A 72,089-nucleotide genomic window follows, 5' to 3' on the forward strand; every position below is an offset into this window, starting at 1 on the left:
ATACTAACACCCACTCATATATTGTCATCAATTCCGAGTTGGCACCTGATGGTGGACGATCTGGTTGCTCTTAACTGGATGGCAGTTCAAACGTCAGTCCACTTAGTTAGCCGGTCGAAGTGAAAAAAAGTGAACTTAGAGGACTCGAAGTGGCTTACCCGATGTAGGTGCTCCGATGCTTAAGTTAGTAATTGTATGCGAGATGAATTCTTGTAAGTAAGAAGGCTAGTGAGAAAATAATCGCGCATACCTTATAATGTTGGGATTGGTGCCCTTATATAGGCAAACTATCGTAGGTCTTACGAAAGACCTCTGAAATTCTCGGCCCGCTCTACTAGGAATCTGTTCCGCATTCGGACGTAGACTTCATGTGAATTGATAAGGCTTATCAAGTCCATTCGATTTGAGCGGGATAAGGATAAGGCTTGCGGACATGCGATGTTATCCTAGAGAGGTCGAAGATAGCTGGCTAGCTTCTAGAAGTTGGCTACATGTCACCTCAGCAAGTCGGGCCATCATGAGCTACTCAGACCTCAGTCTTGGCCGAGGTGCCGAGGTACTCAAGTTGACCTGGCTCAATCCACATGTTCGAATGTTGACAGGTCAGGCCAAATTACCCCTCATCAATTGCCCCCACTCTCATACCAGAGGTGGTTAACTCAGTGTGGGAGTCCATGACGAGTCTGGGTGAATTTTGCTCGGCCTCTAATTTGGCTGAGGTCCAGTCTATGGGTCAAACCAGACTGACCCAAATGGCTCAACCTTTAGGTTAGATCATGTCTCGGGAACGTACAAATGTCACGCGAACATAAAATTCCGTGGCATTCAAACGTGTGCTCAACCAAATTCAACCTCGAAGGTCTTGCAACCACCCCTCTTGGGAGCCATCAGATCTGATCGGTTTGAACCGTTCGTCATCAGCTACACTGGCTATAAATAGGGGCCTTGGGGTCCCATTTCCTTTGTCTTTTTTTGAGCTCTCGCATTCTGGAGGTCGCACGCTAACTTCGGTGTCTCCAGGTTGGTCATCCTTTCTTGAGGTCGGTCATCTTCCTTTTAGGTAAGTCGTCTTCCCTTTCTTTAGTTTTTTCCTTTGTCTTTGTTCCCGTCATGCCTAGTAGTAGTATCTTGTTTGGTGAAGAGAGTGCGGGGTTTGATCGGGCCTAGGAGGGCACCTCGGCTCAAGATCTAGAGTTTGGTCCGGCCGAGGTGGGTACCTTGGTTCAGGACCAAAGAGCCTCTCATAAGAAGGCTTCGTCTTCAAGCCGTGTACATCATCCTTGAGAACTAGACAACTTCCGTCCTTCCACGATGTTCATCGACAAAATTCGTGCTCCAGTTGCTCGGTACAAATTCCCTGACCATTATGGTTACTACTTTCCCTTGGAGGGTTTCCCTAGGAACACGAGCACAAGGAGATAATCATCTTCACGGAGCACCTTCAAGCCGTGTACGTCATCCTTGAGAACCAGATAGCTACGGTCCTTCCACGATGTCCATCGAGCAAATTCGTGCTCTAGTTGCTTGGTACAAATTCCCTGACCATTATGGTTACTACTTTCCCTTGGAGGGTTTTCCCTAGGAACACGAGCACGAGGAGATAATCGTCTTCGCGGAGCACCTGATTGCCGGGCTTCGCTTTCCACTTCACTCCTTTATTATTAAAGTTTTAAAATTTTTTGATGTCACCATCGATCAGCTCAACTTGAACTCAGTTCGCACCTTAGTCGGTACTATCTCTCTCTTTCATGACTTCGACCTTCCCTTAGACTTAGATACCTTCAGCTGGGTGTGTTCCATAAAGAAGAATCACGCTGGTCCAAAGGCTGAGAATAAATTTAGTTATTACATATCTTATCGGCCTGGATATAAACTCCTTCATGAGTATTCCTTGAAGGTCCCGGCCTAGAAGAGGAGATACTTCACTCTTGTTGTTGATGGGTGGTGGCCTTTCCCAACACACTGGAGGAAAGGCATCAAGGACCTCGGGGACCGGATGGATAGGAAGATGAAAAAAAGGATGTGCGAACTAGCAAGGTTCGGCCTAAGATTAGAGGACTATTTGGCTGAGGAGAAGCTTGTTAAGGCCGGGCTGAGTCCCTTGGGTAGGTTGTCACTTCGGGCGCGGGTACTTCGTCTTTTCATGATACTTTCTTTTATATTGCTTTGACTGACTTTCGCTCGTCTTTTGTAGGTATTACGGCTGGTCTTTCAATGACTCAACTCTTCTTTGGCATGAAGAAGAGAAAGACGAAGACATCCCGAGGTGATTCTTCCTAGGTACCGGAAATTGAGCCTGCTGCCCTTGCTAAGGCCGAGGAATTTTTGATTATCAACTTGGTCGAGGAGGACCAAGAGAGGAGGTGTCTGCCCCGTCAGATCGAGGTGACCTAGTCTTCAGAGCTTCAATCTAGTCATCCTGGGGCTGGCTCTTCAAGTGAGGGCCCCAAGGAGTACTGAAGTATCATGGACTTCTGGATCAGCCTAAAAAAGAGCACCAAGGTCATTTTCCCCGAGGAGATCTCCCGGCTTGCCGAACAGCGGGCTCCTGAAATGGGCGCAAAAACACTGTGTTATCTCATGGTGGTATGTCCCGATCTCATTATTATGTTTTCGCTTAGGTTGTTCTTCGATACTTAGTGAAATTTATTTCTTTCGTAGGCCAACTCCATGGTTCACACGCTCCTAAAGCAGTTAGAGCAGTAGGCTGCGAATGTGAAAGCTATTGAGGTAGTGGCTACGGAATACCAGGCCAGGGTGGAGAAGGCTGTCGAGGTCGTCAACAAGTTGGAGGCCGAGGTGGCAGCAAAAGATGAGTAGCTTCAGAGGGAGGTCGAGAGGTTGACGAAAGAAGCCGAGGAGCAGAAGGTCACTGCCGCTGAGCGCAAAGCTATTCTCACCAAGGAGATCGAAGACGAGATTCCGTACCATAGCCTTCGGTAGAATTTGACGAGATGATAGAGGACCTCGGTACCATAGTTTGTAAGGGCTTCAAGCTTTGCCGCTGGATGACAAGGCAAGTGTTCCCGGAGCTCGACCTCGGATCTATCACCACCATGGGTGTCACTACAAAGATGCTGGATAAGGCCGAAGAAGATCCAGACTCCGAGGAGGAGGGTGATTATGGAAATCCCATTGGATATGGACATCACTTCATGGCCACGAGAGGAGTCGCCACCCATCAACCACTTGAACAAGGATGGGCCTCCCTTTCTTTGAGAAAAAGGACTCCCAATCCCTATAACCAAGACTCTAGGCATCAAAGGGAAGGATAGGGAAGGTGTTAGGCACCCTTCTCCTTTTCTTACCTTGTGAATGCCAATCAAGATAAAATTAAAAAATAAAAATAAAATAAAACAAAATAAAATAAAATAAAATAAATCAAATCATTATTCATGAAAGCTAAATGGCATCCTCCTATTTGTTGAGGGTTTGTCATGATAAAATAAATCAAATCATTATTCATGAAAGCTAAATGGCTTCCTCCTATTTGTTGAGGGTTTGTCATAAAGAGGGTGCTATCTTACATTGCTCAATCTTCTCCTTCCCTCTTCCCGGGTGTGGGAAGCCCTTAAGGAGCAAAGGGGCGAATATCTACACATCCTACCCCCTTTTTATCCAAGGCCTCCCACACTTCTACTCGAAGGAGAGAGATGATGAAGCCATGAAGGATGCAACCCACCATGAGCTTCCCTCTAAGTCGAATTCATGAGCCTCTAATCTGAATAGGATGCATGCATTAATTTATACAAAAAGAGAAACATAAATGCCTTGCCAATAATAGGAAGATTGAATTCACACATAACATCTTCATTCATTTTCAAACAAAATTAACTAAAAAAGCAAGATGAAGGTAACAAAAGTCAAATAAAATAAATAAAAAAACATAGAAATTTTCAATGAGGAGAGTTCGAAAAAACTAGCCATATTCATTCATTTTCAAACAAACTAACCAACAAAATAAAATCATAGCAACCAACTTGAATATTTTTCTATTGGCCAAGAAAACAAAAGAAAGGCAAAATAAAATAAAAATAAATAAAAAGAAAAGAGAACAGAAGCTGTAGTCAAATTGTGTCCTTTTCCCAGCTAATTTCAATTATGTGACCCCTGAGGGTCTCTGTACAAATTATGTAGAAAACTAGGAAGTTTTCTAGGCTAAAGTGTAGTTTTTGGGAAGCTGGTGTGAAGACCAACTGAGAGAGGGGGTGTTTTTGTAAAGAACTAAGAATAGGAGGGCGCCTCTTATCTGCTAAACCCAGTTGGCGCCCATCCTATTGTATTGCCATGCTCCCCTCTCCTTAGCAAACCCTAGGGAGCCTTTTTAACCTAATGTTTTCACTCTTAGCAAACCCTAGCCGCCCCTAGGTGTTTAATCTTCACCCTCCACCTTTTTTATTCTCAATCACTCATTTTAGGGCTCTCCTTTATAACTTTTAAGCCTAAGGGCACCACCTATTCTTTTAATCTTAACCCTTCAACCCTAGATGTTCTAATCTACACCCTCCATTTCTGGGCGCCTAAATCTCAGCCCTACATAATATTGGGCGCCCTCTCCTTTAATTTTCAACCATAGGATCACCGCAAAACCATCCTAACCATCCAATAGAAACCCTAGGACGTCCCTAACTTTGCTAAATCCCAGCTGCTGCCCCCATCTTTCTCCCTATTCCCAGTTGTGTCCACCATTCTCTATAAAAAGGGTCTCAGGGGCCCTAGAAAAGGGGTTGTCAATTCACCCAGGTAAGAAGGAAAGCTGATATTGAGAAGTTCAAGGGTAGAGGAAGAGGAGGATGCCTAGGCAAGAGGAGGGGTTCCTACTTGCAGTTCGCCAACACCACTACCGCCACCTCTGGATTTGAATCCCAATCATTTTTTCTTCAGTTTTAGAATTATTTTCTGTTCTTTAATTTCCAGTTTATTTTTCCTTCCTGCAAATTTTATTTTTATTAGATTTAATTTGCACTTTATTTCTTTTCTGCAGATCTGAAATTTGGCCAGGTAAGACGGAAGGCCTAGCTTGAGAAGTTTGAGGGTCAAAGGAGAGATTCAGAGATTGCTACCACTTATCGGATTATAGATTCTTTATTTCGTTTATTTTTTCTATTTATTTCTGTATTTATTTATTTTTTTGCACTTTTAATTTTCAGCAAGGTTCGAATTCTATTTTATTCCAGTTTAATTAGTTAATTAATGTATTTTTGCAACTCCCAATTGTGTTTTCTTTCCCAGATCTAAGTAAATAACGATTTTTCCCTCGCTTCCCTGTGGATACAACCCATTCTTACCCATTTATTGTGTTAGTATTTGTTTGAGAGCCGGACAGGTTTATAAATGTTTAAACTGGTGTTCCGAAGTGTTTAACGACATGCTTCCGGACACACCAAGTTTTTGGCGCCATTGCCGGGGAGGCACGGAAGATCCGGATCTGTTTCATTATTTTTTCCGTTTCGTTTTATTACTTGATTCGTTATCTCATTTTAGTTCTTGTTTCTCTTTGATTTTGTAGGACGGAATAGCGAAAGGTGGGGTACTGGAGCGTTGTGGGACTGTGGGACGAAAGAGAAGAGAAGAGAAAGTGGATTGCGTTTCAAGTGTAGTCGTTCCATTTTATTTTTAATTTTCTTATTTTTATTTTCAAACTCTTTTTTTTTGATAGAATAGTTATTTTTGAATTTTTAATTAATTTTTTTCTAGATCCGATTTATTTATTTATTTTTAGTATTATTTTTTTTCGTTTTGTTTCTAGATCTATTTTTTTGTCTTTATTTTAATTTCTTGTTCGATTATTTTTGCTTTATTAGTTTTGTGTTTTTCTTTTATTTTAGATTAAGAAAAAACAAAAAAACAAAAAAAATGTTTATTTTATTTTATTTCTTGCAGCATAATTTTCTTTTGTTTCCTTTGTTTTATTTTATTTTCGGTTTAAATTTTAGATTCATTTTTTCTTTTATTTCAGATTAAAAACAATAAAAAAAAATAAAAAACAAAAAAAAGAAATAAAAAATTTTCGTTTATTTTTTTTATTTATTTTTGCAACGCATTTTTCTTTCGTCAATTTTATTTTCTTATTAATTTTAGATTTGTGTTTTTCTTGTATTAAAAAAAACGAAAAAATATAAATTTCAAAAAAAAAAAATTCAGCATAATTTTTTTCTTTTATTTTATCTATTTCTTGCATAATTTTCCTTTTGATCATTTTATTTTCAGTTTAATTTTTTGATTAGCAATTAGTTTGTTAGAATTTATTTTTGGTAGTTGTTAATTCTGTTTAGCACAATTAATTGTTGTTTTATTTTCTGTTTGCAATTATTATTTGTTGCTTTATTTAATTTCTTTTCTTTTAGTTGTTTAATTGAATAATTAATTGCTAAATAGGAAATTGTTGAACTTTTCGAATTTGAGTTTAAATTTCAAATCTGAATTTAAATTTAAATTTTAATTCGAATTTGATTTTCAAATTTCGAAATTTGAATTTTAAATTTTCGAATTTAAAAAAATAAAAAAAATAAAAAGTTAAACATTAGAAAAAAACCAAAAAAATATATAAAAAAATTTGAAAAAGAAATTGGTTAATGTTTTTCTTGCATTTTCATTCCAGTATTTAGGGTATGATATTCTAGAGCATGCATCATATAGGTTTATTTAATTGCTGAAATTATTATTGTTAGTTGTGAATATGTTAGGTGTTCTTTTTAGTCTTTTAATTGTTCCTTTTGCTTATTTTGCTTTATTCTTTTTTGTTTAATTGCTGAATTGCATCTTAGAAATAATTGTTCATGCATTGTAGTTAGTTGCATTTTGTTCTGTTTATTTTGTCTTTCCGTTAATTCATTTAAGGGCATCAAACTTAAATAAGATAAGGTGGGGATTTCATCACCCTTTCTTGGCCCAAAAATCACCACCATTCACGTGCGATTCACCCTAGCCCTAATTTAAAATTTGGATAGAAAGATCCATTAGGGAAGCCTCACATTTGGTTCAAAGGTGTGCTGAATTTTAGGGAAGCTTGAAATTACTTTCCATAACCGGCGGTTGGTGTCTAAGGAAAGAGGTTAAACGGCTACGCCTAAGCGGGTTTTGTGGTTATTTAATTAGGTACTTATGAGAGCAAGGGGAGCCTCCCACATCCCCTCCTCTTACTTGGCTAACCAAAGGAAGTGGTGTAATTCCAAGTGAACCTAAAAGGATTCACATTGGTTGAACCACTAGTTTAGGAAACCCTAGGTCAGTCCCTAGGTCGCATGGTTGATTTGTTTGCCTTAAAAAAATAATAAAGAAAATAAAATAAAAAAATTTTAAAAATTCAAATTTGAATTTAAACTTTAGGAATTTAAATTTCAAAATCTAAATTTGAATTTAAATTTCAAAAATTTAAATTTTGAATTAAAAAAATTTAAAAAATCAAAATTGAGTTTAAATTTCAGAATTTAAATTTCAAGATCTAAATTTGAAATTAAAATTCAAAATTTAAATTTCAAATTTCAAAAAAAAAAGAAGAAAAAGGGGGTTAAAATAAAATGAATTCAATGGCCAGAGTTTGTGGAATGAGAAATTACTTCCAACCTTGTCATCCTATCCATCATGTTCCATCTGTGTAAGCCTGACCCATCATGTCAGCCAGTACCTTGCGGTGGGCCCATGTTAACCAGTTCGTCCAAACTAAATACATGTGGCCAACAGATTTTTTCAACCCAAGGCTAACCCATTCTCTTGTCCATATAACCCTAGGTGGGAAAATCAGCCCAATTTCAATTATAGGGCCCAAGTCCAAGAAAACCCCCTGCTAGATATGCACTCTCAGTGGTCTGAAGCATAGACCCACTGGGAGTAAAATGATTACCATGGGACTCAACTGGCTCAACCATGTCAAACCTATACACAGTCCCAATACAACCTATCTAACTCCATGGCCCACCAATTTCAGAGGCCATAAATGCAAAGTCAATTCTAGCAGATGCATCCTAGGAACCAACTGGCCCAAGCTTATTAGGCTTACCCACAACCTCCTCAAGCACGTACAATAGATGACCAATTCATGCAGCTTTAGTAGTTGATCCTAAATCAGCAACAGTCTATTGATAGATTAGAGAGCCAAATAGGACAGCTAGCTGAAGCCAAGGCGAGGAGAGAAGTAGGGAAAATACCGAGTCAATCGGTTGCAGCTCTTAGAAATCAGCCACCGGGTTTTCCTCCACAACAAATTTAGCTACCTCCTAAGAACCCTCAGTGTGAAAATACCAAGGCCATTACAACCTTAAGGAGTGGGAGGATTTTAGAGGACCTGTGTGAGAAAAAGAGAGTTAATGAAAAGGAGCAGAAAGACCCTAAGTTGGGGGGAGAAGAAGAAGGAAACTTTAGAAGAAGAACCTATAGTAAACCAACCCGTAGTTCCCTTTCCAACTGCACTCATAGTCGGGCCAATGCTAAAGAACAAAGAAACTCACAACGAGGAGAGCCAGGAAGTCCATATTAACATCCCTCTCCTCAATGTGATCCAACATGTCCCGGCCTATGCCAAGTTCTTGAAAGAGCTGTGTACTCAAATGATGGAGTCACAATCGGCCCCACAAAAATTGATCCTCTCATACGTTGTGTCATCACTGGAATCACCTTTGATCGGGCTCTATTGGATCTTGGGGTTAGTATAAATATGATTTTGTTCATTCATGGCAGGTTCAGGATCGGTGAGTTAGAACCTACCCCAATAATTCTGCAACTCGCTGGTTGGTTAGTCAAGACTCCTCAAAGTGTTATTGAGGGCGTCATTGTTAGGGTAGAGGGTTGTCACTTCCCAGTGGATTTTATCATCCTAGATATGACCTTAATTGATGATCTGAACCACATCCCGATAATCTTAAGATGTTCGTTTCTAGCAACAGCCTATACAAACACTAACTGTAAATTGGGGGAAATGGACATTTCATTTAGGGAGCAGGAGGACCAGTTAAATGTTTTTAGTGCTTCCAAGTATCCAGACCTAGGGAGAGATGGATTCACGGTAGATATAGTGGATGACTTTTTAAATGACTTGTCTACCCCTTGGTTAGCCTAGTCTGAGCCCTGTTTGTATGAAGGTGAAAGTGAGTCAAAGAGTTTAGATGAATAAAGCACATGAATGTGTCTGGCTGAAGACGTTAAACTTAGCGCTGGTTGGGAGGCAACCCAACGTAATTTTTTTTTTCAGTTAATTTTAGAATTAGAGTTTGTTTTTCTTGATTCAAGACCAGGCGGCATACCTTGAACCCCTCAGGAAACCCTACTCGTTGTTCCCTTTGGCCCAAATATTCTTTGCATCATTCTAGTCATGCCATTAGGGATAATGGCATTTAAGTTGGGGAGGTGAGGAAAGAGAGAGAAAAAATTGAAAAATAAAATTGTGAAGCTAAGCCTTTAAAGATGGTGAATTAAAATTTCACTGAAATTTTTAAAATTTCCCATTAAAAGAGATTCCCAAACAGAAAAAAGTTTAGGAAATTGATAAAAGAATATTGAATTTTGTAGAAATTGGTAGCAAGTGATAGGAGTCAAAAATTGGTCTTGTTTGAATATTGTCGAAACCGTTTAGAAATTAGAAAATACTCCCAAGTTTGCCCCTATCAAGATAGGAAGAGAAAGATTGAGAAATTAGATAAAATTCTTCAAATTGTTAAGAGACAGACAATGGACTACCCTGAACAGTGTTGCAAAAAGAGAGAGAGAGAGAGAGAGAGAGAATAAAAGGTCAATGGGCACCCTAGACTTAGTAACTGGGTCTCTTCACCTAAGTCAAGTGTCGAGATTCGCGTCAAATGGAAAAGGGAATGCCAAAGACACTTACCTAACACTTAGTAACCGGGTCTCTTCACCTAAGTCAAGTGTCGAGATTCATGTAAAACGGTGAAAGGTAACAATAAAAATAAGTTTAGGGGTAGAAATCCACTGTCAGAAATAATAATAAGAATACCTGTTTGATTTTAAAATCAATCTCATCTTATCAAGACAGTTTGTAAATGGAAGGGTAAATAAGATTTTAAGCCATGTTTTGGTAATATTCAAAATAATATAGTTTTACCCCTAAAGCCCAATACCAATCTATACAAAGTTTGAGAATGTTGGAATCAGGATGCTTGATTAATTCTGTTAGGGATGACCTTGTAATGGGAAAAATCTATATACTCAGTGTAATTTTAAGGCTGCATTGCTAAGGGACTAGCAATGGTTAAGTTGGGGGTGTGATAACCCTGCATTTTGATGCCTTAAGGGCATCAATTCAGGGGTATTTTCAGCCTTAGATTAGTCAAATGTCCTTTTCCCAGTTAATTTCAATTATGTGACCTTTTGGGAAGTTGGTGTGAAGACCAGTTGAGAGAGGAGGTATTTTTGTAAAGAACTGAGAACAGGAGGGTGCCTCCTATTTGCTAAACCCAGTTGGCGTCCATCCTATTGTATTACCATGCTCCCCTCTCCTTAGCAAACCCTATGGAGCCTTTTTAACTTAATCTTTTTACTCTTACCAAACCCTAGCCGCCCCTAGGTGTTTAATCTTCACCCTCCACCTATTTTAATCTCAACCACTCATTTTAGGGCTCTCCTTTATAACATTTAAACCCTAGGGCACCACCTATTCTTTTAATCTTAACCATTCAACCCTAGATGTTATAATCTACACCCTCCATTTCTAGGTGCCCAAATCTCAACCCTACATAATATTGTGCGCCCTCTCCTTTTATTTTCAGCCATAGGATCACTTCAAAACCATCATAGCCATCCATTAGAAACCCTAAGGCCTTCCTAACTTTGCTAAATCCCAGCTGCCGCCCCCCATATTTCTCCCTATTCCCAGTTGTGTCCACCCTTCTCTATAAAAAGGGTCCAAGGGACCCTGGAGAAGGGGTTGGTCTGTTCACCCAAGTAAGAAGGAAGGTTGATCTTGAGAAGTTCTAGGGTAGAGGAAGAGGAGGACGCCCAAGCAAGAGGAGGGGTTCCTACTTGCAGTTCGCCAACACCACTACTGCCACCTCTGGATTTGAATCCCAACCATTTTTTCTTCAGTTTTGGAATTACTTTCAGTTCTTTAATTTCCAGTTTATTTTTCCTTCCTGCAAATTTTATTTTTATTAGATTTAATTTGTACTTTATTTCTTTTCTGCAAATCTGAAATTCGGCCAGGTAAGACAGAAGGCCTAGCTCAAGAAGTTTGAGGGTCAAAAGAGAGATCCAAAGACTGCTACCTTTGATCGGATTACAGATTCTATATTTCGTTTATTTCATTTATTTATTTCTGTATTTATTTATTTTTTTGCACTTTTAATTTTCAGCAATGTTCGAATTCTATTTTATTCTAGTTTAATTAATTAATTTTTGTATTTTTGCATCTCCCAATTGTGTTTTCTTTCCCAGATCTAAGTAAATAATGATTTTTCCCTCGCTTCCCTGTGGATACGACCTTTTCTCACCCATTTACTGTGTTAGTATTTGTTTAAGAGTCAGACAATTTTATAAATGTTTAAACTGGTGTTATGAAGTGTTTAACGACACGCTTCCGGACACACCATAATTTCTAAAAGTTACCTCACTTGTGGCTTTTCTCTAAGACTGTTGGGAATGTTATGTGAAGGTTTTAATGGGTAGACCAAAATAGGACTTCTCCTCTTCCTTCTTACCCGAATATAATGGACTGAGATAGGTTCACCTTAGAAGCATAGAGGAAGAAGATATTGAGAAAGATGAAGGTAGCTTGAGGGAGAGGTGTGGAGGAAGAAGAAGATTCAAATGAGGAGATGGGTGGAGAAGATGGCTCGATGGTGGGAAGAGTGAATGTAGAGAAGAGTCTTTGGTTGAGAATGGATGGTGTCTCAGGCTTAGAGAGGGAGAGAGAGAGAGTAAATGGAGTCAAGAAACCTTGGAATCTTGGGAGAGAGAGAGATTTGGAGAGGGACCATAGCCCCTTTATAATGAGGAAGACTTCTAATTTTGGTTAAGAAAAAGCTACTCGTTGGAAGCTAGCTATGGTGGATTCAAAGGAGGAGGAATGACACCTAGAGAACCTTTGGGTTATTTAGGAACCCCCCCATATTGATCTCATACGAATAGATCTTCCTTCTTTTCTTTTCTAAGAAATCTTTCTATTTCTTAATGAACAAGAAATATTCCTTCTTGGTACATGGCTTTACTTGGAAAACAAAGCTGCATGGCTTTTTTAGGAATGGAAAAGTGCTTTTCCAAAAATAGTAATGGCCCCTAGATCTTGCCAAAAAGCTAGCAAGCAATCTATGGTTGGGATTGCACAAGGTTGGAAACAAGGAGATCGAATGGTTGGGGTTTCAACACATGGCAAGGGCCTCCTTGCAAATACTTTGAAACAAAATTACAAGCAGGGACTAGGCTGTAGTTGTCAAAAACCATGGACGTCCTTGATTGAATTTGAGAGTTTTTAGAGATCCAATGGCTAGGTGGGTGACAAGTGTCAAGGGGGGGGGGTTCTTGTAAAAAGGAAAACAAAAGGGATTTAGTGGGGAAGGGCTAGAAAAGTAGTTTTGGAAACTTGAGAGGGGTGTAAATGAATGGACGTTTCAGATTTACCCGATAAATGAGATTGCGGAAACGTCCTCGATGGAAGGGTGAAACAATTATTTTATGGCCTATGTTTTTTAAACCGCCGATTAAAAGGATGACAATGGGTTTGATTGGGTTTAGTAGTGATGGTCAGTGGCATTTTTCTTAGATGGAGGGTAAAATCATCATTTTAAGGTCCAAAATTGGACGGATCGTCGATCAGGGGGTTGAAACAAGTATAGGTGAGGTTTGATGGTGGGGAATGGTGTTTCATAGTGTAAATCTTGATTTTGGCCTGTAGCGGGCAATGTGAGTGGTTCATTCGGAATCCTTTTTGGATGAAGGGTGAAGTTGTCATTTTGGGGTTCAAAATTGGATAGATCGTCGATCGGGGGGTTGATAAGCGTTTGGATGAGGTTTGGTGGTGGGGAATGGTGTTTCATAGTGTAAATCTTGATTTTGGCGGACATCGTGTGGTTAATTCAGAGTCTTTCTAGATGAAGGGTAGAATCATCATTTTAAGGTCCAAAATCGGATGGATCGTCAATCAAGAGGTTGGCAAAGGTTTAGATGAGGTTTGATGGTGGGGCATGGTGTTTCATAGTGTAGATCTTGGGTTTGGCAGATATCGGGCGATGTGAGTGGTTCAATCAGAATCTTTTTGAACGAAGGTAAAATTGTCATTTTGGGGTTCAAAATTGGATGGATTGTCGATCGGGGGGTTGTTAAGCGTTTGGGTGAGATTTGGTGGTGGGGAATGGTGTTTCATATTGTAAATCTTGATTTTAGCGGACATCGTGTGGTTGATTTGGAGTCTTTCTAGATGAAGGGTAAAATTATCATTTTAAGGTCCAAAATTGGACGAATCATTGATCAAGGGGTTGACGAAGGTTTAGATGAGGTTTGATGGTGGGGCATGGTATTTCATAGTGTAGATCTTGGGTTTGGTAGATATCGGGTGATATGAGTGGTTCAATTGCAATATTTTTGGATGAAGGGTAAATTTGTCATTTTGGGGTTCAAAATTGGACGGATCATCGATCGGGAGGTTGATAAAGGTTTGGATGAGGTTTGGTGGTGGGGAATGGTGTTTAATAGTCTAAATCTTGATTTCAGAGGATATCGTCTAATGTGTGGTTCATTCAGAACCTTTTTGGATGAAGGGTAAAATTGTCATTTTGAGGCCCAAAATAGGACGAATCATCAATCAGGGGGTTAATAAAGGTTTAGATGAGGTTTGATGGTGGGGAATGGTGTTTCATAGTGTAGATCTTGGATTTGGCAGATATTGAACGATGTGAGTGGTTTAATCGAAATATTTTTGGATGAAGGGTAAAATTGTCATTTTGGGGTTCAAAACTGGATGGATCATCGATCGGAGGGTTGATAAGGGTTTGGATGAGGTTTGGTGGTGGGGAATGATGTTTCATAGTGTAAATCTTGATTTCAAAGGATATCGTGTAATGTGAGTGCTTCATTCGGAATCTTTCTGGATGGACAACGAAATCAAAGAATTTAAGGCTGAAATTTGGCATGATTGGTTGTTTGAAGGTTTGGTTTCATGTGATGTGGTCTGATCAGGTATTTGGAGTGTGAAAAGTGGGTTAGAGAGGGGTTCAAGCAAAAATTTGGTGTTGACAGTGATGACGACCTCGACGAGGGAGCCATGGGCAAGGATGGCTAGGATGTTGCTGCCATGGAAGTCATGGACACCGACGAAGCCAAGGTGAATTCTGCTACCACTGAGGAGGATGGGGCGAGGAGCCTCGTGATGAATTATTACTCTTACCTCTTTTCTTGGACCCCTACTATATAAATATCTATCATCGAGCCTCCGAACTCGGCCTAGTAGACCATTTTTTTTATGTACAAATTAAGATTTTGAAGTAATGAAATACAGTTACACTTTTGACTACCTCGCATATAACAATTTTCAAAATATTCAACTCCATAAAAAATCTTCTTAAGTATAGGTTTTCCTAAGGTGCCTAACTTGTAGAATGGCTAGGCACAGTATGGGGTAACCCAGGGTAACTGTGAGCAAAGGCGAATAGGCACAATAAGGTATATAACCTTAACTGCCTATTTATCGATAAGAAAAAAAATAAGATGTACCCGAACTGCCCATATGCTTAAAAGCGATTGGGTCTTATTTCATCGTGGTGTCGAGGTCCTACCAGCTCGACACTAGGGCCCTTAGGCTTAGTATTACTCGTCGTCCACTCTTCAATATATCATTTAGCCGACGTACGACTTGACTAGGTCCCTGAAGCGAGTGCTCACTCATACTAAGAAAAATTTTGATGTAGCAAATGCTTGACTCGCGAGCTCATAGGTAATACTTTCTTAAGTTGTCAACATTCCAGGCACGAGGCACTTGCCTCCCTTCCAATGTCTCGAGCTCGTATATCCTTTCACTAAATACCCGTCGTACTTTGTAAGGACCCTCCCAATTCGGTCCAAGCTTTCTAACACCAGGCTTAGGTACCATAACTTTCTGAAGTACTAGGTCACTAACTCGGAAGTGATGTTCCTTGACTCGGACATTGTAGTACCGAGCTACTCATTGTTGGTAGGCTGTAGTCTGCATATAGATCAAGTCAAGGTTGGTCCGCAACTCGTCATCATTGGCCTCCTCGTCGTACACCTCTAACTACAGGGTCAATACTTCGATCTCAACTGGGATGACGGTCTCCGTACCATATGTCAAATTAAATGGGGTTTCTTTCGTTGCAGTCTTGATGGTAGTTTTGTAGGTCCATAGGACACTGGGAAGCTTGTCGACCCACAAACCCTTAGCTCAAGAAAGCCGAGCTTTGAGTCCATGGAGGATTGACTTGTTTCTCACCATGGCCTGACCGTTCGCTTGTGGATGCGCTACCGAAGTGAAGTTTTGCTGGATCTAGGCCTATAAATGGTATCTAGAAATTTGAATTCGAATTTGAAATTCGACTTAAATGAACCGAATTTGAATTATTCGAATTAAATAACTAGGTGAATTCGAATATGATTTTTGTACCGATTATTTAATCGGATCAAATTCGAATATATATCGATTCAATCCGATAAATATTCAAATTCGATAATATATTATAATGTATATATATATATATTATTTTAAAATTTTAGTTCGAGTTACACTCTTTTACACGATACTCAAAGTGTCCAAACTGTTCATTTATCTTTATTACAAAGGCAAATAAAAGTTATTTGACTGACGAATAAGACTAAATGATAGCAGTTACTTTTCAAATTTCAGCTTTTTGCAATTACTTTTTCAGATTTCAGCCTTTTAATTTACCGAGAGAGGCCTTTCTTCTACCCTGTTTCTCCTCCCTCCTCTTCTCTCCTCCTGTATTCTAAAGTTTCTAACCTTTGCAAGTGCAGCACTTCATTTTAGCGCTCAAGAGAATCAGTTGCTGCCTGCTATTGAAGACAACTTCTGTCGATGGTGTTTTGAAGCTTCAACTTCTGTCGATGGCGTTTTGAAGTTTAAGCTTCAACTTCTATGGATGGCATATTGAAGTTTAAGATTCAACTTCTGTCGATTGGGGCCATCTTCGAATATTTCTTGTTCTCCTTTGCTTCTCTCTCTCTCTCATTTCTTTGAAAGGATGAGCTTTTTTTCTTCCATTTTCTTTCTTGTTTTAGATTTTTTGGGGTTTTTTGTATTGTTAACAAGTGAGTTTGTATTTTCTGAGGCTTTTTGTTGTTCATTAGCGATAGTTGTCTCTATGTCTTTGTTTTGGATTTTAGATCGAATTAAATTGATTAAATCGAATATTCAAAATTTTAATCAAAATCGAATTCGGTTGAGACTTTTGCATATCCGACGGATCTTAAATCGAATTCGAATCACTTGTTTTATAATCAGAATCAAATTCGAATATGGCTTGATTCGATTCGAATTCTCTCCGTTTACAGGCCTAACTGGATCCCCATCTTGGCACACCAATTTTAGAACATAATTTCTTTGAACTACTTCTATTTGTCGGATAACAACACCTTTGGGAGTCCGAATCTACACACTATATTCTTCAAGAAAAAGTTCTATACATTTCAGGTCGTGATGATCACTGTTGTCCGATTTATGCATAGTAGATGAATTCTCCAAATAAACATATTTTAAATGCGAAGAAAGAGGTTTAAGTTCAAGAGTAGGAGGCTTCTCGATTGATGGCTTGGCTTTTGAAGAAGAGGAAGAAATATCCTAAGGCAAAAAATTTTCTCTTTTTGTCACGAATCCTCTTTGCTTTTCTCCCAAATAGCCTACGACCTCCTTATGCTTCTCATATAAAATTTGCATCAAAAGATTTAGCAATGCAATTTTCTATAGGATCATCTAACCTAAATGCATGAAATTTTCTTTCTGCCAAATCATCAATGCAATCTACCATTAAGACTTCTTTTTCATCATTGGAATGTTTCATAGCCTTAAACACATCAAAAATAACTTCATCATCATTAATTCTAAGGCTAAGTTTTCCTTGTTGGACATCAATTAAAGCACTTCCTGTGGCAAGAAAAGGTCTCCCTAAAATTAGGGGCATATCATAATCTTCTTCCATGTCCAAAACAATAGTCAAAAGGAAAAATAAATTTATCTACTTTTACCAAAACATCTTCCACTACTCCCCTTGGACATTTGATACTTTTGTCAGCCAATTATACAGAAACAGTGGTAGGTGTTGGCTCTCTGAATCCAAGCTTCCTGAAGACAGAAAACGGCATTAAATTAATGCTTGCACCAAGATCACATAAAGTCTTATCGAAATTAATTTCGCCAATGGTGCATGGAATAGAGAAGCTCCCTGGATCCTTGAGTTTTGAAGGTAATTTATTTTGTAGGATTGCTGAGCATTCCTCATTAAGTTTTACCATCTCATACTCCTTCAACTTTCTTTTGTTTGAAATTATTTCTTCAAGAATTTGGCATAACTTGGCATCTGAGAAATAGCATCAAGAAGAGGAATGTTAATATGCAACTTTTGAAACACCTCTAGAAATTTAACAAATTGCTTATCCAAGTTAGCCTTAAGAAATCTTTTAGAAAAAGGAAGAGGGAGTTTGTAGGATTTTAAATTAATAGTAGAAGAACTTCTCTTTTTCTCTATTGATGACTCGTAGTCTCCTTCTTTGGCTTTAAGGTTTCGGCTTTCTTTCTCTTTTACATGCTCATCATCTTTTTCTTCCAAATTTGGCGAAATTGCTTGAGCAAGTTGTCCAATTTGAGTTTCCAACCCTTAAATTCTTGCCTCCGTACTGTTGATATCTTCCAAATTTGGCTTATTCTCTTTGGATTTTGTTGTTGTTGTTGCTGAAAGCCGAGAGGTGCTCTTTGTTGGTTATTACTCCAAGAAAAATTTGGATGGCTTCTCCATCCTGGATTGTAAGTCTTAGAGTAGGGATTGAAATTGGACCTGTTGCCAATATAAGAAACAAAATTAATTTGTTCGTAAGAAGAAGAAAATGGATTTCCTACTTGACAGTCTACACTAGTGTGTCCCCCTTGCCCACAAAGCTCACAAGAAGGAAAGGGAACAGAAGAAACACTCATAGATGAAACCCCTAAATTTTCTAATTTCTTATTTAATGCAGCAAGTTGAGCCGATAAAGTAGTGATAGAATCAACATTATAAATTCCAACTCCCTTTTTATTTGCTCTCCCATTGCCCAATTGATAGCTATTGGCCGCCATCTCCTCCAAAAGTTCATATGCTTCTTTGGGAGTTTATGTCATAAGGGTAGCACCTGCAGCTGCATCTAACATTGAACGATTAGATTGATTAATGCCACTATAAAAAGTTTGCACTTGCATCCAAACAGGTAGACCATGGTGAGGACACTTCCTAAACAGTTCCTTAAATCTCTCATACGACTCATATAAGGTTTCATTATCAAATTAAGAAAAACTTGTTATGTCATTCCTTAATTTAACCGTTTTAGTAGGTGAAAAATACTTAGATAAAAACTTTTGTGCCAAGTCATCCCATGTAGTAATCAAACATGCAGGAAGAGAGTTAAGCCAATATTTTGCTTTATCCCTTAAGGAGAAAGGAAATAACCCAAGTCTAATGGTATCATCACTAACTTCATTATGCTTAAAAGTATCACATATTTCAAGAAAATTAGCAATATGAGAGTTAGGGTCATCATTGGGGCCAAAAAATTGCACAATCATCTGAATAATTGCATGCTTAATCTTGAAATTGTTTGCTTGCACATTCGGCCTCCTAATGCTTGATGTAGTACCATCCAGAGTAGGTATAATGTAGGATATCAATGTCCTTGGATTATTTTGGTCTTGAGCCATCTTGTTCTTTCTCTCCCTCGTTCGCTTTTTCAAAGTCCTTTCGATTTCTTGATCAAGGGGTATTAATTCTCCACCCCTAGTGCGTGTCATGCACTAGGAACCTTCAAAGAAAAGAAAAAAAAGGAAAAAATTAAAAATTTCCTAAAATATTTTATAAAGCCAAACCCAATAGAAATTAAAATGGAAAATTTTAAATCTGAAAATAAAAACAAATAGATGTTCAATCTAAGGTTAATTCAGGTAGTTTTGATATGCAATAAACTAGTCCCCGGCAATGGCGCCAAAAACTTGTTGTGTGATTTATGCACAGTTAATTCAGGCAAGTGTACCTTACTCAAATGCACGTATAATGATGAGAAAAGTGTCGATCCCACAGAGACTAGATCACATTACCAAATAAATTTTAAACTAACCTAAGTTGAACTCGTGAATCAATTGAATGAATAAAAACTAAAAGAATTAATGCAAATCCAAGAACTTAACAAAAACTGAATCGATGGATGAATGCAGCTAGGGTTTAGATTTCATTAGATCAAGGTTTATAATTACCTATTTAATCAAAATGAAGACCAAAATTACCCTAAGGTATATTAAAGTTATTTGCATGTGATGGTGGATTTCCTTAAATTAATTAATAAGCTTTCTCAAGTCATATTAATCATTTATTAATCAAATTCTACAATCAAATTTCTAAGTGGTTGTCAAAAGGAAAAATAAGCATTAAGCTCTTTGGAACATCTAATCGTAAAAGGGGATTTGACTCACTAAGCTTCCATGATTCTCACAAATGAGGTAATCATCTTTCGAAATCATAGTCTAACATGCGATTTTTATTGCCTGGGGATTTAATTTATAACAATCATTTGGTCAATTATGCATGAATCATCAAATCATTAAATGATTGGCCAATTCTTTTAAAGATTTAAGAACAACAATAAAAACTCCTCATGCAAATAACAAAGGTCTTCAATTGAATTAAGCAAGTAACTATATAATCTTAAGATCAAAATCCATCTAAACCCTAGTTAAGAGATATTAGCTAGACATCATTAAATTCAACATACTCAAGAAAATTAAAGGGGAAACACAACAAGAACACATCAAAAAATGAAGAAAATAACAAGAAAATTTTAGCCTTTGGAGGTCAAAGACAAGTGCAACAACTAAGCCTTCCTCCCTCTTAGATTCGGATTCTTCCTCTCCTTCTCTAGCATGCTAAAATTGCTTCCTCTCTTCTTCTAATGTACTGAGACTGCTTCCTCTTTTTTTTGTCTTCCAAATTCTCTCTAAAGATGTCTCCCCTTACTTTGAGTCTATGGTCCTTTTTATAGTGCAGCATCCCCTCAATTTCTTCTTAATGCAGACTCCTAATTCAACACAAATTAGGTCTCTTAGTCTTTATCTCAGTTGAATTCCTATCTCTTCTGCTTTGCCAACTGCCAGACCCGAAACTTGAAGCTCGAATTGCACTTGGTTGGCGGCGGAATTAGGTTGAGTGATAAACACAAGAGTTGTAACCCTATCTCTTAACTTCAATTATCCATTTGAATCACCTCAATCCGAGTTATAGTCAGAAAGTTATACCCAAAATACGGGAACTATATCAAAACATGAAATTTCCCGATTTTTGTGCATACATATCAAATCCGATTTCAATGGTTTCTCTCCTTCATGGCTACATCATGGAGCACCACTGCTGGATGGTCCTTCCTCTATGATTATCTTGATCAATTAATTTGAACTCCTTAAAATTGCACAATTAAGCTCCAAACCATATTGCAAGACAATTTCATCATAATTAGTGCAATACCATGCTAATTCCAAAAACATTATTACCAAAATCATCAAGTTAGAGGTATGAAAACATGTACAAATATAGGCTTATCAATCACCAATGGCTCAGCCTCCACCCACTTCATGAAATAGTCAACCGCCACAACCAGGAATCTTCTTTGGCCAATTGCAGGTGGGAATGGACTAAGGATGTCTATCCCTCACTGGGCAAAGGGCCACGGGCTGGTTAGATACTTTAGGTCATTAGTGGGTTTGTGAAGTATGTTGGCGTGCCTTTGGCAATTATTACACTTCTAGACGAGCTCGAGTGCATCCACCTTCATCATAGGCCAGTAGTATCCTTGCCTTAGCACCTTTTGGGCGAGCACTCTGCACCCAAGTGTCCTCCACGGAGACCTTCATGGATCTCGTGTAGCACCTGGCTTGCCTCCGAAGGTCGCAAGTAGCGCAAGTAGGGAAGCATAAAGGATCTCCTATATAGCCGCTCACCAATAAGAACATAGCGAGTTGACTAACACTCTACCCTCTGATTTGCGTTTTGATATACAGGTAGGGTCCCGTTGAGCAGATAATTAGCAAGTTGACCGATCCAGCTCAGTTTTGCTATCAACACGAGAGCATCCTCTTTTGCCGCCTTCACAATGCTAGGTCACGGAAAATCTTCAATGTACATTGTCCTCATTGCGATGTTGGATGTGCTGACAGTTTCGATAATGCACTGACCTTAGCATTTTCTACTCTTGGTACTTTTCGGATGAACCAAGAGTGGATGTCGAGTAGGAGCTCCCAAAGTTTGGCTAGAAAGGCCATCTTGGCGGGTTCTCGAGCCTCGTACTCACCATCCACTTAGTTCACAACCAATTGAGAATTGTTGCATACCATGACGTGCTTGGCGCCGACCTCCTTTGCCAACATCAGCCTGGCTATCAATCCCTCATACTCTGCTTCGTTGTTCGATGCTTCGAATGTTAACTGGAGAACGTAGTCCAGCTTCACCTCACTTGGTCCATACAGTATGAGTCCAGCTCTGCTTCCTCACTGATTTGATGAGTCATTGACGTGGAGGATCCAGGGCTTCTCATCCTAGGTTGGGGTTTCCCTAGTTGGAATGTGTGCCCCGTTGGTTGACTTCTCCGATGGGTTGATCAGCTCAGCCACCTCAAGGGCCGGTGTGCTGAATGTACATTCGACGACGAAGTCAGCCAAGATCTGTGCTTTAATTGTTGGGCATAGCTCGAATCGGATGTCGTATTCGCTTAAATCGTTGGCCCACTTCGTTAATCTCCCTGAGACCTTGGGCTTTTGAAGGAAGTGCCACAGAGGTCTATCAGTTAGGACAACAATAGTGTGGGCTTGGAAGTAGGGACATAGCTTCTGAGCTGCAATGACTAGTGTGAAGGCCAGCTTTTCAATGTTGGGGTACCTGGTCTCAGTTGCCTACAAAACCTTACTGATATAGTAAATGGGCCTTTGGACCTAGTCTACTTCTCTTATTAGTACCAAGTTGACTACTTTGTCACTCACAAAGAGGTAGAGTTTTAGCTCGTCTCCAGGTTCAGGTTGGGTCAATACCGGGGGTGAATTTAAGTACTTTTTGAGCTCGTCGAACATGAGTTAGCACTCCTCGGACCACTCAAAGTCCTCTTCTTTTTTATGGCCTTGAAAAAAGGTAAAAATTGACCAACCGACTTAGACGTAAATCGGTTCAGGGAGCAATTTGACCAGTTAACCTTTGCACTTATTTTATTGACTGGGATGGTCTCATATTAAAGATAGCCTGGATCTTGTTTGGGTTGGCTTTGATGCCACGTCGGTTCACTATATAACCAGGAATTTACCCGACTTGACCCGAAGACACACTTGTTCGGGTTGAGCTACATGTATTTTCTTAAAATTGGTAAACACAATTTAAATCATGAATAAGAGAATTTGAAAACTAGGTCTTCACGACCATGTCATTTACATAACATTCAACTTTATTGCACATTAATGAAGTGGTGAGCTAAACCCTATAGGAAGGTTGGGCGAAATTTCAAAATTTTCTCTCTCTCTCTCTCTCTCTCTCCCATCTGGGAATCACATTCCCTATTTTACAAAATTGCATTTTCAAGGATTATTCTTGAAACAAAACCGGACCAGATCTGAAACTAAAGGAAAGGAGAGGGAAATACTTGATACGGAATTAAAAGGAATTCCCAACGTAGGTGTTCATGCCCAAAGAGGATACCAAATCCGCCTCCACTGAAGATGACACAACGAATGTTGAGGCGGGATCAACAGGAACGGTTTTTCAGTAAGAACCTAGGATTCTTCACCAAGAATCGAGCAGGGTGGTGTGAGCACGACTTATGATTGTTTCTTCACCAAGAAACAATATCGAGAACACTTCTTGATCACTCCAGTAGGTGGAGATCGAACTGGGATGGCGCCAAGAACTTAGGGAGAGAAAAGACTGCAGAGACGAGTGTGTTCTCTTTGTGGATTTTTCCCCCTATTTATAATGCATTCAGGATTAGCTTCCTAATCGGATTAGGAATGAGGTTTCCTAATATAAATCTTGTATTTAGATCTAGACTCTCAAGTTGATAAGACCTATCTTATCCAACTACTAATCCCAGTCAGATAATAAATCCAAAATTGACCCAATTTAATTAAACCATTTAAGCCTAGTTCGAAATGGGATTTAGGCCCATTAAGTCATATTGCTTACTTAACCCATTAAGAGCTAGCTAGTTTGGTTTTCTTTATCTGGCATGGGACCCTAGCATTGATCTACATATTAGCTACATGGGTTCAGCCCAGCCTTTGTAACAAGGCCTGACCGAATTCACTGTTGGTCACAGTGAACCCCTAAGTCCATCAACATGGGCTCTTAATGGGCCTAGCATTTACACTAAATGGTCCTTGGGTCGAGCCATCTTGTGAAAACCCAAGGACTGTGGGCAGATGCAAGATTAGCCCATTAGGTATTACCCTCAATGGCCTTACACTTAACCTCTCAGCACATAATGATCAGACATTGCCCGACAAGAGAAGACATCTCCCTCGGCTGCAAGGTACAATGCTGCACTCTCTACTCACATGGATCTCGAGAATCAAAACCTTTTGCAAACATTTTGAAACCATAAAATATATATATATATATATATATATATATATATATATATATATATCTTTATATAAATATATTTTTGCAAAACCAAATTTCAACGTTTGAAATCAACTACCGGCAGTTTAGGTTTTCATCAGAGAGAGTGCATTCCCCGATCATTAACTTTGTCTGACAAAGGGGCTGATCCTGTCACTATGATCACCCACTCAGGTGAATTCTCGGACTGCCCCATCATACCCAGGTTTTGACCCAGTAAAAGATCTCATTGATTGGCATATCAAAGACAACCCAATTTGACGCCTAGCGCAGTACCATAATCAAGTCTAGGGGTCAGGTGTAACATTCTAGTTTTGCCCATCTATCTCTAAGGTCCAGGGCAATACTGGAATTTGGTCCAGTTTAGGCTTTTAAGAAAACCCACACTGCATGCACCTCAGGTCTCACCCTGGCAGCTGAGACAAACCACCCCAACCAACTTGACAGTACATCAGTGTTAGCCTTGGCAAGATAAATCTCCCTAGATCTCTCCAATGGCTATGAAGATTCTAAACTAACATGAGTCTCATAAGTGTCCAGTTTAAGGGTATTACACAGAAACATACCATAACAACATTGATGTGTGTGCAAGCTACACAACATTTCTATTGTTTTTTATGCATGGTTTTGATGATAATTTGCATGATTTCTCACCCTAATTGAGAATGATTTTAGGAATTTAAGAGTGTGGACCAGCTTAGGGGGAAGATAGCATAAAACCATGTTGAGAGGGAAAATGTGGAAGAAATTCGGCCCATCTAGAAGATAGGCCCAGCCGAGAGTCATAAGGAGGGCACTTTCGACCCATAAAGAAGCAAAGCCCCATGGGGGACATGAAGAAGAGAGTCCAGTCGAGACTCTCCAAGGGAGACCTTTCGGCCCACCAAGTGGGAGGCCCAAGTGCAACCCAAGTTACAGCCCAAGGGGTCCTAAAGGTGGCTACCTTTTAGAAGAGAGAGGGATGAAGAGAAAAGTATAAAAGGAGAAGAGAAAGGGGAGAAAAGGGTTTGAACCCCCAAAAGGAGAAAGGAGAGAAGAGAGGCACAAGAAAGGAGAAGATCTAGAGGAAGAAGAAGGTTGCTGAATGCGAATTGGAGGAGAATCACATCCAAGAAATTGAAGATTGAAGCAGAATTCTAGGTTGTCTTCTTCTTTGGTTCTACGCAATTGGTAACCGAATTCAGCTAGGGTTTCATGCAATTTTGTCAATTAATTTCTCTTTCTTGCTAGAATTCAAACCATGATTGATGATGTTTCAGATCTGTAATTAGTTCTCTAGGGTTATTTGATTGATTGGATTCATTCTTGATGTTTCTTGGTTAGGGTTTTAATTGTTAGAACAATCTTGGCCAAATTGTTATTGATTCTTGGATTGTCTGAATTGCTTGAGAAAGAATTTAGGTAATCAGATATGTTAATCAAGAATCGAATCTAACACATCTTAGAGATAGTTTGTGTGATTCGATTGGTGTTCATTCAAATCTGAATTGATGCCCTTCGAATTGCTTGTTCTTAATGCATCCATGGGGATTAAATTCTTGATAGAGATATAAGAATTGTCACCCATGGATAGGATGAGTTGTGCTCGAGAGAGGCTGCTCATGCCATTAGGGTTTCACCAAACCATGGTTGAATCCCAATTCAATTGAATAACTTCATGAATTAATTGCTGGACCGAATCTGTTAGTGTTCTTATACAGCCTTGCTTCTCTCTACATGAAGGTGGTTTGATCCGAATTGATTAGGATAGTTTGATAGTTAGGAATTCAAATTTTGATTAGGTTAAGAATTCAGTTTATCAGATAACAATTGACTGATTTATTACTAGTAGTTTTTGGATAAATCCTCATGGAAACGATACTCTACTCATCACTTTATTACTTGATTGGCCAATGCACTTGCTAGTGTAAGTAATACGCATCAAACATGAATCAATTATGTACTTTATTCATTTACAATAAATGACAATAAGTACATCAATCTAATTAGAGCTAAGGGCATACATTGTCTACAAACTAAAGGCTCAAAAACTTTTTTTACAAGTTATTGGAAGGTTACTTCAACATTTTTCAATCCAAAGGGCATGACTTTATAACAATATAGCCCTACATCAATTACAAATGAAGTTTTTTCTTGGTCAGCTAAGTCCATCTGAATTTGATTGTAGTCAAAATAGGCATCCATGAAGCTTATCAGTTGATGTCTTCGGAAGCGCGTCATTAAACACCCCGGAACACCAGTTTAAACATTTATAATTTTTACCATTTCTCAAACAACTACTAACATAGTAAATGGGTGAGAACGGGTCGTATCCACATAGAAGCAAGTGAAAAGTTAATATATACTTAGATCCAAACAAGAGAATGCAATCGGGAATGGCAGAAAATACGAAAATAAAATATATTATTGCTGAAATTAAATGTTTCGAATTTAAACAAGACAATAAGTAAAAATTAGAATTTAATAAAGTATGGGAATCAATAAAGGAAATAAAAGAAACAAATAAAAAACAATCCAGAATCTGGATCCGGTGGCAGTAGCTGCAGATTGGGCAAACAGCTCACAAAAACCCCTCCTGACAAGAACCGGGCATCCATCTTTTCTACAACCCTCGAACCCCTTGAGACACCTTAACCTTGAACTGAATGAACCAGATCTGCAAAACAAAAATGAACAAGAATTAAATCTAAAAGATTGTAGAAATAAAAATAACAAAAAGGAAAATAAAGGAAAGAAAAGAATGGTTGATCAGATCCAGTGGTGGTAGTTGCAGATTGGTTGAACGGCTTGCAGGAACCCCTCTTGCCAAGTACTGGGCGTCCTCCCCTTCTACAACCCATGAACTCCTCAAGAAACCTTAGCTTTGTTAATTGGGTGAATTGACCAACCTCTAGGACCCCTGGGGTCCTTTTTATAGAGAAAGGTGCATATAATTGGGAATAGAGAGAAAGAAGGGGGCGACAGCTGGGTTTTAGCAAAGTTTGGGGCACCCCTAAGGTTTCTAATGGAGGGTTAGGATGGTTTTGGGATGATCCTAAGGCTGAAAAGAAAAGAAGTGGGTGCCCAATATTATGTATGGCTGAGATTTGGGTGCCTAGAAGTGAATGGGTGAGATGGAGGCTCCTAAGGTTGAAAGGTGGAGATTGGAAGAGGTGGGAGATGCCCTAGAGTGGATGGCTGAGATTAAAAGGAGTGGGGGTGGATATTAAATAGCTAGGGGTGGCTAGAGTTTGCTAAGGATGAAAAGAATAGGTTAAAAGGCGCCCTAGGGTTTGCTAAGACGTGGGGAGCATGCTAATAGAGTAGGAGGTGCACCAAACTGTGTTTAGCAGCTAGGAGGCGCCCTCCTGCTTTCAGTTTTTCACAAAAACACCTCCTCTCTCAGCTGGACTTCACACCAGTTTCCCAAAATCTGCATTTCAGCCATGAAAACATCCCAATTTTGCACATAATTTGCACAGGGACCCTCAGAGGTCACAATATTGAAATTAACTGGGGAAAGGGCACACTTTGATGTTTTTAAGGCTGAAAATACCCTTGAATTGATGCCCTTAAGGTATCAAAATGCAGAGTTATCACACCCCCAACTTAACCATTGCTAGTCCCTTCGCAATGCAATCTTAAAATTATACTGAGCATAGAGATCCTTGCCATCTCAAGATCATCCCTAAAAGAATTAGTCAAGCATCCTGATTCCAGAATTCTCAAACTCTGTATAGATCGGTATTGAGCTTAAGAGGTAAAACTGTATTACTTTGAATATTATAGAAACTTGGTTTAAAAAAATCTTATATACCCTTCCATTTGTAGATTATCTTGATAATCTGAGATTTATTTTAAAATCAGACAGGTATTCTTCTTATCATTTTTAACAGTGGATTTCTACCCCTGAACTTGATATGCACACTTATTTTATTTCTACCTTCCACCGTTTGATGTGAATCCCGACACTTGCCTTAGATGAAGAGACCTGATTACTAAGTGTTAGGTGATTGTCTTTGGTATTCCCTTTCCCGTTTGATGCGGATCTCGACACTTGACTTAGGTGAAGAGACCCAGTTACTAAGTCTAGGGTATCTATTGACTTTTTATTCCCTTTTTTTACAGAACTATTCAGGGTAGTCCACTATTTCTAACAACTTGAAGAATTTGTGTCTATTTTCTCTATATTTTTCTTCTTATCTTGGCAGGGGCAAACTTGGGAGTATGTTCCAATTTCTAAACGATTTCGAAAATATTCAAATAAGACAAATTTTGACTCCTATCACTCGCTACCAATTTCTATAGTATCCAATATTCTTTTATCAGTTTCCTTAACTTTTTCTGTTTGGGAATCTCTTTTAATGGAAAACATTTTTAAATTTCTCAATGAAATTTTAATTCTACATATTTAAAGGCTTAGCTTCTCAATTTTTTTTTCTTCTTTTTTTTTTTTCCTTCCTCACCCCCAACTTAAATGCCATTATCCCTAATGGCATGACTAGAATGAGGATTTAGGCCAAAGGGGAATAATGGATAGGGTTTTCCTGAGGGGTTCAATGTTTGCCACCTGGTGTCGAATCAAGAAAAGAAAAAGAACTCAAATCCTAAAAGCAGAAAATGCTAAAATCTATGTTGGGTTGCCTCCCAACCAGCGCTAATTTTAATGTCTTCAGCCAGACACATTCACTCATTTCTTCCATCCACACTCTCAGACTCACTTTCTTCTATATACAAACAAGGCTCAGACTGGGCTAACCAAGGGGTAGACAGGTCCTCTAAAAAGTCATCCACTATATCTACCATGAATCCATCTCCCCCTAGGTTTGGATACTTGGATGCACTAAAAACATTGAACTGGACCTTCTGCTCCCCCGACTTCCAGTTGATATTTGCATTGGCCGTTGCTAGAAACGACCATCCTAAGATTATCAGGTTATGGTTCAGTTCTTTGGTTGGGGTCATGTCTAGAACAACAAAGTCCATTGGGAAATAATAGTTCTCTATCCTAACAATGACATCCTCGATAACACCTTGATGAGTCTTGACTGACTGATCAACGAGTTGCAGAATTATTGGGGTAGGTTTCAACTTTCCGGTCCTGAACCTTTAATATATGATGGACGGGAGCAGGTTTACACTGGCCCCAAGATCCAATAGGGCCCGATCAAAGGTGATTCCAGAAATGATATAGCTGATGAGAGGAGCACCTGTGTATTTCATCTTCCGGGGAAGTTGGTTCAGGAGGACCGCACTCACATCTGCCGAGAGCATCACTTTTTGTGGGGCTGATCGTGGCTCCATCTTTTGGGTGCATAGCTCTTTCAGAAACTTGGCATAAGCCGAGACATGTTGGATTGCATCGAGGAGAGGGATGTTAATGTGTACTTTTTTGAAGAGTTCCCTGATCTCCTCATTGCAAATCTCTTTCTTTTTCCGCAACAGCCTAGCTGTGAGTGCGGTTGGAAAGGGGGCTACAAGTTGGTTCACTTTAGGCTCTTCTTCTAGGTTTTCCCTTTCTTCTTCTCCCCCCCAACTTAGGGTTTTCTGGCTCTTTTCCTTCTCCTTTACTTTTCTTCTTCTCATACGGGTCTTCCAAAATTCTCCCACTCCTTAAAGTTGTAACAACTTTGGCATTTTTGAATTGGGGATTCTTAGGAGGTGGTTGAATTTGTTGCAGAAAACCTGGTGGTTGCTGATAGCTATAAATATAACCCTAGCAAGTGCACTAGTTATCAAGTAGTATAAAAATATCGTTCCTATGAGGATTTAACAAAATAAGAATTAGAACTACAGCATTCCCTAATTATTTGGACAATCGAATTTCAGATTTGAAGATAAAAACTACTGAAAAGCAGAAAAAAGGAAAACAAGAGCAGGAGTAACCAATGCTGAAGTATGTAACGATTGATTGAATTTGCTAGGACTTTTGGTCCACCTAACCATTCCAATGAATATTAATGTATGAGATTACCCAAGATAATTTGTCATCCCCATAAGCTGAAGTCTTTCCAATTTTATTTAATATTCTCTTTCGAGATATACTAAAACTACTTCTATCAGGTAACCCTTCGATCTTTCAACTAGAGTTCTCAAGGTAGAAGTGCAATAAGTTCAAGGAAAAACTATTACATTCAGATGAATCATGTGTATATACCCCTATATACCATTCAATTCACACCATGAATTATGTGGTCTGCTATATGAATTCCTCTCTCGATTCATTCACATAAACCTAATCAATTAAGAGATAGTCATTCCTAATAGCATTAAGCAAGATAACTCATAGACTATATGGAAATCACGATCTTGGATAAATCAGAATAAAAATATATTCATTGTTATGATTAGGCTTTCCATAGTCCTAGCTACAAATAAATCAGTTCATACTAGAGGAAATAAAATAAACAAGAGGAAAGAAAGAACTCATGGTGTCGCCCTTGGAATTGAGATCTCCTCTTCTCCTTGCCACCACCTCCTTCTTGCAGACTTCTTGCTTGATAGCTGGATTCCTCTAGTTCTTGATTCAATCCAGAGATTGAGTGATACCTAAAGCTGGTCTGCCCCCCCCCCCCCCCCCAGGGGAGGGGGTGGTCTCCTACTTCCTCTTGAAGTTTATCTTGCAAGAATAGAAAGTTCTAGTCTAATCCTACTCTTATCTCTTTATCTAGTGAACTCAATCCATTTATCTTTCTAAGATTACATCAAGAATTTAGATCTGAAAGGACTCTTCTCAGTTTCTTGTTCTTGGATTCGTATTAGACCTCCTCTACGAATTGGGCTGCTGCCAAGCTTTTCTGCAAGTTGGGCTTCAACTGCGGATTGGGCCTTCCTACGAATTTTCCATGACTTCGGGCCCTGATTTGACTTTGATAAAGGCCGAATCTGCGAAAGCCCAAAACACGAAAGTTGTGGATTTTTCTCTTATCTTTCTAGTGAGTCTTGAATCAGCCAATTGGAGTTCGGGTACGCGAGTTAGGCCCAAATTACTGAACGATGCCGAAACTGTAAAAAATCATCCGATTTGCCTTTCTTTGCTTCTGATGCCTTCTTTCATGCCCTGAACCGAAATACAACAAATATGAGTCCAATTAAGTACTAATTCAGTATGAAAGATAGAATATTTGGGGATAAAAATATGATAAATTCTACTCTCATTAGTTGCTTCCTAGGGTTTACAACCGGTTGACTCAGTAATTGCCCCACTTCTCTCCTTGCATTAGCTTCGACTAGCTGTCCTATTTGGCTTTCTAACCTAGCAATGGACTGTTGATGATTTAGGATCAGCTGCTGAAGCTACATGAATTGATCATCTACTGAACGGGATTGCGAAGGTTGCGGGTAACCTCGATTCCTAGGATACACTTGCTGGAACGGACTTTGTATTGAGCCTCTGAAACTGTTGGGCCATGAAGTTGGACGGATGCTGATATTGCTGGGACTGTAGATTGGGTTGATGTGTCCTCCAAGAAAAGTTAGGGTGATTTCTCCACCCAGGGTTGTAAGTATTGGAATATGGATCATTGTTGGGCCTTGAGAAACTCTGGGATTCCTGAACTTGTTCTTGGATAAAGGGTGGAAACTAGACTGCCGTAGGACAGTCATCAACCTGGTGGGTTGGGCTGGCAAAATGGAACACACTTCGAGATAGGATGTAGATGGGCCCGATTGCTGGTTAAAGGTGAAAAACTGGTCAAGCTTCTGGGCTAGAAGATCTACCCTACCCAACTTTCTAGAAATGGTATTCAAGTCCATTTTTGCCTCGGGCTCTAAATTATTCATGACCTCATAGAGCCCTACCCTCTTTGAGGGCCCTACCAACCTTTCGTAGGAATACAAGGATGCATTGTTAATGGAATTCTCACTCAGGGTTTTGAAAAGAGCATATGCTTCATCCTCGCTCTTGCTCATAAATGCCCCCCCACAGGATGCATCTACCATTTGCATGTATTGATCTGTCAGATCTTCATAGAAAGCCTGGACAATTTGCCATTGGGATAGGCCATGGTGTGGGCATTTTCTCATTAACTCCTTCATCCTCTCCCAAGCCTCATGAATTTGTTCACCCGGTGTTTGGGTGAATCCAGTGATGGATCTTCTCATGGTATTGGTTCTGCCTATAGGATAGATCTTTCTAAGGAATTCTTGTTGCATTTCTGCCCAAGTTCTAATGGGTCTTCCTATAGTCCCTAATTAGTGCTTGGCTTTATCTTTCAAGGAGAAGGGAAAAGAGTCAATCTAAGGGCATCATCATTGAAATTTTGGATCCTTACAGTGGAATAGATTTTCAAAAACTCATCTATGTGCTTGTATGGGTCCTCACTCGGGTTCCCATAGAAAGAGGGGAGCATCTGGATTGTGCTTGACTTAATTTCATATTGTAAGGCTTGAGTATCGGGTAACTGAATGCAGGATGAAGGGTTGTATTGGGTTGGAGTGAAGTATTCCTTCAACTTTTTGGGTTGGGCATCATTGATTCCGGCCATTTGGTTGCGGTGTTGGTGATGGAGGTACCTCTCTATTTCAGGTATGGGTTCTACAGTTTCTTTCCTTAGATCACATTCCCAACATACAACTCAAAAGTCCATTTTCTTCTTGTTTAAATTTGAATTTTAAATTTTGAGTTTAATTTCAAATTTGGATTTTGAAATTGAAATTCTAAAATTTAAACTCAAATTTTGAAACTTTCTCCACCTTTTTTATGTTTTTATTTTTTTTTATTTTTATTATTATTTTAATTATTTTAATTTTTTATTTATTCAAAATTTAAATTCCTAAAATTCAAGTTCAAATTTGATTTTATTTATTTATTTTTGTTTTTTTGAAATTTGAAATTTAAATTAAATTCAGATTTAGAAATTTAAATTGCTGAAATTTACAAGTTTTCCTAAAATTTAGCACACCTTTGAACCAAATGTGAGGCTTCCCTAAAGGATCTTGCTATCCAAATTTTAAATTAGGGTTTAGGGTGAACCACACGTGAAAGGTGGTGATTTTTGGGCCAAGGAAGGGTGATGAAATCCCCACTTTATCTTATTTAACTTGGATGCCCTTAAAATGGATTAACGGAAAAGCAAAATGAACACAACAAATGCAACTAATTACAATGCATGAACAAGTATTTCTAATATGTAATTCAGCAAAATAACATAAAAGAATAAAATAAACTAAGCAAGAGAAACAATTAAAATGATAAAAAGAAAGAAATCCTAACACATTCACAACTAGCAATGATAATTTAACAATTAAATAAACCTATATGATGCATGCTCTAGAATATGAAACCCTGAATGCTAGAATGCAAAAATTAATTTTTTTTTATTTTTTATTTATTTTTTTTTTGAAATTTGAAATTTGAAATTTGAAATTTAAATTTCGAAATTTGAAATTCAAATTCAAAAGTTTAAATCTAAAAGATTGCAGAAATAAAAATAACAGAAGAGAAAATAAAGAAAAGAAAGGAATGGTTGATCAGATCCAATGGCGGTAGTAGCAAATTGGTTGAACAGCTTGCAGGAACCCCTCCTGACAAGAACTGGGCGTCCTCCCCTTCTACAACCCTTGAACTCCTTAAGAAACCTTAGCCTTGTTAACTGGGTGAATTGACCAACCCTTTCTCCATGGCCCCTGGGGTCTTTTTAATAGAGAATGGTGGATATAATTAGGAATAGAGAGAAAGAAGGGGGCGGCAGCTGGGTTTTGGCAAAGTTTGGGGTGCCCCTAGGGTTTCTAATGGAGGGTTAGGATGGTTTTGGGCTGATCCTAAGGCTGAAAAGAAAAGAAGAGGGCACCCAATATTATGTATGGTTGAGATTTGGGCACCCAAAAGTGAATAGGTGAGATGGAGGCTCCTAAGGTTGAAAGGTGGAGATTATAAGAGGTGGGAGGTGCCTTAGAATGGATGGTTGAGATTAAAAGGAGTGGAGGGTGGAGATTAAACAGCTAGGGGCCGCTAGGGTTTGATAAGGATGAAAAGAGTAGGTTAAAAGGCGCCCTAGAGTTTGCTAAGATGTGGGGAGCATGCTAATAGAGTAGGAGGGGTGCCAAATTGGGTTTAGCAGCTTGGAGGCACCCTCTTGCTTTCAATTTTTCACAAAAACACCCCTTCTCTCAACTGGACTTCACACCAGCTTCCTAAAAGTTGCATTTCAGCCATGAAAATTTTCCAGTTTTGCACAAGGACCCTCAGAGGTCACAATATTAAAATTAACTAGGTAGGGCACACTTTGACTTTTCTAAGGCCGAAAATACCCTTGAATTGATGCCCTTAAGGCATCAAAATGCAAAATTATCAGCAGCTCATGCCCCAAGGTTGCGTCTACCAGGCTGTCTATTCTGGGAAGGGGGAAGCTATCCTTTGGGCAGGCTTTGTTGAGGTCGATGTAGTCGACGCACATGTGCCACTTGTCGTTGGATTTCTTCACGAGCACAAGATTAGCTACCTAGCTCAGGTACTATACCTCTCTAACAAAGTCTTCTGCCAATTTTGCTTTGTCGTTTAGTGTCACGACATAGCACTTCCTGGACTCTAGTTGGTCGCCTCATACAACCCCCACCCCGTACTTTGTTGGGAACTTCATTGAGAGGTAGTAGATTGACACCACCATGCGAAGTGCGTACAAGATGGGTCGACTTAAGATGGCATTATAGGGGGATGGGGTGGCAACCACCAAGAAGTTGTGCTCAAACTAGATAGTGTTGGGCTTCATTCCTACTGCTACCGGCACTTTGATCCTACCAAGGGGCTTCACAACGTCTCCGCTAAAACAAACCAAGGGCACATCCGCTGGCTTTAGGTTCTCCCGGTCCAACTCCATTTTCTCAAACGCCTCCGGGAATAGGATGTCTCCTGAACTGCCTCAGTCCACCAAAATCCACTTTACCTCGAAGTCATTGACCACCATCTTGACCATGAGGGCTGAAGGGATGAGAGATCCATCATATGGATGGCCGAACCCTATAGAAAGGTTGGGCGAAATTTCAAAAATTTCTCTTTCTCCCATGTGGGAATCACATTCCCTATTTTAGAAAACTGCATTTTCAAGGATCAATCTTGAACCCAAACCAGACCAGATCTAAAACCAAAAGGGAGGGAGGGATATACCTGATACGGAGTAATAATAACCTCCAATGAAGGTGTTCATGCCCAAGGAAAAATCTAAAGACAACTTCCACCGAAGATGACACCGTGCAGGATGAAGCAGAATCAATAGGACGACTCTTCAGCAAGAACCAAATTCTTTAGCAAGAATTTGATGGAGGGCTAGTGAGCACGACTTCAGATTACCTTTTCAACCAAAAGGTAATATCAAGAACCCTTTTTGATCTCTCCCACAGGTGGAAATCGAACTGGTATATCGGTAAGAGAAGGAGAGAAGGAGACAGTGCAGTCAAACTGTATTGTCTCTCTCTGGAATTTAGTAGTTTGTTAGATGATCTAGAGGTTCGCCCTGCTCTTCTATTTATATCCTTAAAGAGAGGTTCTCCTAATCCCATTAGGAGTTTCCTAATCCAAATCTTTTATTTGGATTTAAAGTCTCTTTAAGAGATAAGGATAATCCCTTATCTTATCTGCAGATAAAGATTAGCCTTCCTAATCTAATTAGGAGTTTTCGAATCCAAATCTTTATTTGGATTTGGACTCTTTGAGTGGATAGGGATAATCCCTTATCCTATCTACTGATCTAAATCCCATAACCGTCATCTTTTAATTAATCTCATTAAGCCAGTTCGAATTGGGCTTTAGGCCCATTAAGTCTATCTGCTCACTTAGCCTCCTAACTACTGCCCAGTTGGTTATCCTTGTATGGTGTGGGACCCAAACATTGATCTACACATCAGCCACATGGGCTCAGCCCAACCTCTTTTACAAGGCCTGGCCGAATTCATTGTAGGAGACAGTGAACCCCTGAGTCCATCACCATGGCCTCTTAATGGGCCCAACATTTACACTAAATGGTCCTTGGGTCAAGCCACCTTATAAAAACCCAAGGACTGTGGGCAGATGCAAGATTAGCCCATCAGGTATTACCCTCAATGGTTTTATACTTTACCTCTCAGCCCATAATGATCAAACGCTGCCCGACAAGAGAGGACCTCTACCTCAGCTGCACTCTCTACTCACATGGATCTCGGGAATTAAAACATTTTGCAATCATTTTGAAACCATAATATATATATATATATATATATATATATATATATATATATGTATATCTCTATATAAATATATTTTGCAAAACAAATTTCAATAGTTGAAATCGACTGCCGGCAGTTTTGGTTTCCATCAGAGGGAGTGCATCCCCCCGATCATTCACTTTGTCTGATGAAGGGGCTGATCATGTCACTATGATCACCCACTCAGATGAATTCTCAGACTGTCCCAACATACCTATGTTTTGACCCCCTCTAAGGATCTCATTGATTGGCATATCAAAGACAACCCAATCTGACACCTAGTGTAATATCATAATTGAGTCTAGGGGTCAGGTGTAACATTTCAGTTTTGCCCATCTATCTCCAAGGTCCAGGGGAATACTGGAATTCTGGTCTAGTTCAGGGTTTCAAGAAAATCCACACTACAAGTACCTCATGTCTCACCCTAGCAGCTGAGACAGGCCACCCCAACCAACTTGGCGGCACATCAGTGTAGGCATTGGCAGAATAAGTCTCCCCAAATCTATCCAACGGCTGTGAAGATTTTAAACTAACATGAGTCTCATATGTGTCTAGTTTAAGGGTAGTAGGTTGAAACCACCATGCGAAGTGCGTACAAGATGGGTCGACTTAAGATGGCATTGTAGGGGGATGGGGTGGAAACCACCAAGAAGGTGTGCTCAAACTAGATAGTGTTGGGTTCCGTTCTTGCTGCTACCGGCACTTTGATCCTACCGAGGGGCTTCACCACGTCTCCTCTAAAGCAAACCAGGGTTACATCTGTTGGATTTAGGTCCTCCCGATCCAACTCCATTTTCTCAAACTCCTCCAGGAATAGGATGTCTGTTGAACTACCTCAGTCCACCAAAATCCATTTTACCTCGAAGTCATTGACCACCATCTTGACCACGAGGGCGTCATCTTGCGGATATTGGATCCCGTGAATGCCGTCCTCGGTGAAGTATATGACTTCCTCCACTCGAGGGTGCTTCGGCGGGTTCTCGTATTCATGCTCCAACTTCCGGACTGCGTTCTTACTCGTCGCCGTACTACAACCCTTTACTATTGATCTACCGGTGATCATATTATTCAACCCGAGGATCGGTATTTTTTGTGCTGGTGGATCCCAGGGTGGCTGGTCTCTGTCATTCTGCTTGCTCGTCTCTGGTGCATCTCTACGCTGCTCGGCAAGTTGGTGATCCCTATCATCGTACTTTATGAACTTCCTGAGGTAACTGCGACGAATCAGCTCCTCGATCTCATTCTTCAGGTTTCAACAACTCTTTGTATCATGCCCGACGTCACGGTGGAAGTGACAATATTGGTTAGGGTTGTGGCTAGCGGGGTTTCCTCTCATCCTGGGCGGCCACTTGACATAATTGGCTTCCTTTATCTGCATTAGAATCTCGCCCCATTTTACATTTAGGGTGGTGTATTTGCGGTTCTAGACTTGGGGGGGGGGGGTTTCTAGATTGCCAACTTGATCAGGAACCCCGATGTGGTGACCGACTCTTCTTGGGCGATCTACTTTGCCTATTGCGTGGTGACCTACTTCTCTTCAGAAATTTACTCTTTCACCACTGGTGCTTACTGCTTTTTCCCTCTTCCCGACCTGCTACAACTCTAACTGGGATCCTAGAGCCTCCTCTGCCTTGATGAAATTGTCGGCCTCTATGAGGAACACCTCCATGGAAGTTGGGGGGTTCAACTCAAGTTGACAACGCAGATTGGGGTGATGGAGTCCCTACCATAGTGAGTTGCACAACAGGATCAAGGTTTGGTACCTGGAGTCTTTCAAGGTTGAACCTTTTGATGTAGTCCCTGAGAGATTCATTTTCCTGCTAGGCCACATTCAACAGGCTTGTAACTGACTTTGGGCACTTTTTGCTCGTAGCAAAGTGCATGATGAAGAGCTCCACGAATTGGCTCCAATTCTTTATTGAACCAGGAGGCAGTCCCCAGTACCACAGTCTCCCCGTACCTCTGAAGGTTGTAGAGAAGGTCATATAGAGGCAAGTGTCATCTACTCCATGTAGTAGCATTAGGGACTAGAATCTATTGTTGTGGTTGTTGGGGTCCTTCGTTCCATCATAGATCTCAAGGGCGGGCGTTTGAAGTTCTTCAGTCGTGGAGATACGAGGATCTTTGGTGCCAATGGGGAAGGCTGACTCAATGGAGTCGAGGTTGCCTGCACAGTAACTAAGTTGACTTCTTCCCTCTTATCCTTTTCGACCTCCATGGTAGGTGCAATGCTGCTCTTTGTTGTGGTGCGGCGTGTGCGTCTGTGGTGTTGCTTCTTTGTCACCTCATTCGTGTTGTTCGCCTCTGTATAGGCCGGGGTCTTGACCCTAGCATTCTCCCGGATAGAGGCCGAGTCCTTGCTCCTGACACCAGGTTGTTGGTTATTAGGATGCTGGTGATGCGGGTCATCTTGTTGACGGTCATGTTGGTCATTCTGTGGACGGTGGTGCTAATCGTTTTGGGATGGTGGTGTTGGTTGTTCTAACGATTGTTCTATTGATGGTTGTTCCATTGGTCGATAGCAAGGGCTCGGGGTGGTGATGAACACCGGAGAAGTGTTGGACCCCGAGGTGGTGTTGGGCCCTAGGTGGTGTTGGGCCCCGAGGTGGTGTTAGACCTCGAGGTGGTGTTAGGCCTTGGGGTGGTGTTAGGCCCTGGGGTGCTGGTGGGTGCCGGGGTTGTTGAGGCTACTGCAATAGCATGAATGCTCTGAACCTCTCCTCCCACACGCGTATCTGAAGGTTCATGCTCCTTACATACTGCACCAGCTCATAGAACTGGAAGAGTCGAGGGCATAGTGAACTACCTGATTGTTACGGAGGGAATCTTTGGGTTCACTGTGGTCCGCTCTTGCCCCTTAGTAACTGGTACTTCAACGTCCTTGTTATTAGTGTTGCTGGAAGATGCCATTGAGTGTGTGGAATTCAAAAACTAGAAGTAGGAACTTGGCTTTTTGTTGTGGTTCCCACAGACAGTGCCAATTGATGGTGCACAATTTGGTTGCTCCTAGCCGGAGGGCAGCTCGGGCGTCAATCCGCTTAGTTGGCCAGTCGAATTGCAAAAAAGTGAACTCAGAGGACCTGGGGTGGCTTACTCGGTGTGGGTACTTTGATGCTTAAGTTAGTAAATATATGCAAGATGAAGGCTTGTAAGCTAGAAGGCTAGTGAGCAAATAATCATGCATACCTTATAACGTTGGGGTTAGTGCCCTTATATAGGCAAGTTGTCGCAGGTCTTACAAAAACCTTTGAAATCCCCGGCCCATGCTACTAGGAATCGTTCCATACTCGGAGGTGGACTTCGTGTGAGCTGATAAGGCTTATCAAGTTTGTTCGATCCAGGCGGGATAAGGATAAGGCTTCTGGACGTGCAGCGTGATCCCGGAGAGGTCAGAGACAGCTTGCTAGCTTCCAGAAGTTGGCTACATGTCACCTCAGCTCGTTAGGCCATCACAAGCTGCTTGGATCTTGGTCTTGGCTGAGGTGCCCAAGGTACCCGAGCTAACCTGGCTTACTGAGGTGACAGGGAATGTTGAGTTGTCATCCATGTCATCAGGTCAATCCATATGTCCAAGTGTTGACAGGTTAGGCCAAGTTACCCCTCGTCAGCACCTATCCAACTATACGGTAGAGTTAAGATTTATTGAGGTGGACTGAACAATAAAAACCTCTTTTTTTTAATTTCTTCTCTTTTAACAATTCGGCTTTGATACCAAAAAGGCTATGTTTGGTTTGAAAGAAAAAGTAGGGAAAGAAAAGGAAATCTTTACAAATCTTGTATATGTTTTCCTGTAGTTCTCTTCCTTTTCCTACTGTTTCCTTCAAACCAAACATAGCCAAAAGGTATGATATCGAGAAAACTTATTTCCAATCAACCGGTATCATGAAATTAGTGTTGGTCTTGGTTATTTCCAATCAACACAAGTCGACATGGGGATTCCCGGATTATAAGTTACAACAACAAGTTATTAGAATGTCGAGATTTTGTCATTACTTTGACATTGCTTGCATTTTCGGTTCAGTTGGTCCATCGAAGTATCGAACCATTTAGGGGGTGTTCTGTAATGTGGATAATAAATTGGTGGGTGTAGACTGGTCCACACCACACCCTGTGGCAGGGACCAATCCACACCACACCACAGTCCATAGTTGTTCTGAACTATGGACAAATTGTGTGAATTGGAGCAGTCCACACCCACAGTGGCGTTCTGTATAGGGATGGCAATTTTCCCCATTTCCCCGATCCCCATGGGGATCCGCCTTGAATGGGGCGGGGATAGAGATGATTTCCCCCCCGCGAGGATGGGGATGGGCAAATTTTCATCCCTGTTAGCGGGGACGGGGAGAGCACTCTCCGCCCCACGGGGACCTCGATTATATATATATATATATATATACATATATCTACATATTAATATTTTTAAAAATATGGTTGAATATGTTTGAATATTTTCTAATGGGATTATAAATTTTAATTATTTTATTTTTATTTCTTTTCAATAAAATAAAAAACAAAAACAAAATGGTTAACATTATAAAAAATCACGGGGAATGGGGATCCCCGTAGGGACGGGGATGGGGATAACCTTGTCTCCGTTAGCGGGGATGGGGATGGGGAGAGGCTCCCCGTCCCCACCCTGCCCTGTTGCCATTCCTAGTTCTGTAGGCATGGTGTAGACCAGTCCACACCACGCTTTTTGATTCCATGTATATCATATACATCTATGAAGGATCTACACCAACATTTTAAAAAACGACCCAGAAATGGAACCGTTCTGGCCATTGGTTTCTGGGTCGATGGTCCGACCGTCCGATTTGAATGAACGACCAGTTTTGACAAACAAATTAAAAAGTAAAAAGTATTTAAAAATAAAGCTGTTAAAAAATCATTGAACGGGTTGACGGGTCGACCGCTTGGGTCAACGGGTTATTGACTTTTTCAACGATTTTTGGTCAAAAATCGGGTTTGGGGTAAAACAGAACCGCTTGCCTGGATTGTTCCCGGGCCGAACGGTCCGATAGTCCAAGTCAACGGCAATTCGAAAACCTTGATCTAACACAATTAATCATAATTTTTGCATTTTAATATGATAAATATATTGAAGAAATGCATCAATGAATTAATATTAACCAATAAATATTAATTTTTTTATAAAAAATAGTAAAATAATTAAAATTTAAAAAAATATATATATTTTAAATATTATTTTATTGATAAAACATTAAAATTTAAAAAAAATAATAAATTAATTAAAATAATTAATATTTTATTGGCAAAAATATTAAAATGTGAAGCAGATAATAGGGTTTTAACCTTTTAGGGAAAGTGTGAAGTAAGGGATCAAAAATCAAGTGTGAATGGTCCCTAACCACGAGATTTTGCCATGGATGAGAAATTGGGGTGTGGGTGGGACCGGTCTGTAGAACTGGTGTTTATCCCGTGGACGAAATGGTCCCATCCACGAGATGAACACGGTGCAAAACATAGACCTGTTCATGGGCCGAGTAGCCCGATGGCCCGGCCCGACCCCCCGGGTCGGGCTCGGGATTTGTCACAAAAGCCTGGCCTGAGCCTAGCCCGACATTTGTAACTTCTTCTAAACCCTAGCTAAATAACCCTTTCCTATTCCCTCTTTTCATCTTCTATCTTCTCTCTTCACTCTCACTTTCAAGAACCGGCATGAACCCAGACAGGTAGCCACCGTTCTTAGTCTCAAAGGTGTCAGGCGAGCTCAGGCACCAGTCGTCTCTCTCCGGCGGTGAGTCTTCTCTCTCTTTCTCTCTCTTGCAGTTCTCATTCTCACTCACTATCGCATATTCTCAAGAACCAGCGAACTCAAGCACCGGCGAACTCAGGCACCGGCGCTAGCCACACCACTAGTGAACTCAGTCGCCCCTCTCTCCGGCGATGAGTCCTGCATTTCTCAACTTTGTAAAAATCATGCATTTCAACCTCTATTACTCCGTAGTCTATAGTATGTACAAGTCATGCATTTCTCAACTCCGGACAAGCCTTATCAGGCTTCGGGCTTCGGGCTTTTTATGAGGGCCGAGCTCGGGCCTAAGTTGTAAGCTTGTCGGTTGGGCCAGGCTCAGGCTCGAGCCTAAAAAAATCCTATTAATGAAGAGAAAAAGCCCAGCCCGGCCTGGCTCATGAATATGTCTAGCCGAACACCGCCTTAGTCCATTCTCAGTTCGTGGGCCGGGTTCGGGCCTGTCTTTTGCCAAAATTTGAATAAATCCGGCCCAAAGTCTGAATACGACACAGTGTAAATTTAGGCCCTAAGCCGGTAAGCCCGTTCTGGTCTCTCTCTAGCCACGAATGTAGATCTCATCAACCGAGTAAAAATAAAATAAAATAAAATAAAAAAAAAAAAAAACGGACGCCGTCAATGGGTGAGATGGCAACTGGACCCACACGACAACTGGAGAGAGCGCCTTTTTTTTTTCTTTTATGACCCTTCTTTTTCAATTTGCTGGTGGCCGTAGTACCACTCGATCTCCAAAACGAACGGTTCAGATTTTTTTCCTTTCTCGAAAAGCCTACAGAGAGCAACACGAAGCCATGAGATCACTAATCACGATGATGTGGGAGAAGGCCAAGAAGGTATCACGTGGACGGTCAAGTATGGGTAGCAAGCACGTCATGAATGGTGCATATTAGGCTGTGTTTGGTTCGAAAGAAAAAGATAGTACTACCTTTTCCTATTTCTTATTTCAAATCAAACACAGCTTTAAATGAGTGAGATTGTAAAAAAAGGGGGAGAATGAGAGAGAGAAGAAGAAGAAGAAGAAGAAGAAGAAGTGGGGCCGGGAAATAAGGAAAACCAGTGCGTGGCAGAGGTAGCCAAGATGTAGGGTTTCCTAATTTCCTTTTCGTAAGTGTGAACTCAGAACCGGTGAAATGAAGGGGTAGGTGGGACCTATTGGTTTTTGGCTTCTTACTGTGGGCCCCTGATCTTGCTGCTTCTGGTCTCTGAGACTGGGTTCTCTCTAACATAAATAAACCAACCTATCCCATCTCTCAAACCCAAACCACTCCTCCCATCTCTCAAAGCCAAACTATTACTATTCACACATTCACACTAGTCACTGACATTCTTTCTTTCGTTTCAAACTCGAAAATCAGTTGAAGCTACAAATTTACATAGCTCTCTCTCTCTCTCTCTCTCTCTCTCTCTCTCGGTCCAGCAGGCCAGGCGACGGACTTGTCGAAAACGAAAAGCGTCTCTCTGAGCGCAATCACTTTCTTTTGGGGCTTTCTTTTTCGGGGAGAAAAAGGTGAAAGATTGCTTTCTCTCTCCTCCCGACTCTATCTAAACAAAGCCCACAACTCCATCTCATTTATTTTGTTGTTCAATGCATCACTCAATCCTGCTAGACAGAAAAATAGATTCAATCACATCCACTTACCATTGATCTCATCTGTATGCGATTGAATACATAAAGAAGGCCACTCCATCGTTATTGTCTTTATCCGATAGTCTGATACACTGAGCTGTCTTTCCGGGCGACCATTTCGCCGGAGAATGGCTTACATGTGCACTGACAGTGGAAATCTAATGGCGATCGCTCAACAAGTCATCAAGCAAAAACAACAGCAGCAGAAGCAACAGCTCGTAGGCGTCGATACTTTCTCCCCCCTCAACCCATGGAGTGGGACCCATCAAACCATTAACAATCCTCCATCCTTTGGATATGGTCTCGGCGCTGGTTTCTATGACTCCTTTCCCGTCGCCGGAACTTCAGATACCGGGGACACCATGCTCCCGTTTCCACACTTGGACGACCCGCACCACTCGACCGACTTCAGGTTCTCTGATTTGGGTGGAAATACCGGTGACGAGTTCGACTCGGACGAATGGATGGACAGTTTAATGGCTGGTGGTGAGTCGACGGAGAGCTCGGAGCTTCCATCCGTCTGCGACACATGGCACGCCAACCATGACTACTCTCTCTATGGCGGCGATCCCTTCGTTGCCTGCTCCGGTCGGCTCAACGTCTCCGTTCCTTCACCGTCCGACCTCAATCGACTCGTCTTCTCAGATACCCAGAAAACTCCCAAACCACTCCAAACTCAAGCTTTGACGTGCGCCCCTCTGCCGCCAGCTCCACCACTTCCGCCGCTACCTGATGACTCCCCAACAGCGACTCATCCGCCAGCAATAAATAGGGGAAATGATGCCAGTGGTGTCTATGCTCCTTCACCTGATGAAACCGAGTCCGCGTCGCAGCTGTTGAACTCCCTCCTGGACTGTGCCCGAGTGGCCGATTCCGAGCCCGAACGCGCCGTCAAGCCACTGATCGGACTCCGGGAGTCATTTTCCGAACACGGCGATCCAACGGAAAGAGTTGCATTTTATTTCGCCGAAGCTCTTTACAATCGGATTTCTACAAAAGCTGGGAGAACCGCGTCTACCGTTGAGACTTGTTCGCAAGATTTTACACTGTCTAAAACTTTAAACGACGCTTGTCCCTATTCGAAGTTTGCCCATTTAACGGCGAACCAGGCGATACTCGAAGCGACTGAGACGGCGAGTCGGATACACATCGTGGACTTTGGAATCGTCGAAGGAGTTCAATGGGCGGCACTCTTCCAAGCTCTGGCCACTCGGTCCACCGGGAAACCTTCCAGAATCCGAATCTCTGGAATTCCCGCTCCCGCTCTTGGGAAATCACCGGGGGATTCTCTGGTGGCCACCGGTAATCGTCTACGGGAATTCGCCAAAGTTCTCGATCTAAATTTTGAGTTCGAATCTATCTTGACACCAATTGAGGAACTTGAGGAGTCGAGTTTCCGAGTTGACATGGATGAGGTTTTGGCGGTCAATTTCGTGCTTCAGCTGTATAACCTGTTGGACGAGACACCAGCTGCCGTCGAGAGGGCTCTGCGATTGGCAAAATCTCTGAAACCCAAGGTCGTGACGCTCGGGGAGTACGAAGCGGGGTTGAACCGGGTCGATTTTCTCAACCGGTTTAAGGTTGCGTTGCGGTACTACACGGCGGTTTACGAGTCGCTTGAACCAGGCATGGCAAGAGACTCTGCCCAGAGGCTCCTGGTCGAAAGGTTGCTACTTGGTAGGCGGATCGCTGGTGTGATTGGACCAGAAGAAGGTGAAGAAGGTTCGATCAAACGGGAAAGAATGGAGGAGAAGGGGCAATGGAAGGCTTGGATGGAAGGTTGTGGGTTCCAATCGGTGGCCCTTAGCCATTACGCCATTAGCCAGGCTAAGATCCTCCTTTGGAATTATAGTTACAGTTCTATGTATTCTCTGATGGAATCACCACCTGGGTTTCTTTCGCTTTTGTGGAATGACGTCCCCCTTCTCACTGTTTCTTCCTGGCGCTAGTGGGTTTTGTTTTGTTCCAATTTCCGCCATCGATGGTCTTATCAGGAACATTTTGCAACAGAGGAATGGGGTTGCCACGAATCTACAGATATTGTTTTGGAAAATCCTCAGTTGGGTTTGACTGGCATGGCTTCGTCATTAGTGCTTGTTTGGTGCTTCTGATCATTCAGATGAACAATTGCTCGTTATTTTGCCATTTTGTTTCTAGCCGTTTCTTTTTGTTTGTTTACAGGTCTGATTGGATGGATATATCTGTAAAAAAGAAAGAAGAAAAGATCTTTAGCGATCTGTATATAGTTTTGGGTCTGATACTGTGTAACTTTAACTTCTCTTCAATCTGTCCATCTCCATATGATCAATCTGAGTCGAGTAAAAATGGAATTTGATTTGGAAAACGAATCAATTCTCGTTCAGGGAATTGGCTTCGTTAGCTGCTGGATCGAATCGTGTATTTTTTGAAGCTTCCCTCCTCTCCGACGCCTTCATTTACTGGCAAGTGGCAATCTTTTTTTTCTGTTCTTTTTAATTGGCTTTTAATGGCAGTCCTTTCACGCTGCAATGAAAAAAAGAAGGCCCAACTCCATTTCCTTCCGCTCCAGTTTGAAAATTTTACCGTTAAGTTATTCCGATTGCCCGGAAATACCCTCCATGTGATGTGAGGTGGACGCTCGTTTATCCGTTCTACCAATGGCCTGAGAGTAACAGCAAACCACGTGAGAAAATTAGGGATTTCGTGTCTTTAAGGCTCCGTTTGGAATTATTCATGCTTGCTTTTGTGCTTTTAGGAACTGGAACAGGAATCGTGTTTCTGGTTCGTGAAAATTGAGGTGTTTGGCAATCTCTTCCTCCGTTAGATTTCTATATGTAATTCAAAGAAATTTCAAATCAACTAATACATATTCATGAGGGCAGATTTGGCCCTCCGCTGACCTAATAACATTCTACTTATCTTCTTGCAATTTGATTAGGCAACCTCACTAGTCTTATGTTCAAACTATTCTCCAGCAGAGAGCACCAAATCGCACATCATCAATTAGCGTCGTCTGTGGGAACCGCTAGATGCAGTGAAGCCGTGGCATCAACCCACCATTCAAATGCCAATAGTGATGCATGCATCAACGACGCTATCACAAGGGGGCAAAAACTAAACGACCAGCCCAGGCGAGTTTCAGCGGTCTGGCCCAGATTGTCTCCCAACCCAACTATAGAGCCTCACAATTGATCGAGTCTTCCATGGCTCTCGTGAGTGTGGGCAATGAGCTGAATGTAGAACCAGCCTCATAGGTCAAACTTTTCATGGCTCTCGCGAGTGTAGGTGACCCATAGACAATTGATCAATCCCCTCAAGGTGAGCCCCCCATGGCTCTTAGAGTGGATAGCCAGTAGTTCTAGGAGCAGAGTAGCACATGTGTTCCATTGTTTTGTGAACGTAGACCCAAGAGAGTCAATCCTACGTGATGGCATAGATGCAACCGCATTTAAAGCTACTACAGAATGACCATCTGCTTTGGTGACTTGGTTAAATTGAACTCTAAGGGGAAGCCAAAGCCACTTTCAGCATCAAGGCCCCTAAGTCGACCTCAAAACGCGTCGGCAACAGGTAGTCCGCCCCATGCAGGTCAACCCCCATCTATCTAGCTCGTCATTGTTTTGACGGATGAAATTATAACTGCTTTGGCAACCCGGATGAGCTAAATCGCAATACGTGCACGTCGACGAAAATCTACTGGTGCGTCTTGGTGACACTACCAAGAGCACTAGTCGTTGAAATAATAGAGTGACGAATAGAGTATCGTTCCCACGAGGACTTATACAACAACTACTAATAATATATCAGCCATCTATTATCTGATTAACCGAAATACTAACATAATCAAAAACTGAATTTCTATCAAACAAACCAGCTCTAACAAATTTGATCAAACACCTTGCAAGCAAAATGAGAAGATAAGCTAACTATGCACAGAATTGATTCAGTAATTAGATCTCTAGGTTATTCGATTAGATTAGGGTTCGACCTTGGTTTGGTGAAACCCCAAGGCAATGAACAGCCTCTCTCAAGTGCATGTTCATTCTATGCATGAGTGATGATTCTTCTATCTCTAGCAAGAATCTAATCCCTATGCATGCATTAAGATCTAGAAATTCTAGGGCATCATTTCAGATTTGAATGATCACCAACCGAATTGTGCAAGTTATCTCTAACCTTGCACTCAATTCGGTTCTTGATTAGCAGATCTGAAATCTTAGAGTCTTTTTCAAGCATTCTAGGATTTCCAAGGAACAAATCGGCCAAACTGAATTAAAGTTACATGACTTCTCTCTCAAACAATTCAGATATTACAATTTCATGATCTGAAATTACAGATCTGAGATTACAAAATAGCAATTCAGACCTTACAAGTTCATGATCTGAAATTACAGATCTGAGATTACAGAATAGCAGCTCGACTAACAGTTCTACAGTTGAATTTCTAATTAAGAAACATCAAAATTGAATCTAATCCATTCGAATAACGCTAGAGAACTAATTACAGATATGAATTTACATGAAACATCATTCAATTACAGTAAGAAATATTGAATCAATGGAGAAAATAAACATGAAATCCCTAGCTGAATTCGATTATCACTTGTGCAGAAATCAAGGAAGAAGACAACCTAGATTTGATCTCCCCCAATGGCTTCTTCTCCAATTTCAAAATCAGCTTCTTCTTCTCTTGAATATTCTTGAATCTTCTCCTCTCTTCTCCTCTCTTGCACCTATCTTTCTCTTCTCCCCAAAAGGAATTCACCCCAAAAGGTTTTTGACCCCCTTTCCGTTAGCTCTCTTCTCCTTTTATAGCCTTCTCTTCAACCCTTTTCTCTCATCTAGAAAGTTCTCCCATCTAGAAAGTTCTCTCATCTAGAAAGTTCTGTAGTGCGGTTTCAGATAATTCAGGCTCGATTTTGACCTCGATTCAGTCCGTTTCTATCAAAACTCACAACATGAAAGTTCTAGAACTTTTCCTTCTCTTTTCAGCGCATCTTGAATCATCTCAATCAGAGTCCAGATGAGGGAGTTATGCCCAAATTACTATGCGATGCTGAAACTGTCCATAATTACCCGATTAGCCTTGTTTGCCTCCTTTCTCTCTTCTAGAAAGTTTCCCGCCTTTAGGCTCCTTGGGCTGCACTTTGGGCTGCCCTTGAGCTGCAAATGGGCCTCCTCCTTGCTGGGCCGAATAGGCTCTCTTGGAAGGTTGCGGCTAGGCTCTCTCTTTGGGCAACTCCCAAAGAGTACAACATGGACTGCATGGGCCGAATGACCCTCCTTTGATCTCTCAGCTGGGCTTTTGTTCCAACTGGGCTGAAATGCTTCACTTTAGCACCTTTTTCTTGGTTTTATGCTCTCTTTCTCCTAAGTTGGTCTCCCTTGATCATTTCCTGAAATTAAGCTGAATTGGGGTAAAACTTTACACAAATCAGCACCAAAATCATGCATAAAATATCATAATTTATATGTAAATTATGCACACATCATCTACTAAGGGAATGCTAAACCGCTTTTAACTAAGGCCCCCTATGCCGGCTTTGGGATATATCGACAGTTCGGCATCTTGGCATCGTTTTGATAGCCAAAATTATGAGTAACCGCTTTGGCAACCTGACCCAATCGAATTCTAAGGGGATGCAATGGCTCAACCTATAGGGGAAACCTCGCGAACAGGTCTAGCAAGGCTCATCTAGGCTGATTACGTGTCGCAAGTCATCTCGTCTAGGTCGTCAAAGTGCTTAGTCAGATCCTTGAAATTTTAACAAGCCAGTTCGCTCCCAACACCTCGGCCTACAAACACTTTGTCACCTCGACAATGCTGACCTGCGAGGGCGTTTCTATAGTTTGTTGGCCATCAACTCCTACGGGAACCATGAAAACCTCAACCAGACGACCTTACTAGCCCGACGTCCATATTGTCTTATAATATCTATTTTTTATTTGTTTTGTATTCTCCTCTTCTATTCAATTTCATGGGCTTGTCAGATTCCTCTCACTAGAGGTTTTTAGAGATCCTTCACATCCATTCTACCTGTGTTTATCATCAAACTGATTGATCTCAGTTAGAAGATAGTATAAAACAAAATATCATGGAAGAAATATATCAACAAAAGGAACAGGTGGCAAGTATTGTAAATGAAGACAAAAAAACAAAATCAATAAAATGAGAATTAACAGTTCTATTCTTGGGTTCACCAATAACATATCTAATCAATATATACATATATATATATAACCTAAAAGCAAAAGGATTTATGGCCACCTGCTATGCGTTTACCAAATAGAATCTTCTATATAATAATACAGGCATCTATATACATATAAGATAATGTAAATATTTATATATATATATATAGCAAAAGGATTTTATGGCCAACTGCTATGCGTTTACCAAATAGAATCTTTCCTTTATATAATCTAATACATGCATCTATATACATATAGATAATCTAAATATTTTTTTTTGTTTTAACAATCTAAATATATTGATGTCTTCAACCATTGGGCAACAGGTCTTTAACCATTGGACAACGGGTCTTTAACCATGTGAGGTTTAAAAACCCATCAACTAATCCCACTGACGAATTTTGTGCACATATTTTGCTTTAACTTTAAACATTTAGGTTTTACTTAAAAAAAAAAAAAACATTTAGGTTTATAAACTTAAGTGTGCATAGTCCTTTCTTTAAGTTTTCCCTTTTTTTATGTATAGTGCCCTATTGCCCTTTCAACCATGGGTAAAAGCATCATAATTGTTCGCAGGAGCCTAAACCAATGTTTTAAAAACTAACCCTGAATTGAAATCATTTTGGCCACTAATTTTTGGATAGTAGTTTGATTGCCCGGTTCAAATAGATGGCCCGTTCAAAATAAAAAATATAATTAAAATAAAAAAACAATCAAAATTGGTGTCCAAGTCGATGGTTCGACTACCCGAATCAACGGATTGCTAACCACGTTGATGGTTTTTGGCCAAATAACGAGTTAAGGGTGAAATAGAACCGGTTGCCTAAGTGGTGTTCCTGGGCTGAACGGTCCAATCATTCGGGTCAACAACGGTTCAAAAACACTGGCATAAAATTTACTCAAATATCTCTAGCATCAAGACTCAAAACGCTATGGCAACTGATAACTCTGCATTTTGATGCCTTATGGGCATCAATTCAAGGGTATTTTCACCCTTAGAGTAGTCAAATTGTGTCTTTTTCCTAGTTAATTTCAATGTTGTGACCTTTGAGGGTCTTTGTGCAAATTCTATTCAAAACTGGGACGTTTTCATGGTTGAAAATGCAGATTTTGGGAACCTAGTGTGAAGTCCAATTGAGAGAGGGAGTGTTTTTGTGAAAAAATGAAATCAGGAGGGAGCCTCCTAGTTGCTAAACCCAATTGACGCCCCTCCTACTATAGCATGCTCCCCATGCCTTAGCAAACCCTAGGGCACCTTTTAACCCATTCTTTTCACTCTTAGCAAACCCTAGCCACCCCTAGGTGTTTAATCTCCACCCACCACCTCTTTTAATCTCAATCACTCATTCTAGGGCACTCTTTTTTGCAGCTTTTAAACCCTAAGGTGCCACCTAACTACTAATCCTCACCATTCAGCCCCTCACCACTACATCTCAGCCCTCCACACCATCTTATATCTCAGTCATCCACTCTAGGGCGCCACCCACCTCTTTTAATCTCCACCTTTCAACCCTAGGCACCTCAATCTCCATTCATTTTCGGGCGCCCAAATCTCAGCCCTACAGAATATTGGGCGCCCTCTCCTTCTATTCTCAGCCTTGGGATCACCCCAAAACCATCCTAACTCTCCATTAGAAACCCTAGGGCGCCCATAATTTTGCTAAAACCCAGCTGTCGCCCCCCACTTTCTCTCTAATCCCAATTGTATCCACCATTCTCTATAAAAGGGACCCAAGAGCTCTTGAGAAAGTGTTGGGTTCTTCTCCCAGGTAAGATGAAGGTTGATCTTGAGAAGTTCAAGGGTAGAGGAAGAGGAGGACGCCCAGGCAAGAGGAGGGGTTCCTACTTGCAGTTCGCCAACACCACTACTTCCACCTCTGGAATCGCATCCCAACCAATCTCTTTAGTTTTTTATTTAATTTATGTTCTTTTAATTTCAGTTTCGTTATTTCCTTTCTACAATTTATTTTCATTCTGTTTGATCTTCATTTACTTTTCTGTAGATCTAGAATTCAGCCAGGTAAGACGGAAGGCCTAGCTCGAGAAGCTCGAAGGTCGAAGGAGAAATCCTCGACCCTTGTGTTCATTTTTATGCACAGGTTATTCTCAGTACTGTTCGGATTTGATTTGAATGAATTCCATTTTTAATTAATTAATTTTATATTTCTGCAACTCCCCCTTGTGTTCTCTTTCCCGGATCTAAGTATGTAATTATTTTTCCCTTGCTTCCCTATGGATACGACCCATTCTCACCAATTTACTACGTTAGTAGTTGTTTGAGAAATGGTAAAAAATTATAAATATTTAAACTGGTGTCCTGGAGTGTTTAACGACGCACTTCCGGACACACCAAGTTTTTGGTGCCGTTGCCGGGGAAGCACGGAGAAAAATTTTTATTTACTATTTCTGGATCTGTTTCATTATTTTTTTTCATTTTCGTTTTATTACTTGATCCGTTATCTCAATTTAATTCTTGTTACTCTAAGATTCTGCAAGACGGAATAGCGAAAGGTGGGGTACCGGAGCGTTGCGTGACTATGGGAGAGAAGAGAAGATAAGAGAAATTGGATTGCATTTCAGGTGTAATCGTCCCATTTTGTTTTTAATTTTTTAATTTTTATTTTCAAACTTTTTTTGGGTTGAATAGTGATTTTCGAATTTTTAATTAATTTTTTAGATCTGATTTATTTGTTTTAGTATTATTTCTCTTCCATTTTGTTTCTAGATCTATTTTTCTTTCTTTATTTTAATTTCTTGTTCGAATTTTTGTCTTATTAGGTTTGTGTTTTTCTTTTATTTCAAAAAAAAAGAAAAGAAAAGGAAATTCGTTTATTTTATTTTATTTTATTTATTGCCACATAATTTTCTCTTGTTTATTTTATTTTCGGTTTAAGTTTTAGAATAGCAATTTTCTTGTTAGAAATTATTTTGGAAGTTGTTAATCTTTTTAGCATAATTAATTCTTTTATTTTTTGTTTGTCATAATTATTTTTTACCTTATTTAATTCTCTTTTTTTAGTTATTTAATTGAATAATTAATCATAAATAGGAAATTGTTAAAATTTTTTGAATTTGAATTTAAATTTAAATTTAAATTTTAATTCGAATCTGAATTTCAATTTCAATTTCAATTTCAATTTTTTGAAATTTAAATTTAAAATTTCGAGATTCAAAAAAAAATTGAAAAAATATAAAAAAATAATTAATATTTTTAAAGTTTTGCATTTGCATTCCAACATCTAGGGTTTGATATGCTAGAGTATGCATCATATAAGTTTATTTAATTGTTGAAATTATCTTGTTACTTGTGAATGTTTTAGGTTTTCTTTCTTTTTATTTTAATTGGTTCTTTTGCTTAGTTTATTTTATTCTTTTATGTTAAATTGCTGAATTGCATTTTAGAAATAATTGTTCATGCATTGTAATTAATTGCATTCATTTTGTTTGATTGTTTTTGTTTCGTTAATCCATTTAAGGGCATCCAACTTAAATAAGATAAAGTGGGGATTTCATCACCCTTCCTCGGCCCCAAAATCACCACCCTTCACGCGTGGTTCACCCTAACCCTAATTTAAAATTTGGATAGCAAGATCCTTTATGGAAGCCTCACATTTGGTTCAAAGGTGTGTTGAATTTTAGGAAAACTTGTGATTACATTCCATAACCGGTGGTTGGTGTCTAAGGAAAGAGGTTAAACGGCTACATCCCCACCTCTTAATTAGGTCCTTGCGAGAGCAAGGGGAGCCTCCCACATCCCCACCTCTTACCTGGCTAACCAAAGGAAGTGGTGTAATTCCAAGTGAACTTAAAAGGATTCACATTGGTTGAATCACCAGTTTAGGAAACCCTAGGTCAGCCCATAGGTCGTGTGTGTGAATTGCTTGCATTTTTTTAATTTTAAAAATTCAAATTTGAATTTAAATTTCAAATTAAAGAAAAAAGAGAAAAAAAATTAAATTGAAACTTGAATTTAAATTTTAGGATTTAAGTTTTAAAATCTAAATTTGAATTTAAATTTCAAATTTCAAATAAAAAAACATAAAAAGAAAATAAAAAATTTAAAAGTTTAAATTGCAGAATTTAAATTTCAAACTTCAAAAAAAAAAGAAGAGAAAGGGAGTTAAAACAAAATAAGAGAAAATGAATTCAATGGCCAGAGTGTGTGGAATGAAAAACTACTTCCAACTTGAGCCACAAATTGATTGGAACCACGTGTCTCGACAACTAGACAAGATTAATAGTATGGCCCAAAGACTTGACGAAGTCCTTGCACATCGTCAACAAAGTGGCCCATACCCAACCTTGTCATCCTATCCATCATGTTCCATCTATGCAAGCCTGGCCCATCATGTTAGCCAGTGCCCTACAGCGGGCCCATGTCAACCAGTCATTCCAAACCAAGTACATGTGGCCAACAGATTTTTCCAACCCAATGCTAACCCATTCTTTAGTCCATATAACCTTGGGTGGGAAAATCAGCCCAACTTCAATTATAAGGCCCAAGCCCAAGAAGCTGCTAATAGAGCATGCTCATGCTAAGCAGAAGGACCGAGCGAACCAGAAGGCGGGCTTGCAGACGCCGTAGAGGCCTGTTGAGACCGTGCCCACGAGGAATGAACGGGCGTCTTCCCTTGCCAAGGGGATAGCTCCGCAATAGGTCCCTACTAAGGGGGCAGCTCCACAAGTCCTTGCCAAGGGGACAACTCTACACGTCCCTGCCAAGGGGACAACTTCGCAGATCCCTACCAAGGGGAAGGGGCTGGTTGAGGCCGCGAAGAAGCCCGCTAAGGGGGCCGAGGCGGGTAAGAAGAGGCCTGTCGAAGAGGCCCTGAGAGAATAGCTGCCGAAGAAGGTGGCCCACAACGAGCGTCCTACCAGGAACACCACGACAAAGCGGCCTCCCACTAAGGAGCACCACACGGGGCCCTCATCTGCCCCCACATCTGCACAAGAGCTCGCCGAGGGGGCCAAGCACTCTTCCAAGGTCTTCTACCCCTGGTGGTCGGTTCGTGAGGGGGACTCTATCACCGAGGAAGGGGTGAGACAGGCCCTAGTGAGCGGGGCGATTCTCTTGAGAGATTGCTTCTAAATGATGCAGAGCTCACCGCGAGCCGTCTACGACAAGGGGTTACACAACTTGGCCGAGGTAAGTTTTTTGTGTTCATCACTATGTTCTTTTGTTCTTTCTTTGTTGTAGCTTTCACTGATGGTTCTCGTTGCAGGCTTGTCTCAACTTCGTCGGTCTGGGGGACCGGATGAGCCTCGGCTTGGCCCACTTGGACAGGCTCGAGAAGGAGAAGGAGAAGCTCCAAAAGGTTGTCGCCGAGGTCGAGGACAAGTACGCCAAGTTCAGAAAGGGCCACAAGGACGAGTAGATGCTTCGGATGAAGGTCAAGGAGAAGCTGAAGGAGACAGAGAAGCGCCGTTCCAAGGAGCAAGAAGAGAGGGTTCACCTCGAGAGCATCATAAATTTGATTTTTTTAATTTATTTTTTATTAATGCCACTATAATTTATTAAATTTAAACTTAACTTTTAAGTTTAAATCCTTTGAACAAACAAACCAATCCGAAAATAGACCCATACTGATACAACCCGAGTTGGCGGGTTTTCACTAATAGTCAATCAGTTTCGGGTGACAAACTCCCAACCTAACCAGGTCGATTTGGTTGGCTAAACAACCTATAGCCAAACTAAACCAATCCTTAAACACTCCTAATTTCAACTAAATTAATAGTCTAATCTTTAATAAATAAGAATAGTTTAATCTCCAATAATTATTGAAAATTTATAGCAAAAATACACAATTATTGAAAATAAATTTATAATGAAAATACAATAGATGTAAAATAAAAATATAATACATACTAAAAATATATTAAATTAGTCAATAAATAGTGTAGTCTCAAATAATAGTTTAATCTCTAATAAATATTAATTAATAAATTATAAAAATACAAAATTACTAAAAATAAATTTATAAAAAATACAATAAATACGATCAATTAAATTTCAAAAGTTAAATAATAGTTGTTTAATCTCCAATAATTATTGACAACATACTATTAAATAACAAAACAAAATAGATTTATAAATAATTAACGAAAATATATTTGTAAAAAATATAATAAATAATTACTAAAAATAATATAAAAAAATATTTTTTAGTATATATATAAATATAAAATGAATATACATTATTGTTGTTAAATTATTACTAATAAATATTATTTTGAAAGTTATTTTCTATAATTATTAATTGATATAAGTGAGATTATTTATTTACAATATTATTTAAAATTTTAAGATATTAATTATTTATTGAATTTAATAATCCATAAAATTATAAATTAGTATTATTACTACATAATTTGTCATTAATTTTGTAAAATATTAAATTCGTTATTAATGTGAATATTATGAAATCTATTATAATTATTTTTCTACTTTTAAGATTTTTTTTTAATTTATTACATAATTTCATTATTTTAAGTATTTAAAATTAAGTTTTGTTAAATATTTAAATAATATGTAAAATATTTAAAGTTATTTATTATTTGAACTTTATTTATTTTAATGTTATTACTTAATATTATTTAGCTATTTTTAATGTTGTTATTTAAGATATTTAGTTATTGAAATATTTAAATTGTTTTATTTTTATTGTTAAGTTTTTATTATTTGAATAACATTTAAATTGAATAATTTGCAAAATTATTAGTTATATTGTTACTACAAAATTTCATGATGAATTTTGTAAAAATATATAATTTATAATAATATGAATATTATTAAATATATTAGAATTATTTTTTTTGTTTTGAATAAATATTTTAAAATTGGTATATAATTTCGTTATAATATTTAAATAATTCTGATTTTTTTAGTTGAAACTTTCTTTAGATAGATGTAGATAAAAAGTGGGGAAGAAGATATAGGAATTTGAGATAGTTAATGAGGGAATCACTCGACTAAATTAGAGACATTTTAAGAGATAAATAGGATTTAGAGATAATTTAGGAGATAAATAGGAATTTGAGACAATTTAGGAGAAAGTGGGGGAAAGTGGTGCCATTTGGCTAAACAATAGAAAAGAAAATCCCACTTTCTTTACGGTTGTTAGAAATAGTTAAGCCTATGTTATTTCCTTATTGGTTTAATGGGTAATTATGTGGGAATAAAAATAAATAAAAAATAAAAAATAACAAGAAATTAGGAAGGGGGTTTGGAGCAAGGAGAGGCATGGTGGCGTGGACTGAGCTTTCTCCACTACCCCAATGGAGAACTCTCAGCCCTTCTCATTTTAGCCTTCCTTGTTCCCTCATGAAGCCACCTCATCACTCCCTTCTCCCTCTCTCATAACGACACCTCATCATGCTTGTTCCACTCCTTTTTCCTCTATGTTTATCCTTTTGGATATCCAACTATTCCTAAAGTATCTCTCTACCAAAATCTAATCTAATCTAACCAAGTGGCAACACTATCCCCCATTTTCTCTTAAATTATCTATAATTCCTATTTACCTTCTAAATTATCTCCAATTTAGTAGAGATTCTCTCCTAAATCATCTCTACTTCCTATTTATCCTCTCCCCCACTTATCATCTATATCTATCAAAAGAAAGTTTAAAATAAAAAATTTAAGAATTATTTAAATAATATAATAACTTTAAAATATTTATTAAAAATAAAAATATCATTGATTTAATAATATTCATATTATTAATAATTTTATACTTTTATGAAATTCATAACGAAATTGTGTACTAACAATATAAATTATAATTTTATGAATTATTCAATTTAAATATTATTCAAATAATAAGCATTTAAAATAAAAAAATATTATTTAAAATTTTCAATAACTAAATATTATAAATAACAAAATATTATATAGCAAAATATTTAATATTATGTAATAACTTTAAAATAAGTAAAATTTAAATAACGTAATAACGTAATAAATTTTAAATATTTAAAATAACGAAATTATGTAATAAACTTAAAAATTTTATTAAAAGTAGAAAATCTTTACGATAGATTTCATAATATTTGAATTAATAATAATTTTATATTTACAAAATTAATAACAAATTATATAATAATAGTATAACTTATAATTCTATGGATTATGAAATTCAATAAATAAGTAATATTGAAATAACTAAATAGTGATATTATTTAAACAGATGAATAATATTGTAAATAGCTAATTTTAAATATTTTAGATATTAAAAAATTAATAACTAAATCATATTTTAAATATTATTTAAAAACAAATAAATTAAATAAGAATATAAAATATAAATAATTTAAAATTTTTAAATGTTATTGAAATAATAAAAAATAGATTAAATAATTTAGAGGTATTGAAGCTTTCAAATAACCAAAATGGGCAATAAATTTCAAAAAAAAAGTACAATAATTGCAATTATTAATGTACTAATAATAAAAACATTATTTAACTTATATCAATTAATAATTCTAGAAACTAACTTTCAGAAAATTGATATTTATTAATAATAATTTTAAAATCTTATTCTATATTTATATATACTAAAATTTATATTTATTGTATTTTTAGTAATTACTTATTGTATTTTTGTGATAAATATGTTTTCGATATTTATGTATAAATCTATTTTTATTTTTTCATTTAATGGAAAATTTTCAATCATTCTATCTATATATATTGATGTAGAAACATGCAACATCATGGCCTAAGCTTTCTCCCTTACCCCAACTGAGAAGTCTCAGACACTCTTCATTTTAGACTTTCTTGCTCCCTCATGAAGCTACCTCATCAATCCCTTCTCCCTCTCTCATAATGAATTATTTAATTATCAGTCTTAATTAACATTATTTTATGATATTTCTTGAATTATTTAATGTATTTAATTAATTAATAATATTAGCAATACAGTATTTAATAGTATTTATTAATTAATTATGATATTTATTTAATTAAATATCACGATTAATAAAAAAAATATTATTACAAAAATGCATATAATATTATTAAATAATAAAATAAATACTATAATTAATAAAAATATTATTAATTAATCAATTACTAATTAATTACATCCAAATTCCATTAATTAATTAATAGTATTTTCATAAATATTGTTTATTAATTGAATAAATATCATAATTAATAACAAAAATATCGTTAAAAATACCATAATTATGGTATTTTATTTAATTTAAGTATTTTGGTAATTTTGGTAAGCTCAAGGGGTATTTTAATCAATATGGGTCTAAGGAGGCCAAAACAAATTCCTAATCAAATGGTGGGTATTTTGGGTTAAAAAATGAAGGGTGAAGATGGATTTTAGTACATATAGTGGTTTTACGTGTACAAGTTAATGAGATTGAGCAAAATAGAATCTTCTTATATGGAGGGTAAACAAGGGTATTTTTAGCTGAAATTTTACAGAGTGGGGTTTTTAGGCATTTTGAATCGATTGGTGGGGTCAGATTGGCCTAAATTGGCTAAAATTAGGCAGATCTAGAGGGGTAGTGATTCGATTAATTTATTGACTTTGAAACAAAATCTTCGTGTTATAGGGGGAATGAGGGAGTTTTTTGTTGAAATTTGGCAATGTGGTGTTTTTGAGCATTATGGGTTGATTGGTAGGGTCAAATTGGCATAATTCTATCGAGATCAGGCATATTCTAAAAGGACTTTGATCTAGTTAATGCGAAGCTTTGAAATGGAATCTTGGTGTAATTGAGGGGCAAACAAGGGTATTTTGGGTTGAATTTTTGTGGGTAAGGTTTCTAGGGTGTCTAGGATCTTATGGAAACATCTAATTGATTTTGAAGGGCCAAAATCATGGAAATTTGGATCAAATGAGAGCATTCACAATGGAATATTTGTTTCAATGATTGGGCAAATGGGGGAATTTCAGGTTGAAAATTTAAGGGTAGATGTTTTTGGTGTGTCTAGGCTTCGATTGTATGATCTAATTGATTTAGAGGTGTCAGGATCCAGTAGATTTGGGTTGTGGGTGCTTCAAGCTAATGGAGGGGAATCTTGGTTTGATAAAAGAATAAACGGAGGGGAATCTTGAATTGAAATTTCAGGAGTAGATATTTTAGGAGGTCCTAGATCTGATGACGGTGTTCGGGGATTTTTAGGTACTTTGTGAGGATTAGAACAGTCTGATTGGGTGTTCGGGGTAAATTGGGGTTTCAACGGCAAATCGAGCAAAAATCAGGTGTTGACAATGGGGTTTCTAGAGGTATTGGTCTCTTGGATCATTTGGTGGGGTTTGATTGGTCCATAAATGGTATAATCAAGGGCATTTAAGAAATGAGTATCTTGGCCAATAAGAAAGCCCAAATTAAAATCTTAGTGTGATGAAGGGTTAAATGGGGGATATATGTGATGAAATTTTGTGGTAAGGTGTTTATAAGTATCTAGGGCTCTTTAAAAGCCATTAACTCTAATTTGCAATTCAGTTAAAAATCCCGTGCATTGCACGGGTTCCGACTAGTACTATGTTATCAAGTGTCCTCTAGTACTTCTCCCATTCCCCCTTATCTGTTCTCTCCTTAAACCTCTTTCCATTCTCCCTTATCCATTTCTAGTTCTCTCTCTCTCTCTCTCTCTCTCTCTCTCTCTCTCTCTCTCTCTCTCTCTCTCTCTCTCTCTCAGTAGGCCATGTGGAAAGAGAGTCTCTTTGACAACTAACTTGACATATTAATCAAGGCATCGTGATTTTATGTTCATATTGAGAGAAAATCATGCAGAGAGAGATAGGCTTAGAATCAACAACGATTTTAAAATATCTCTTCTTACTATTCTCTCCTAAATCTCTAATAATTCCAAGATAATTGCTCTTAACTAACCGTCTTTCCCCATGTTCTCCTCTCTCCTCCCTCATCTCTCTCTCTATGACAAGGTTCCCAACAACCTAAATAATCTCCTCTACTAAAATTTCTCCTAAATTGCCTCCCCAACCTAAATTATCTCCTCCTTAACAACCAATGAACCAATAGATAAAGAAAAAAGTATGTGCTTTTCTAATGTCTAGACCAAGCTACTATCCCCTAGTTTTTCATAAATTATCTCCAATTCCTATTTATCCTCTCCCCACTTTTTATCTATATCTATTTAAAGAAAGATTGGAATAAAAAATTTAATAATTATTTAAATATTACAAAAAATTATATAATAATTTTTCAAATGTTTATGAAAACACAAAAAATTATTATAACAGATTTAATAATATTCATATTATTAATAATTTTATATTTTTTAAAATTCATCATGAAATTATGTACTAACAATATAAAAAATAATTTAACAGATCAGTCAATTAAATCTTACTCAAATAATCATATAACAAAATATTTAATATTATATAATAACTTAAAAATAAAATAAAATCCAAATAAAAAAAATAAATAAATTTTTTATATATTATTTAAATATTTAAATAACTAAAGATTTTAAATAATGAAATATTTAACATAACTAAAACTAAAACAGTTAAAATAACGAAATTATGTAATAAATTTAAAAAAATTTCCTAAAAGCAGAAAAGGATTTCATAATATTCAAATTTATTATAATTTAATAGGTTACAAAATTAATAAAGAAATTATGTAATAATAGTATAAATTATAATCTTACAAATTATTAAATTAAATAAATAATTAATATTTTAAAAAATTAAATAATGATATCAGTAATATAACTAAATAATATTGTAAACAACTAATTTCACTTAAATCAATTAATAATTCTAGAAAATAACTTTCAAAATGTTAATATTTATAAATAATAATTTTAAAATATTAACCTATATTTATTATATATTTATATATATACTAAAATTAATGTTTATTTTATTTTTTGTAATTTTGGGATAAATATATTTTCAAAAGTTATGTATAAATACATTTTTTTATTTAATAGAAATTTTTCAATAATTATTGTAGATTAATCTACTCTTATTTCACATTTTAAATTTAATGATTGTACTTATTGTATTTTTTTTATAAATTTATTTTTATTAATTATGTATTTTTGTAATAACTTATTGATTTATATTTATTAGAGATTAAACAATTATTTGAGATTACACAATTTTTTGACTAATTTAATATATTTTCAGTATTGATTAAATTTTTTATATATTTCCAGTATTTATTATTAATTGTAGTGTAAAAAATATTGTAGTTATTTATTGTATTTTTATTATAAGTTTATTTTCACTATAAATTTTCAATAATTACTGGAGTTAAACTATTGTTATCACAAGTCAATTCGGTTTAGTTGCAAGCTTTTTTAGCCAACCAAATCATCCTAGTCAGGTTGCGGAGTAGGTCACCCGAAACCAACTAACCATTAGTGAAAACTAGCCAACTTGAGTTGTATCGTTTTTTGGTTTAGTCAGTCTGTTCAAAAAATTTAAACTTAAAAATAAATTTAAATTTAAAAAATTACATTGTTATTTAAAAAATAAACTTAAATTTAAATTTATGATATAAAATATTTTACCTACACTAAGAAAAATGGAAAATTTCCCACTTCCCTTGCTAAAATTATATTTAAAGTATAAAATATTAATGTATATCCTTAGTCGGATCGGTTCGTTTCGTTAGGTTTACAAATGGCCAAACCGAAATTGACCCAACCTGATTGGGTTGGGAAATCGCTAAACCAAAGCTAGTTGGAAATACTAGAAAACTGACCAACTCGGGTCGAGTTGGGTCAAGTTGGTCAGTTTCATTTGTTTGGTGAACAACCCTAGCAGAAACTAATTGTTGTTATTTTTGTATTGTAAAAATTTATTAAAAGAAGTGTATAAAATATAAATAGTTATTAATTATTTTAAAAAATAAAATATAATTAAACAATTGTATACTCTTATGTGTTTTTATTGTTTACCTTTCACTTAACAAAGCCAATGCATTGCACAGGTCCTCGCTAGTGTATCAAATATCAATTAATAGAAAATTGGTAAATTAATTTTGCATATTCAAATGAAGTAATGTTTTATTATCTTACAATTACTAAAATTGTAATCAAGTGACCATTATTGATTGAAATCAATAAAAAATCAATTTTAATGTCAACTTAAATCATATACTTCTTGGTGTGTACAAAATTACATGTTCATGAATAATAAAGAACTCTTTTTTTCTACAACACTATTGATACTGCTCAATCCGAGGTAGTGCACGAACCGAAGATGGCAATCAGATAGTCCTTGCTGGCAGGTCGGGGCCAAGCTTCAAGGACGAGGCTGTGCTTCAAGACCTGTGATCAAGGAAGAAGTCAGAGGCCCGAGGAATTACCCCTGGGTAAGTATTCTGATGTTCAAGTCAGTAGGAGGTGGTGGATGGTCGGGCCAAGCTATAGAGATGTAGGTCTGGGCAAATTAGTAGTGTGGGTGTTAGAAGTCTGGAGAGTCCCTTACCTCAAGCATGGAGTACCTTTTTATAGCTAGAGGGTCTATCCTTATCGGAGTAGGTTTCCAGGGAAATCAGGGCAGCGTTCCTCGCCGAGGTTACAGGGGTAGAGTCCTACTCCTCGGCGGAGTTGTCTTCCCATCTCTATCCGCTAGGTGGGCTTATCTGTGAGGGGCGTAGCTGAGGTGGTCTGCGAGATCATGGCAATGCCGTAGCCCGGCCAGACTATGCCGACGTGCCCAAGCTATGACAGATGGCCAGGGGCCTCTGGGCCAGCTCAGCCATGTCCCCAACATCACTCCCCCAATTCTGAAGCCGAGGGACGAGGTTCCCTAGGTTCGTTGCCCGACTGAGGAACTTCCGAGCATGCATATCGTTCACGTCGTGTTGGTAGTTGCCGAGGAGTCCTCCGATTGTCGGCTAAGAACTTAAATGAGAACCAAAATTTTGGTTCCCGAACCACTCCCCCAGTTCTGTTGTCGAGGAGGGGGAGTGCTCAGCCAAACTACTACGAGGCCTTGTGGTCATAAGCTGCCTAGCCAAGGATTTGAGTGGCCTAGCCGAGGATCTATGTCAAAGGCTGGACCGGTACTGCGGGTCTTCGCGTCGATGGTTGGACCAGTACTGTAGTTGAACTGGCGCAATTAATGGGCGCAACCGTTGCCTATCGAGGGTGCCACTTTAGTTTTTGAGGCTTTCTGTCGTACGTTATTTGTCGCGTCGATTGGCCTTCTGAGGCTTTGTCAGAAGTGCTTCATCTGCATCGTTGATCTCTCCTCGATCTATGCCCCTGATGGTTATAAAAGGAAAAAGGGGGCCCCCTATCCTCAGTATTGCTTGCAAGAGTGTTTGGCATTCACTGCTCGACAAATTCATTGGTCACACAGTTCGACAGATAGCTCGGTAGACAGCTTGGCGGATAGCTTGCTAGATAGCTCAGTAGCTTTTGCTCTTAAGCTCCGCAAATTGTCCGGTATGTCCTCTTCATCCTATCGGTCCTCTTCCTCATTCGGGTCCTCCAGCAGTTCTAGTTCCAGCTCTTCTCATGGCTCGACCTATGAGCCTGAGCTGAGAGATTTCGTGGCTGCCAAAGTTAAGGAAGTCGAGGCTGGTCCCTCCGGGATGGAGGCAGAGCTTCCTCTTTGGGCAAGTCACCGATTTGGTACCACGCCCAGCGTCTTGGTGCCCGGGGATATGGCTTGGATCCGAGCTACGTACGCCATTCCTGCGGAATACCAAATGAGGTGTTCCGCTACCTGGCGAGATGGCCACTGATGCTCAGCCCGGTGAGTTGTGTGTTTATGAGCACAACTTGGAGGCTGGGCTGAGGTTCTCGTTGACCAAGGGGTTCACCGAGGTGCTAAACTGGTACAGGGTGTTGCCGGTGCAGCTGATGCTGAACTCCTTTAGGTATTTGCTCGGCCTTATGTCCTACTGTGTCGTTCGTGATATCGAACTAACCCTGGGGATGGTGAGCTTTATGCTCCAACTAAAACACCACCAGCAGGGGTACTATTACTTCTCCACCCGGTAGAATATTCGGTCGTTGGTCGGGGCCCCTTCTTCTGTGAAGCACTGGAAGGAGTCGTTCTTCTTTGTGCGTATCCCTAGGGGTCTCCCTTTTCCTACCGAGCTATGGGGGCCGAGGACGACTTTGCTGCAGCCCCAATGGTTGGCACTTACTTGGGAGGAGAGGTCAGCCCTGAGCATGACCCACGAAATCGACGTTATCGCGTTCACATGCTCGAAGATGTTGATGCTCGCCGCACTGATGGAAAGGGTGACCGGTCTGTTTCCTTTACCTTTGTTTGTCGAGTTAAATTTACCTTGTCTGCTTTGTACGTACCTTGGGTATTTAGTGTTGCAGGTGTGAGTATGGCCAGTGAGGAAGAGATTGTTCGTCGGATGAAGGCGCTTTGGCAAAGGTAGGAACGAGCCGATGTGCAACTAGAGGCTCGTCCCGAGGCAGAAGAGCGGGCACGATCCAAGGACAGGGTGGCTCGTCAGCGAAGAAGAGTCCGGTAGCAGGAGGTTGAGGAAGATGACATTGTCGTGGTTGACCCCGAAGGGGTCCGTCGTCCCATAGGTGCATCGGAAACTGAGGCAGGCAGTAGCTCGGGTCTGCATGTGCCGATGTGGTTAGTGCGCATAAATGATAATCTGGAGACGCCTGGGGCTTCCGAGCAGTTACTGTGGGAATCATGACAATGTCAATAGCTTGGGAATCGGTCGGGATCGGTAGCGGAGCCTTGGAGTATGCGCTACTGCGGTGTGCTGCCCAAGTAAATCCTCTTCTTCTTATTCCTTGTGTTTTGCTCTCCTTTTCGGTATACTTATCATGTTCGTCTACAGAATGCTTGTGCGGCAGTCACGCTAGTTGATCATCTATGAGACCTTCGATCATCGTACGAGTAGGAACACTCCGAGTATCTATGGGAGAAAGCCCAGTTAGCCGAGCTTCAGGCCGCTAGGGAGCAGTTGGCCGTGCTGAAGAGGGAGGTGGCCGAGCTAAAGGTGCAGCTGACTAAGCAGGCTAGTCTTGTCAGGGAGCTGAAGCAAGAGATCGCCGAGCTTAAGAATGAGCGAGATAGGTTGAGGCAAGAGGCCGCTGAGGAAGTCGTCAATGAGTACAAGGAATCGGAGGAGATACAACTACATATGAACGAGTACGCCAAGGCTTCCTTCGCAACTGGGTTCAGTCTTTTCTGACGAAGGATCCTTCGCCGCCACCCGGAGTTGGCCGTTGAGTCGCAAAGCTGGGATGCATTTGATCCAAATTCTCCGCAAGGGTTCACCAAGGAAGCTAAAGATGAGGTCGAAGCCATTGTCGGTATTGCTAACTCTTCCACCGAGGATTGATCGGCTACCTCCTATGTTTATTATTTTCTGTGTTTTTTATTTGGGCTCGGTATGCCGAGCGCCTTAAACGATGTAATGAACAATTTAGTTGAATGTTAATGTTTCTTTATCTGTTCACATGTTGCTACACTTGTGCTTCTTTTTCCAGCCAAAGCCCATATGGCCGGGTTGTTGTGTGTGTCGGGCTGGGCTATGCTTCTATCTTGTGCGATTCTGTTGGTCAGAGTGTGGCCGGCCGTGCTATCACGTGGGTCGGGGTCGGTTGTGCCTTTGGCGGCCTCTTTGTATTTCGCAATTTTAGTTTGTCAGCCGAGGTATAGTCGACCGAGGTGTGGTTAGCCAAGGCAAAGCCGACCGGGCTATTCCTCAACGTCCCCAATCTTGCGCCAGCCGAGGTGTAACCGGCCGGGCTATGCCTCGGCGTCCCCAATCCAGTGCTAACCAAGGTGTCGTTGTTCAAGATCTTTTAGTTCTCGAGCTCTCAACCATCGGTCGCTTAGTTTCTAGTCCCGGGAGCCTTTGGGGCCCTTCTAAGGCTAGTCATTTCCCAGCTAGCTCAACCGTTAAGTTGGTGGTTGTGCGGAATTCCTCGACTGCCCTCAGGCCTTGGCAGGCAGGGGCGTTCTTCCACCACGTTTAGGCTCAGCCGTTGGCAACTGAGTCGGGTAGCTTGCTCGGCAATGTGCTGTCGAGCTAGGCATAATGGGCTCAGCCGTTTGGGGATCGGCGGTGTTAGCTCGGTTGGCAGTGTGGCTTAGCATGTACGTATGTTGTGTGTGCGGTGGGCGTGGGTGCACCTGTGGGTCGAAGAAGTAGCTTAAAGGGTGACTTTTATTGCTTGTAGGTTTACTGGTAGTACATCCTGAGGTTTCCCGAGTTCCAACTCCTCGGTATTGGTCTGCCTTCGAGGTCTTCAAGTCTATAAGTACTTGGTCCGAGGACTCTGGTGACCCTGTACGACCCTTCCTAGTTCGGTCCGAGCTTTCCTTCTCGTGGTGTGGGGACAATGACTCTATGCAGAACGAAGTCGCCTGTATTGGATTCATGTCTTCTTACCTTTGAATCGTAATGTCGTGCCATCTTCTGCTGTTGTGCAACCATCTTCATATGTGCTTGATCTCGAGCTTCTTCTACTAGGTCCAACTCCACGCGTAGATCTTTGTCATTCTACCCCTCGTCGAAGAGCTCAGTCTGAAGGGTTGGGGAACTTATTTCCACAGGGATCTTGGCTTCGGCCCTGTAGGTCAGACTGAAAGGGGTCTCTCTAGTGGCAATTCGCGGGGTCGTCCTGTAGGCCCAGAGAATGCTCGATAGCTCCTCAGCCCACCTTCCCTTGACCTGATCTAGGCGTGTTTTCTGGCTGTGTAGCAGGATGCGGTTGGTTACCTCAGTCTACCCATTGCTCTGAGGTCGGTGTACTGCAGTAGTTTGGTGATCGATTCTTAGGTCAGCATAGAGGGCCTCAAACTTCTTGTCGGTGAACTGTGTTCCGTTGTTTGTGATGAGCACGCGCGGGATACCAAAGCGATAGATGGTTCACTACCAAAGAAAGTTTCGGGCATTGTGGGCGGTGATGCATGCCAGAGCTTCGACTTCTACCCACTTCGTGAAGTAGTCCACTGCAACGAGAAGGAACTTCTTCTATGCAATCATGGTGGGTAAGGGGCCGAGGACGTCTATTCCCCATTGGGCAAATGGCCATGTGCTGGCGATCGGCTTTAGAGGGGCCGCAAGTTGGTAATGGAGATTAGAGTGACGTTGGCAACTATCACACTTCTGGACTAATTGGGTGGCATCCTGCTTCATCGTCGGCCAAAAATACCCCTGTCGGAGCACCTTATGGGCTAGTGTGCGCACGTCGGGGTGATCTCCGCAAATGCCCTCATGTATTTCCCTAAGGATGTAGTCTACTTCGGCTGGGGGGAGGCACTTTAAGTATGGAATCATGTGGGAACGGCGGCAGAGTTGACCCTATATTATGCAATACCTGGCTGCTCTGTGATGGAGTCTTTTCACTTCTTCTCGATCCTCCGGGGAAGTGCCCTCTCGAAGATACTCGATTATGGGGTCCATCCAAGATGAGCCATGTTGCACTAGAAGGATGAGGATGGTTGATGGTGCGATGCTCGGCTGGGCCACCATGTCTAACCGGACAGTTGAGTCAAGGTCGGTCTGCGGCGAGCTAGTGAGCTTTGAAAGGGCGTCGGCTCGGGCATTCTCGGCTCGAGGGATCTGCTGGATGTCGAAATGCTCGAGCTGCTGAATGAGCTCTTGCACCTTCTGTACGTAGCTCGCCATAGAGGGAGTCCGAGCCTCAAACTGGCAATGGATTTGGTTTACCATGAGCTGAGATTCAAAAAAGGCCTCGATTCATCATGCCTTGAGGTCCAAAGCAAGGCAAAGCCTAGCAATCAATGCCTCAAATTCGGCCTCATTGTTGGATGCTTTGAACTCAAACTTGAGGGCGTGTTCTAATACTACGTCGTCTAGGCCAAGGAGGATAAGGTTGGAGCCACTGCCCTACTGGTTTGACGAGCAATCTACATGGAGGGTCAATGTTGGGGGCAGTGGGGCCGGTTCCTCAATGGTAAATGTACATTCTGCGATGAAGTCTGCCACGGCCTGGGCTTTGATTGTTGGCCAGGGTGTGTACTCGATGTCGAATTCACTCAGCTCCACGCTCCACTTGACTAGGCGGCCCGAAACTTCCAGTCTTTGTAGCACTTGCTTAAGGGGTTGGTTGGTGAGTACTCGAACATTGTGGGCCAGGAAGTAGGGTCTGAGTTTTCTGGCTGCGATAACGAGGGCCAGAGTCAACTTTTCGAGATTGGAGTACCGGGTCTTTGCGCTGCTGAGGACCTTGATGGTGTAGTAGATCGGCCTCTATTCCTGGTTCTCTTCTTTGACCAGTACTGAGCTGACGACCTCATCCCCGGCCGAAAGGTAGAGAAATAGCTCATCCCTCGGGCTTGACTTAGTCAAGAGGGGTGGTGAGCTCAGGTACTGCTTCATTTCTTGGAAAGACTGTTCACACTTTTTTGTCAAGTGGAAGTCCTTTAGTCGTTTGAGGGCTTTGAAGAAGGAGAGGCACCGGTCCACGGACTTGGACATAAACCTACCAAGGGCGGCTATTCTCCTGGTGAGTCATTGCACTTCTTTGTGGGTTCGGGGGGATGGCATGTCAAGGATGGCTTTTATCTTCTCCAGATTTGCTTTGATTCCTCTCTGTGTTACCATAAACCCTAGAAACATGATGGAGCCAACCCCGAAGGCGCACTTGGTTGGGTTTAACCTCATCTTGTACTTTCTAAGTGTGTCAAAGACTTCGCGGAGGTCGGCCAGGTGGTGTTCAGCCTTTTTGCTCTTCACGAGCATGTCGTCGACATATGCCTCCACGTTCCTACCGAGCTGTTCTTTGAATACCTCATTCACTAGTCGCTAATAGGTGGCACCGGCGTTTTTTACGCAAAGGGCATTACCTTGTAGCAGTACAGGCCGCGGTCAATGATAAAGGTCGTTTGCTCTTGGTCATCCAAGTCCATCCGGATCTGGTTGTAGCCTGAGAAGGCGTCCATGAAGCTTAGGAGCTCATGTCTTGCTATTGTGTCGATGAGCTAGTCGATCATCAACAGGGGAAAGTTGTCTTTGGGACAAGCCTTATTCAGATCGGTGAAGTTGATGCAGATTCTCCACTTTCCGTTGGCCTTCTTCACCATCACTACGTTGACCAGCCAATCGGGGTATTTGACTTCCCTAATGAAGCCGGTGTCGAGCAACTTCTATACTTCATCAGCGATTACTTGCCACTGCTCTGTGGCAAAGTTTCTCTTCTTCTACTTCACAAGTCGGTAATGGGGGTCGACGTTCAGCCGATGTGTGATAACTTCGAGATCGATCCCAGGCATGTCCTTTGTCGACCAAGCAAATATATCGGCATTATTCCTCAATAGTCGAACAAGTTCCTCTCAGAGGTGGTCGCCTAGTAGAGAGCCAACTTGGACCATCTTTTCGGGATCTTCCTCAAATAGGAGGACCTAGATGAGGTCTTCCACGGGTCGGCCGCGCTGTGCCTTTACTTTGTCACGCAGGTCATATGCTTCCGCCATCAATGTCTCGGTTGTTGGACGTGGTCCTTGGTAGGATAACTGATAGCAATGCCGCGCTATTTTCTGGTCTCCGTGCGCCACCCCTATGCAATACTTGGTTGGAAATTTCATGGCAAGACTACGGCCTGTAGGGCGTTGAGGGTCGGTCTGCCGAGGATCACGTTGTAAGAGGAGGGGCAACGCACCACGGTGAAGTCTACCATGGTCGTCGCAATCACACCGCCGTCTCCGATCAAGAGGGGAAGAGTTATCCTCCCAGTGGGCTGGAGGGACTCTCTCGAAAATCCCATCAAGGGAGTGCTAACTAGTGTAAGTCATTCTCTGTCAATGCCGAGCTTTTCGAATCCATCTTCAAACAATACGTCGGCAGAACTCCCTGTGTCGACTAGGATCCGCCGCAGCTCAAAGTTGGCTACTTCGGCTGTGATGACCAAGGCATCGTCGTGCGGTGTCTGGACCCCTCGGAGGTTGTCATCAATGAAGGTGATAGATGTGTCGCACCTCCCCCCGTGACCTTGGTCGTCGATCTCTCATAGAAACAAAAAATATATAGCATATATATCAGATTAAATATACCATAAAAATTAATAAATTATTAAAAGAAAAATTAAATATACCAATTTAAATAAAGAAACAAAAAATACAAGTATTTTTTTAATTATTTTCATTATATTTACATGTTTTTTATAAAAATAGATAATATATTTATAAATAAATAAATAACATATATGTATGTGTTATATATTTATATAAATAAATATATAGCATATATATCGGATCAGATAGGGGTGATCCGGTTTCTAATAGGATCCTATTATCCGATCCAATTTGAAGATTCAAATCGGGTGATCCGAATTTGACCAAATAGGATCGGATTGGATCATGATCCAATCCATTTGCACCCCTATTATAGACCATTTTAAGACTGCTCGGTTTGTTCCAATGGATAGGAACTACCCACAAATCTCTCTCGACACTTGAGATTAGTCTCCACTAGGATGAGACACTTGGCCTTGCTTGTTCAGGCATTCTCTCAACCAATAACTTCTCTAGTGGACTAAGTTTAAATATATTTTATTATATAATAAAATAATAAATGATGATGATGATGGTGATGATGATAATAATAATAATAATAATAATAATAATAATAATAGTAATAATAATAGCAATAGTAATAGTAATAGTAACAATTGAAAAGGGGTGTTGCTAGTAGTGTTTTCGAACCATCATTGACCCGAACAATCAGACCATTCGACTCATCATTGACCCAAACAATCAGACCGTTCGACCCAAAAACTATCTAGGCAACTGGTTATGTTTCACCCTTAACCCAGTCTTGGTCCAAAACCATTGATTTGGTCAGAAAACCATTGACCTGGGTGGCCGAACTATTGACCTATTCAACCCGGACATTGGTTCGCGGTTTAAGGAGGTATAGGAGATTGGGATATGAGGGCCTGAGACAACAGTGGTCTCAGATCTGAGATCATCCCGGAGAGAGAGAGAGAAAGAGAGAGAGAGATCAGATCACAGATCTGAGGTCTTAGTTCTCAGATCTCATATCTAAGATTAGAGAGAGATCCGATGTTGTGTTTCTATTGTCGTCACTATCGCCGTTGCCATCATCATCTTTGGTGATCACATCCTCCTCCTCCTTCTTCTTCTTCCCTCCTTCCTTCCTTCCTTCCTTTCCTTTCTTTCCTTCTTTTTTTTTTGTTTCTTTCTTTCTTTCTCAGTCAAATGCTAACAACCACATATGTCTTTCTTTTCTCATAATAAAAGACTGAAAGAGCAATGGATATTTGCCCTAATATTCTAATCTAATAAAACCACCATAACTGTTTGACTCGGACGGTTGAACAACTAACCCAAAAACAGGTGGCCACAACGGTTCCATTTCCGGGTTAGTTTTTAAAACCTTGGTTGGTAGTGTGTGCATGCTAGTTCACATATAGCAAATACTCCAATCATGTGGTTATTCCCGTTAGCCAACGGATAGTCCTACTCATCGAGGATAACATCAAGGGCCATAGGCCACTCAGTCCAACATTCTCAATGTATAACTACAATGTCTTATGCTCAATAGATCCAGACTCCCCTCATGAAACCCAAGGCGTAACCATGGTAGCAATGATCTTCCAAAAATTAGTTTTCTAAATGTTATAAAATAGATATTT

General features: G+C 39.7%; 1 protein-coding gene and 2 non-coding genes across 3 annotated transcripts; all 3 read left to right on the forward strand.

Moving 5' to 3' along the window:
- Positions 1-18,365: 18,365 nt before the first annotated feature.
- LOC148803725 (small nucleolar RNA R71) lies at positions 18,366-18,472 on the forward strand. The gene has a single exon (XR_016081557.1). It is a non-coding gene; the product is annotated as a small nucleolar RNA R71 (small nucleolar RNA).
- Positions 18,473-31,770: 13,298 nt separating this feature from the next.
- Positions 31,771-31,877, forward strand: LOC148803726 (small nucleolar RNA R71). The gene has a single exon (XR_016081631.1). It is a non-coding gene; the product is annotated as a small nucleolar RNA R71 (small nucleolar RNA).
- An 11,091-nt stretch (positions 31,878-42,968) lies between these two features.
- On the forward strand, positions 42,969-45,748 carry LOC104601876 (SCARECROW-LIKE protein 7). Its single transcript, XM_010265377.3, has one exon. The coding sequence runs from the start codon at positions 43,477-43,479 to the stop codon at positions 45,295-45,297; it is 1,821 nt and encodes a 606-aa protein (XP_010263679.1). The 5' UTR covers positions 42,969-43,476; the 3' UTR covers positions 45,298-45,748.
- Positions 45,749-72,089: the final 26,341 nt, after the last annotated feature.

The sequence above is a fragment of the Nelumbo nucifera genome, chromosome 1, assembly GCF_055504915.1.
Source record: "Nelumbo nucifera cultivar China Antique chromosome 1, China Antique-T2T, whole genome shotgun sequence".
Taxonomy (NCBI): Eukaryota; Viridiplantae; Streptophyta; class Magnoliopsida; order Proteales; family Nelumbonaceae; genus Nelumbo; species Nelumbo nucifera.

What these genes read in the sequence shown, in the direction of transcription:
- LOC104601876 (XM_010265377.3), top strand. Translation starts at nt 43,477, where the DNA reads ATGGCTTACATGTGCACTGACAGTGGAAATCTAATGGCGATCGCTCAA.